The sequence below is a fragment of the Protomyctophum bolini genome (genome assembly GCF_963924005.1).
Source record: "Protomyctophum bolini genome assembly, chromosome: 5".
Lineage (NCBI taxonomy): Eukaryota > Metazoa > Chordata > Actinopteri > Myctophiformes > Myctophidae > Protomyctophum > Protomyctophum bolini.
In genome coordinates this window covers 17,675,634-17,747,722 of record NC_137866.1, presented here as the reverse complement: position 1 = coordinate 17,747,722, position 72,089 = coordinate 17,675,634, and the positions used below count along the sequence as shown (strand labels likewise).

At 42.0% G+C, this 72,089-nt stretch overlaps 2 protein-coding genes across 3 annotated transcripts; both read left to right on the top strand.

Moving 5' to 3' along the window:
* Positions 1 to 18,480: 18,480 nt before the first annotated feature.
* Positions 18,481 to 48,560, top strand: LOC308314980 (immunoglobulin-like and fibronectin type III domain-containing protein 1; the record flags this gene model as incomplete). The annotated part of the gene is made up of 26 exons (XM_080762804.1): positions 18,481 to 18,502; positions 19,129 to 19,239; positions 20,556 to 20,695; positions 21,078 to 21,177; positions 22,754 to 22,796; positions 23,476 to 23,689; positions 24,767 to 24,899; positions 25,443 to 25,539; positions 26,114 to 26,289; positions 27,074 to 27,786; positions 27,930 to 28,323; positions 28,845 to 28,988; positions 36,371 to 36,495; positions 37,095 to 37,239; positions 37,907 to 38,227; positions 40,635 to 40,765; positions 41,367 to 41,532; positions 41,837 to 42,016; positions 42,283 to 42,411; positions 43,583 to 43,891; positions 45,789 to 45,874; positions 46,312 to 46,504; positions 46,876 to 47,172; positions 47,383 to 47,510; positions 47,947 to 48,145; positions 48,423 to 48,560. 26 exons carry the CDS (start codon positions 18,481 to 18,483, stop codon positions 48,425 to 48,427), a joined length of 4,701 nt encoding a protein of 1,566 aa, XP_080618930.1. The 3' UTR covers positions 48,428 to 48,560.
* A 3,334-nt stretch (positions 48,561 to 51,894) lies between these two features.
* On the top strand, positions 51,895 to 69,541 carry LOC308315912 (uncharacterized protein). Of its 2 annotated transcripts, none has more exons than XM_080764180.1 (10): positions 51,895 to 52,241; positions 52,758 to 53,009; positions 56,738 to 56,806; positions 57,236 to 57,379; positions 57,722 to 57,907; positions 58,312 to 58,397; positions 61,738 to 61,891; positions 64,463 to 64,846; positions 65,385 to 65,688; positions 66,302 to 69,541. In XM_080764180.1, coding segments are annotated over exons 1-10 (1,674 nt in total). In that variant the 5' UTR covers positions 51,895 to 52,148; the 3' UTR covers positions 66,304 to 69,541. The 2 variants fall into 2 exon arrangements, with proteins under 2 accessions (XP_080620306.1, XP_080620307.1); XM_080764181.1 differs by having other exon boundaries at positions 51,899 to 52,241; positions 61,738 to 61,804.
* The last annotated feature ends 2,548 nt before the right edge of the window (positions 69,542 to 72,089 follow it).

The following is a 72,089-nucleotide window of genomic DNA, read 5'->3' as shown; positions in this document are numbered from 1 at the left end:
GAGGATTTGAAAAAAATGATAAATGAAAAAAACGGTGGGTTATAGCCCATGTTTTTTGAAATTTTGAAAAAAAAAGTTAGCCTCGTTTCTCATCATTTTGGACTGTGGGCTATAGCCCATATCGTACGGCATACTATGGCACGCCGTTTTTCATCATTTTTGAGGATTTGAAAAAAATGAAAAATGAAAAAAACGGTGGGTTATAGCCCATGTTTTTTGAAATTTTGAAAAAAAAAGTTAGCCTCGTTTCTCATCATTTTGGACCGTGGGCTATAGCCCATATCGTATGGCATACTATGGCACGCCGTTTTTCATCATTTTTGAGGATTTGAAAAAAATGAAAAATGAAAAAAAACGGTGGGTTATAGCCCATGTTTTTTGAAATTTTGAAAAAAATAGTTAGCCTTGTTTCTCATAATTTTGGACCGTGGGCTATAGCCCATATCGTACGCCATACTATGGCACGCCGTTTTTCATCATTTTTGAGGATTTGAAAAAAATGAAAAATGAAAAAAACGGTGGGTTATAGCCCATGTTTTTTGAAATTTTGAAAAAAAAAGTTAGCCTTGTTTCTCATCATTTTGGACCGTGGGCTATAGCCCATATCGTACGGCATACTATGGCACGCCGTTTTTCATCATTTTTGAGGATTTGAAAAAAATGAAAAATGAAAAAAACGGTGGGTTATAGCCCATGTTTTTTGAAATTTTGAAAAAAAAAGTTAGCCTCGTTTCTCATCATTTTGGACCGTGGGCTATAGCCCATATCGTACGGCATACTATGGCACGCCGTTTTTCATCATTTTTGAGGATTTGAAAAAAATGAGAAATGAAAAAAACGGTAGGTTATAGCCCATGTTTTTTTAAATTTTGAAAAAAAAAAGTTAGCCTCGTTTCTCATCATTTTGGACCGTGGGCTATAGCCCATATCGTACGGCATACTATGGCACGCCGTTTTTCATCATTTTTGAGGATTTGAAAAAAATGAAAAATGAAAAAAACGGTGGGTTATAGCCCATGTTTTTTAAAATTTTGAAAAAAAAAAGTTAGCCTCGTTTCTCATCATTTTGGACCGTGGGCTATAGCCCATATCGTACGGCATACTATGGCACGCCGTTTTTCATCATTTTTGAGGATTTGAAAAAAATGAAAAATGAAAAAAACGGTGGGTTATAGCCCATGTTTTTTGAAATTTTGAAAAAAATAGTTAGCCTCGTTTCTCATCATTTTGGACCGTGGGCTATAGCCCATATCGTACGGCATACTATTGCACGCCGTTTTTCATCATTTTTGAGGATTTGAAAAAAATGAAAAATGAAAAAAAACGGTGGGTTATAGCCCATGTTTTTTAAAATTTTGAAAAAAAAAAGTTAGCCTCGTTTCTCATCATTTTGGACCGTGGGCTATAGCCCATATCGTACGGCATACTATGGCACGCCGTTTTTCATCATTTTTGAGGATTTGAAAAAAATGAAAAATGAAAAAAACGGTGGGTTATAGCCCATGTTTTTTTAAATTTTGAAAAAAAAAGTTAGCCTCGTTTCTCATCATTTTGGACCGTGGGCTATAGCCCATATCGTACGGCATACTATGGCACGCCGTTTTTCATCATTTTTGAGGATTTGAAAAAAATGAAAAATGAAAAAACGGTGGGTTATAGCCCATGTTTTTTGAAATTTTGAAAAAAATAGTTAGCCTTGTTTCTCATCATTTTGGACCGTGGGCTATAGCCCATATCGTACGGCATACTATGGCACGCCGTTTTTCATCATTTTTGAGGATTTGAAAAAAATGAAAAATGAAAAAAACGGTGGGTTATAGCCCATGTTTTTTGAAATTTTGAAAAAAATAGTTAGCCTCGTTTCTCATCATTTTGGACCGTGGGCTATAGCCCATATCGTACGGCATACTATGGCACGCCGTTTTTCATCATTTTTGAGGATTTGAAAAAAATGAAAAATGAAAAAAAACGGTGGGTTATAGCCCATGTTTTTTTAAATTTTGAAACAAAAAGTTAGCCTCGTTTCTCATCATTTTGGACCGTGGGCTATAGCCCATATCGTACGGCATACTATGGCACGCCGTTTTTCATAATTTTTGAGGATTTGAAAAAAATGAAAAATGAAAAAAACGGTGGGTTATAGCCCATGTTTTTTGAAATTTTGAAAAAAATAGTTAGCCTTGTTTCTCATCATTTTGGACCGTGGGCTATAGCCCATATCGTACGGCATACTATGGCACGCCGTTTTTCATCATTTTTGAGGATTTGAAAAAAATGAAAAATGAAAAAAACGGTGGGTTATAGCCCATGTTTTTTGAAATTTTGAAAAAAATAGTTAGCCTCGTTTCTCATCATTTTGGAACGTGGGCTATAGCCCATATCGTACGGCATACTATGGCACGCCGTTTTTCATCATTTTTGAGGATTTGAAAAAAATGAAAAATGAAAAAAACGGTGGATTATAGCCCATGTTTTTTTAAATTTTGAAAAAAATAGTTAGCCTCGTTTCTCATCATTTTGGACCGTGGGCTATAGCCCATATCGTACGGCATACTATGGCACGCCGTTTTTCATCATTTTTGAGGATTTGAAAAAAATGAAAAATGAAAAAAACGGTGGGTTATAGCCCATGTTTTTTGAAATTTTGAAAAAAAAAGTTAGCCTCGTTTCTCATCATTTTGGACCGTGGGCTATAGCCCATATCGTACGGCATACTATGGCACACCGTTTTTCATCATTTTTGAGGATTTGAAAAAAATGAAAAATGAAAAAAACGGTGGGTTATAGCCCATGTTTTTTAAAATTTTGAAAAAAAAAGAGTTAGCCTCGTTTCTCATCATTTTGGACCGTGGGCTATAGCCCATATCGTACGGCATACTATGGCACGCCGTTTTTCATCATTTTTGAGGATTTGAAAAAAATTAAAAATGAAAAAAACGGTGGGTTATAGCCCATGTTTTTTGAAATTTTGAAAAAAAAAGTTAGCCTCGTTTCTCATCATTTTGGACCGTGGGCTATAGCCCATATCGTACGGCATACTATGGCACGCCGTTTTTCATCATTTTTGAGGATTTGAAAAAAATGAAAAATGAAAAAAACGGTGGGTTATAGCCCATGTTTTTTAAAATTTTGAAAAAAAAAAAGTTAGCCTCGTTTCTCATCATTTTGGACCGTGGGCTATAGCCCATATCGTACGGCATACTATGGCACGCCGTTTTTCATCATTTTTGAGGATTTGAAAAAAATGAAAAATGAAAAAAACGGTGGGTTATAGCCCATGTTTTTTGAAATTTTGAAAAAAATAGTTAGCCTCGTTTCTCATCATTTTGGACCGTGGGCTATAGCCCATATCGTACGGCATACTATGGCACGCCGTTTTTCATCATTTTTGAGGATTTGAAAAAAATGAAAAATGAAAAAAAAAGGTGGGTTATAGCCCATGTTTTTTTATATTTTGAAAAAAAAAGTTAGCCTCGTTTCTCATCATTTTGGACCGTGGGCTATAGCCCATATCGTACGGCATACTATGGCACGCCGTTTTTCATCATTTTTGAGGATTTGAAAAAAATGAAAAATGAAAAAAACGGTGGGTTATAGCCCATGTTTTTTGAAATTTTGAAAAAAATAGTTAGCCTTGTTTCTCATCATTTTGGACCGTGGGCTATAGCCCATATCGTACGGCATACTATGGCACGCCATTTTTCATCATTTTTGAGGATTTGAAAAAAATGAAAAATGAAAAAAACGGTGGGTTATAGCCCATGTTTTTTGAAATTTTGAAAAAAATAGTTAGCCTCGTTTCTCATCATTTTGGAACGTGGGCTATAGCCCATATCGTACGGCATACTATGGCACGCCGTTTTTCATCATTTTTGAGGATTTGAAAAAAATGAAAAATGAAAAAAACGGTGGGTTATAGCCCATGTTTTTTGAAATTTTGAAAAAAAAAGTTAGCCTTGTTTCTCATCATTTTGGACCGTGGGCTATAGCCCATATCGTACGGCATACTATGGCACGCCGTTTTTCATCATTTTTGAGGATTTAAAAAAAATGAAAAATGAAAAAAAACGGTGGGTTATAGCCCATGTTTTTTGAAATTTTGAAAAACAAAGTTAGCCTCGTTTCTCATCATTTTTGACCGTGGGCTATAGCCCATATCGTACGGCATACTATGGCACGCCGTTTTTCATCATTTTTGAGGATTTGAAAAAAATGAAAAATGAAAAAAACGGTGGGTTATAGCCCATGTTTTTTTGAAATTTTGAAAAAAAAAGTTAGCCTCGTTTCTCATCATTTTGGACCGTGGGCTATAGCCCATATCGTACGGCATACTATGGCACGCCGTTTTTCATCATTTTTGAGGATTTGAAAAAAATGAAAAATGAAAAAAACGGTGGGTTATAGCCCATGTTTTTTGAAATTTTGAAAAAAAAAGTTAGCCTCGTTTCTCATCATTTTGGACCGTGGGCTATAGCCCATATCGTACGGCATACTATGGCACGCCGTTTTTCATCATTTTTGAGGATTTGAAAAAAATGAAAAATGAAAAAAACTGTGGGTTATAGCCCATGTTTTTTGAAATTTTGAAAAACAAAGTTATTCTCGTTTCTCATCATTTTTGACCGTGGGCTATAGCCCATATCGTACGGCATACTATGGCACGCCGTTTTTCATCATTTTTGAGGATTTGAAAAAAATGAAAAAAACGGTGGGTTATAGCCCATGTTTTTTGAAATTTTGAAAAAAAAAGTTAGCCTCGTTTCTCATAATTTTGGACCGTGGGCTATAGCCCATATCGTACGGCATACTATGGCACGCCGTTTTTCATCATTTTTGAGGATTTGAAAAAAATGAAAAATGAAAAAAACGGTGGGTTATAGCCCATGTTTTTTAAATTTTGAAAAAAATAGTTAGCCTCGATTCTTATCATTTTGGACCGTGGGCTATAGCCCATATCGTACGGCATACTATGGCACGCCGTTTTTCATCATTTTTGAGGATTTGAAAAAAATGAAAAATGAAAAAAACGGTGGGTTATAGCCCATGTTTTTTGAAATTTTGAAAAAAAAAGTTAGCCTCGTTTCTCATCATTTTGGACCGTGGGCTATAGCCCATATCGTACGGCATACTATGGCACGCCGTTTTTCATCATTTTTGAGGATTTGAAAAAAATGAAAAATGAAAAAAACGGTGGGTTATAGCCCATGTTTTTTGAAATTTTATAAAAAAAAGTTAGCCTCGTTTCTCATCATTTTGGACCGTGGGCTATAGCCCATATCGTACGGCATACTATGGCACGCCGTTTTTCATCATTTTTGAGGATTTGAAAAAAATGAAAAATGAAAAAAACGGTGGGTTATAGCCCATGTTTTTTAAAATTTTGAAAAAAAAAGTTAGCCTCGTTTCTCATCATTTTGGACCGTGGGCTATAGCCCATATCGTACGGCATACTATGGCACGCCGTTTTTCATCATTTTTGAGGATTTGAAAAAAATGAAAAATGAAAAAAACGGTGGGTTATAGCCCATGTTTTTTGAAATTTTGAAAAAAAAGGTTAGCCTCGTTTCTCATCATTTTGGACCGTGGGCTATAGCCCATATCGTACGGCATACTATGGCACGCCGTTTTTCATCATTTTTGAGGATTTGAAAAAAATGAAAAATAAAAAAAACGGTGGGTTATAGCCCATGTTTTTTGAAATTTTGAAAAAAAAAGTTAGCCTTGTTTCTCATCATTTTGGACCGTGGGCTATAGCCCATATCGTACGGCATACTATGGCACGCCGTTTTTCATCATTTTTGAGGATTTGAAAAAAATGAAAAATGAAAAAAACGGTGGGTTATAGCCCATGTTTTTTGAAATTTTGAAAAAAAATGTTAGCCTCGTTTCTCATCATTTTGGACCGTGGGCTATAGCCCATATCGTACGGCATACTATGGCACGCCGTTTTTCATCATTTTTGAGGATTTGAAAAAAATGAAAAATGAAAAAAACGGTGGGTTATAGCCCATGTTTTTTGAAATTTTGAAAAAAAAAGTTAGCCTCGTTTCTCATCATTTTGGACCGTGGGCTATAGCCCATATCGTACGGCATACTATGGCACGCCGTTTTTCATCATTTTTGAAGATTTGAAAAAAATGAAAAATGAAAAAAACGGTGGGTTATAGCCCATGTTTTTTGAAATTTTGGAAAAAAAAGTTTGCCTCGTTTCTCATAATTTTGGACCGTGGGCTATAGCCCATATCGTACGGCATACTATGGCACGCCGTTTTTCATCATTTTTGAGGATTTGAAAAAAATGAAAAATGAAAAAAACGGTGGGTTATAGCCCATGTTTTTTGAAATTTTGAAAAAAAAAGTTAGCCTCGTTTCTCATAATTTTGGACCGTGGGCTATAGCCCATATCGTATGGCATACTATGGCACGCCGTTTTTCATCATTTTTGAGGATTTGAAAAAAATGAAAAATGAAAAAAAACGGTGGGTTATAGCCCATGTTTTTTGAAATTTTGAAAAAAATAGTTAGCCTTGTTTCTCATAATTTTGGACCGTGGGCTATAGCCCATATCGTACGGCATACTATGGCACGCCGTTTTTCATCATTTTTGAGGATTTGAAAAAAATGAAAAATGAAAAAAACGGTGGGTTATAGCCCATGTTTTTTGAAATTTTGAAAAAAAAAGTTAGCCTTGTTTCTCATCATTTTGGACCGTGGGCTATAGCCCATATCGTACGGCATACTATGGCACGCCGTTTTTCATCATTTTTGAGGATTTGAAAAAAATGAAAAATGAAAAAAACGGTGGGTTATAGCCCATGTTTTTTGAAATTTTGAAAAAAAAAGTTAGCCTCGTTTCTCATCATTTTGGACCGTGGGCTATAGCCCATATCGTACGGCATACTACGGCACGCCGTTTTTCATCATTTTTGAGGATTTGAAAAAAATGAAAAATGAAAAAAACGGTGGGTTATAGCCCATGTTTTTTGAAATTTTGAAAAAAAAAGTTAGCCTCGTTTCTCATCATTTTGGACCATGGGCTATAGCCCATATCGTACGGCATACTATAGCGCGCCGTTTTTCATCATTTTTTGAGGATTTGAAAAAAATGACGAAATGACAAAAACGATGGGTTAAAGCCCATGTTTTTTGAAATTTTGAAAAAAAAAGTTAGCCTCGTTTCTCATCATTTTGGACCGTGGGCTATAGCCCATATCGTACGGCATACTATAGCGCGCAGTTTTTCATCATTTTTGAAGATTTGAAAAAAATGACAAAATGACAAAAACGATAGGTTATAGCCCATGTTTTTTGAAATTTTGAAAAAAAAAAGTTCCATTTCCGCAATTTCCGCAATTACCATTTCCGCAATTTCCGCAATTCCGCAATTTGACAAAAACTTTTTTTGTCAAATTGCGGAAATTGTAAATTGCAGTCTAGGTTTCACTAGTAAAAGTTTCAGTGTTATTTCGGCGTCACTTTGTTTTGGTCTTGCCAGTCACTAGTTGGAATAAAATATGGGTATACCAAACAGACTATTCCAAGAAGCACTTGAAGAAACAGGTCGGATTGCCAGTCACTAGTTGGAATAAAATATGGATATACCAAACAAACTATTCCAAGAAGCACTTGAAGAAACAGGTCGAATTCATATGCCGCATCAAGTCTTTTAGGGGTGCATATACGTTGGGTTAGACATACTGACAGTCCGACAGGCATTAGTCCGACATCATCGTCGCTTCTGACATGCGAGGCCGGCTACAACTAACCCATGGCAGGTTGAACCTAACCCATGGCACTGGCAGGTTGAAACTAACCCATGGCAGGTTGAAACTAACCCATGGTAGGTTGAAACTAACCCATGGCAGAACTAACCCATGGCAGGTTTAAACTAACCCATGGCAGGTTGAAATTAACCCATGGCAGGTTGAAACTAACCCATGGCAGGTTTAAACTAACCCATGGCAGGACTAACCCATGGCAGAACTAACCCATGGCAGGTTGAAACTAACCCATGGCAGAACTAACCCATGGCAGGTTGAAACTAACCCATGGCAGAACTAACCCATGGCAGGTTGAAACTAACCCATGGCAGAACTAACTCATGGCAGAACTAACCCATGGCAGGTTGAAACTAACCCATGGCAGAACTAACCCATATGGCAGGTTGAAACTAACCCATGGCAGGTTGAAACTAACCCATGGCAGGTTGAAACTAACCCATGGCAGGACTAACCCATGGCAGGTTGAAACTATCCCATGGATTCCTGTGCCGGTTAGGTTTAGGGTTGGGTCTTTGTTAGGGACTGATGCCTGACATGCACCCGTCTTCTATAGGGTAGGCCCTAAAATGATGCCCTTGGACACGGGGGAATTTTGGGTACTTCTGATTCCGGTTTGTGGTTTCCTGCCTGATGACTACAGGCAGGCAGGCAGGCAGGCAGGCAGGCAGGCAGGCAGGCAGGCAGACAGACAGACAGACAGACAGACAGACAGACAGACAGACAGACAGACAGACAGACAGACAGACAGACAGACAGACAGACAGACAGACAGACAGACAGACAGACAGACAGACAGACAGACAGAATTTAACACCCATCACTGGTCTAAGTGGTGCCACTCTGCTGTCATAGGTGTCCTGCATGTCCTATATGGGGGGACCCCTAATGCCTTGCCAATCGGTCCCTGATTGGCCTTAATCCCACATAAACCCTTCTCTGGGGTTAAGGGATGAAGTCCCCATCCATCCGTCCGTTGTCTATTGATGAAATGTCATGAGGCCTAGTGGCAGCATAGCGGCAGCGTAGCGGACATTCCAGACGGGGGCAGAGCCGAAAGGGTCTTCCAAGGTGCTAACAAGACACTTTAGGTGTGTGTGTGTGTGTGTGTGTGTGTGTGTGTGTGTGTGTGTGCGCGCGCTCGCGTGTGCGCGCAAGAGAGAGAGAGAGAGTGATCAGAGAGAGTGTGTGCGTGTGTGTGTGTGCGTGCGTGCGAGCCTGCGTAAAAACTTGACCTTGTAGATCGGCTATTTGTGGCGTTGAAGTTTCACGCTTCACAGAGGTCACGCCGTTTTACGAAAACTCACACTTTCGTGACAAGTCGAGAAAGGATCGGGTGTACCGATTTCCATACATGTAGGTGGGAAACCGTCTTGTGGGGATTCAAGCACAGACCTTTGTAGGGGGCGCTATTGAGCCATTAGGCCACGCCCCTTTTTTAGAATAAAAAAAACGTAATCTTTCACCACTTGTGTGTGTGCAAAGTTGCACACAAGTTTCGAGTGCGTTTACGCCACAATTTTTCTTTTCTTTTATAGGACAAAGAATATTTTTGGCTATTAATACGGCTTCGCAAAAAATTATTGTGGGAAAATAAATAAAAATGGCCCATTTGTAACACGCACACGCGCACACACACACACACACACACACACACACACACACACACACACACACACACACACACACACACACACACACACACACACACACACACACGCACACAGTCTACACAGTCTGCAGATAATAGTTAAGATAGACGATTCATGGTTAACAATAGAGCATAATTTCACTCCATTTAATTAAATGTAATGAATATTATATTTACAGATAATACATGATCATGTGTCTCATGAGCTGTCTGCTGTCTGTCTTCCAGGGTGCCTGCCTGCCTGTCTGCCTGGCTGCCTGTCTGCCTGCCTGCATGCATTCTAGCCTGTGTTTACCTCGTTTACTGTAAATCACTCTGGATTAAAGAGCGTCTGATAAATGCCGCTGCCTGTGAGTGAGTAATTTTTCGGGAGCACATCTTTGGTCCGACATACTAACAGTCCGACAGGCAATAGTCCGACACCCTTCACAAAACCCTATATCTAACCTTAACCGCACGTGGAAGTAACGGGTGACCGGACACAGATGTCAGGCTATTGGTTCATCAGACTAACATATCACCCCTTGTTTTTCTTTGTCTCTTTTATGTTCTTCACTGTACCAAACTATTGATTTTTACTTATTTTGTTTCATGCGTCCCGATGTCATTGAGTTGTATTATGCTATATAAATAAAACTACCTCGTCTTACGTCATAAATCGTGATAAAACTATTACGAATCTCATGAATATATGCACGCACGCACGCACACACGTGTACACTTCACATATACGCACACACACGCACATATACCCACACACACACACACACACACACATATACACTTCACCTTCAAATAAACAAAAGACACACAGACGTGTCTCTGTGAGAGCATGACGATCATTAAATTTAGACCCCCCCGCCCTCCAGAGAGGGAAATAGATCAGCAACTGTAACAACAAAGACTCTAAGTCTTTAAAATGGATCCCGGGCAGGTGTTTGAAGGGTTAAAGTGGAACCCCAGGCAGTGTCTTATGACTCTAAGCAGCACACGTTGTCCCGTCAACACTCTGGACGGCCCAAACAAACACAAACAAAGAGATGTTTTGTAGAGTGGGCGGAACAGTCCAACTACGGTAGTGTTGATTTTGTGGCGGAGGCAGACATATATGCATGAGCTCAGAAAGTGCAGGATGTTTTACTACATGAAGTGAAAGCTACACTGAGAATTCTGAGGAAACATAAATCTATTGATAGAATTAACAGCCCTGCTTTTAAGAGTGTGGGAACAGAATAGACGTGCGACTGCTGTGACCCTGAGTCCAATTATGTGACCTTGGGTCTCATAATCATCTTTCATTTGATCCTCATCTGCTGAAGCCCCTGAGAACAACACACACCTTGTTCAAGGACACACACACACACACACACACACATCCCTAACGAATGCTCTGTTCCTCTGTAGTGTAGCACAGTGACTTTTCAATGTCAGGGACACTCATAACTCTTGACAAATAGAACCAAATGGACCCTTACCCATAACTCTTTTCAATGTCAGGGACACTCATAACTCTTGACAAATAGAACCAAATGGACCCTTACCCATAACTCTTACACACATGTAAGAGGGCCATTTGGAACCCCTCGCAAGGAACCCTGGCACACACTTTGAGACCCACAGGTGTAGCAGTGTTTCCAGTGAGCCAGCATGCACAATGTCAGTAGCAGATTCGCGTCTGGCTTTAGCCAGGCTACAATGTCAGCACCCTGACTCTGTTTGACCAGAATGGAACAGAGCCTTCATTAGCATCATTGGTAACACCTGTGAAGGAAGTAAGAGTCAGGCCCAATTAACTTATTTCAGTGTCTATTATTTTTTACTTCTACCGCTCTCCATCAGCCTCCTTATAATAGGTCCACTGCCTCTAGCCCCCCACACACACACACACACACACACACACACACACACACACACACACACACACACACACACACACACACACACACACACACACACACACACACACACACACACACACACACACACACACACACACACACACACACACACACCTCCCTCTCTCCCTCCCTCCACCAACAACAAGAGCATCCATCTATCTAACATACTTGCAGCTTCACTTGGACATCACTCCGCAATGTCCAGCAGCTCAACAATAACCTACACCTACAGAACAGATGTCAGAGGATTGATACTGTTAACATCAGATCTATAGAACCACTGCCAGAGGATTGATACGGTTAAGATCAGATCTATAAGTTTGTGTCTGGAACGACACAGGGATCTAAAAACATTGTCCGAGAGAGAGGGAGACTGCGTGGACAACAACTCTGAAACAGGTATAGAGCGGCAAATTTAATTTGACGATTAATTGTCACACAAATAATTGTGATTAACGATTTAATTTTATTTTTATTTATTTATGTTTTGCGTTTTTGGCTTCGTAATCACTAACTGCACAGGGCAACGTAAAGGACGACTTCACCACTTTTCAAACTACCTGTATATTCATATAATTGGTCCTCACTAATGTTCATGATACAATATAGCAAAAATATATACATCTACTCGGTCTGTGCCTCATAGCAGGGCTGTGGGCAGTTCAGAAACCTGTCCAGTGGCATCATCATTAGGCAGATACAAATAAAATAATAAAATATGATGGCTTCCATTATTGCAAGCCTGCAATTTCTATTAGGATTCCCCATATACAGTGTATGATCTGAGTGAGGAACAATTATATGAAGGTAGGTTGAAAAGTGTTTTTTTTTCATTCATGACAAATCTTGACATAAATGACAACACGAAGTGACACATTGCGAGCTTTTTTAGATGTGCTATTCCTCCTCCCCCTGAACCCCTGGGGTTCCCGGGACAGCACATTACCCAGACACTTTTAACTGTCACGTCACCATCCCAGCTGAGTGACAGGTGGCCGGCCGAGACATCCATGGAATAGTCGTCATGTTTTTACACGACTCATTAAGAGGCTGCATGTGTGCGCGCGTGCATGTGTGTGTGTGCGTGTGTGTGTTCACACAAAGTGTTTTGTTTTATCCTCAGAGGACACTTTGTACCCTTACATTTAGTGTTTTAATTACATTGAATTTGTAATAACATTATGCATTTATTTTTATTACAGGGTGTCCATTAATCCATTAATCCCCAAACAAACACACAAACAGCTGCCAAGATGTGGAAAGGAACCAAGAGCAGCAAAGGTATTATATTAATAATACTGTTATTATAATACTAGAATTTCGTGCGCGCTTCGCGCGCACTCATCCCAGAGCTACTTCGCCACGCACTATGGGAAGAAAGAAATGCCGGGAGTTGACTCCACATGTAGTAACGGATGGGTTATTGGAAATGTACCATTGTTTTGTCCTGAATATTTCCACAGCCTAATTACTAAAGGATTGTGACTGTGGGACAGACATACAGTCTGACATACAATAGGCTACACGTGTGCACAGTGAATAAACAATGACCTATATGCCCAGATTTCTTAAATTAACATAGTTGGATTTTAACAGAAAGACAATGCCATAAATCAGTCAAAGTAAGTGACAGACTCAAAAGTAGCACACAGCATGCAAGGCAGCGATGCATGCATGCAAACATGTTTGTCCAGCTGAGATTTAGTGTCTCCATCTCTCTGTGGAAGAGGTTGCACATGACCTGTACGGCCACACTGAGGCGCTCCAACACAAACACAGACACAAAACAACACCACGCTGTTTGTCCAGTTGACCCAAATCAACACCAATACCTAGCCTGTTTGTCCAAAACACAGTATCTGCTGGCCACGTTTCTACTTCGCCACAACCTAATGTTAGTAACAAATGTAGGGGAGAGCCGCCAAGGTTGTAACGCTTCACGGTTGTAACATGGACGTTATATCTTGATTGGTCAACGCCACCATGACGCCATCGCGTCAGTATGTGTACAGTAACGTACTCTACGTGCCCAGGAAGTTTGAAGTGTTTACCTTCAAAATGCGTATAATTTTACACCTGGAGTATATGTGTGCTACAATTTTTGTCTTTGGTGTTGGTGAATAAAAATCCACATGGATGTGTTCATGCTTATGTTCTTCATTAGTTTGCATCGTGTTTAGACGGAATTCACGTTCATTCTGGTCTGTAAGCAACTGCAAAGAAAACTTGCAAAAGCGGGTCATTTGTAACATGTGTTACAAATGGTCCGCTTCCATTCAATGCGATATGTAATATTTACATATTTGACATATTGGCCAATATTATATGTTCTGAAATTGTATTGTATTGTGTAGTGTATTCTAAAAGTAGTTTAGGGTTGTATAACATTGTACAACTCAATCAATCAAACGTTTGTTTAATCAATGTATTGCCCCATTGAAAAAAAAGAAAAGCCCAAACTGGTACACCCGATACTATTTAATATTTCCCTTATGTTTGATATTTTCTTATCACATCCATGGTATGAAAACAATGCTAAGGAGTTGCTTCAATTAAATATAATTGCTTTAAGCTGAAAACGGGTTATTAGTTATTATGTGTAGTGTAGTGTAGTCAACATGTTAAGGCTCATACACACTGCCCGGTATTTGCTGCGATTATGCTTTCGGGGAGCATTGTTGGCGCTGGCCGACAAAAACCCCTGATCTGACGTTAAGTGGTGCCCAAATGGTAGATCACGATCTACAAAGGCTTTGCAGGTAGACCACATGACATGGCAGTAAAAATATATATAATTTTAATATAAAAAACGATTGTTGCATCTTCCGCTTTAGATGACCTGAAATGACTTGAGTGATTGACATCAAAAAGGGCCTGTCAGCTCAAACACACAATGCAATACTTGTTGTTGCTTACAATCATCAGTAGCAAAGTCAAATACCATCAAAAATAAAAGCCTACGATTTGCATTTTTCCCCCTCTATTTCCCATTCCATGTGCGTTTATATGAAAGGCCCCTCAATTACATTTTGTCACTATTTGCAGCAATGGGATGATAGTTTTATTTGGTGGGTATGTTGAGCTGGTGGTTTTGAAAGTAGCTCTCAAGTCCATAAAAGAAACTAACATAGGCTACTTCTCTATAAGCAGAATCATGAATAGGCCTATTTAATTTATACAAAAGGAGAAGAGAGAGAGAGAGAGAGCAATGTGTTTGTGTCTCAAACTTTGTCTAATATTGTTTTAGAGCAGTGGTTCTCAAACATTGTCATGGCAAGAGCAAAGGACCCCCAATATTTTTTCAATGTACAAAAATAATCCCAAAATTGCGCATCTATAAATTCTAAGCATGTGAGCCGGGACTGTGTGTGTGTGTGTGTGTGTATATACATTCCGTCTGTAATTCCCTGTAGGCTTCACGTGAATAATGTTGTGTGCGCGCGTGCGGAGAAATAGTTATTTAATGAATCGCATGTTGGTGTGTGTGTGTGTGGGGGGGGGGCCTTACAGGCGTGCATGTGCGTGTGTGTGCGTGCAGGCGTATGTATACATTAGGGCTGTCACGATTCGCCTAGTCCACGATTCAATTCAATTTTGGATTTGCAGCTCACGATTCGATTCGATGTTCGATTCGCTATCACGATTCGCCTAGTCCACGATTCAATTCAATGTTCGATTTGAAGCTCACGATTTGCTTCGATGTTTGATTAAATTTTTTCAATCTATTTTTTTAAAACCTTCTTTTTCAGCATTGAGGCCTATATTCATTATAATTTAGGCCAATATCTTGGTTTGTAAAGAAAAACACTTGTTTCCCAATAAGTCACATTTATTTTCTATAAATAACAAATCAGAATGAGAATAAGAAAAGGTTTAACAACTTTGGGTTTTATGCCCTAACATTTTTTCTTTAAGATGAGATGACTTGTAACATTCTTGTTAAGCTCTAAGTAAGTAAATGAAAAAAAAAAAAAAGACAAATAGTATATAGACCCATCTGTTGTTAGTTCAAGTATTAAATACTAATTTAAGTGTGTAATTTCACTTATACACTACCTGGTTATAAATAGCTGCAGTAGGCTACACCATTTTATGCAGTATTTTATACTATTTCTATTTAGTGTACATTTAGTGGATGTGGCTTACATCCGGTCTAAAGCCCACCCACTGTATGCGCTGATTTCCATACACAATCCGTATCCTCCCCTCACCGGATGTTGAATTAACAGTACTAACGGCCATATATTTGACGATCTTTTACACAAAACGATTTTAACGGGCAACGTTTCACATGTATTATTAGTTTTATACATTTTAGGAGTGAAAACATGTGTGACCTGCATGGCATTTTGTAACGTGGTTCTGCTGTTCTGCAACTCTCATTAAATATTGAAAGCCAGCGTTTGCCACCACTGATAGTGGTCGCATGTCTGCAGCTATGCAGACCGCAACTCCGTGCGTTAATTGTTTTGCACAGGGCGAATTAGCTGAGAGCTTTTCTCTATAAGAATATAGTTGGCTGTGTTGTTGTCTTTGTACCATCGTCGTTGGACAGATCGATTTCTTTGTGATGTCTGCTAAGATGCTGGCCCATATTTGACGTGTTGCCTTTGGGATACGGCACTCGTTTTCTTTTCCACACTTATTTCCGTGTATCATCGTCGTCGCTGTCTACAACAGCACTGGCCATGGTGAAACGCAACAGCCGTCTCGTTCTCTCACTTGTCAACTCCTCTCTGTGTGTGTGTGTGTGTGTGTGTGTGTGTGTGTGTGCGTGCGTGTGTGTGTGTGTGTGACTGAGTGTGTGTGTGTGTGGCACTGCTCCGATACAGTTGGATTTTCGTCTCTTTTGTTTCTCCATGCATTCGCATGGGCGGAATGGCCCGGCCGCTCGCGGAAGTAAATTGGCTGTGTGGCGAAAATAGGCAAAGTGATCGGTGTAAGGGTGATATTTTGGCCCAATCCGATTATTGACAAAGAACAATGTTGATGTAACTAAGGGAATCGTCGAGTCATTTATTTTGTAAATAAAGAGATTTAGATGGAATAAGCGAAATAGCGATCGTATAATCTCTCCTGTTCCTTCTGTCTCTCATCAATGTCCTGCGCGAGATCAGATTCTGTGCTGCGCGAGATGACATTGTCAAGCTAGTGTGGGGGCGGGGCTGGTAAGAGAGGGCAGTGTTGCCAGGTTTGCGAATTGTAAGCGAGTTGCAGTGTATGCAAGTAGCGTGGTTAAATTCCTTGTGTTGTGGCAACAGCGTAGGGCGCAGCAAATACGACATTGAGGGGTAGAAACCATCCCGGGCGCGTGGTTCATGTAACATGTGTGTCACTGTGAAAGACTGGCCCCATTAAGTGAACGTAGTTGGCGTAGTAGACGCCAACATGACGATTTTGGTAGACGCCAACATGACGATTGTGACGTAGGCTGTTGACGTTGAGCAATAACAGCGTGTTTCATAAAAGTAATATTTGCAGAGTAAATAAGACACTTGAACGGCTAAAAAATAGCCTATGTCAGTTCGGGGAGCGTGGCGAATTTATTTTGCATATAGAGATGTGTGGTAAAAGTGTGGTTCGGTCGGAGATAGAGCACAAAGAATGAGTATGGGTACCACTTCTCACTTGTATAAATAGATATGCACATGCATTTAATGCAATCATAGGACCTTTCTGTTTGGATGTATGGGCTGTCAATCAGATAAGACCTTTCTGTTTGGATGTATGGGCTGTCAATCAGATAAGACCTTTCTGTTTGGATGTACAAGGCCAGAAAGTAGATATTTTTTAGTTTTTTTGCCACGTAGTAGGCGTTACCGCATAACTTACAGATACTGTATGATGATGTCACACGCATAGCCTCAATTATTGTTATTATTAGTGGCAGTATTATTATTTCTATTTGTTGTATAAATTTGTCAAGTTATTCATTTTAACAGATTATAATTAACACCAGAAAGTGTTTTTCAATTTTTTGCACCGAAGTCTGACGTCAATATCGGTAGAGGGCACTAAGTCCTCTGGTTTATGTACTTTTTATTTGCATTGTTATCCCTATAGTTGGATTTCAGATCACCTCATATAAGAACTGTGTTTGAAAAATAAACAAATCATCCCGGCCGCTTCACTCATATGGATATGAAGAATCAACTGACTGAGAGAAAACACTAATGTATACTGCTACTGAATTAGTTACATTTTCGCTAGAAACAGACTGTATCAAATATGACTGACGGTCATAAATGATACAGAGACACCACACCTCCCCGACAATTTTGCCGAAACAGTTTGTTTATTTTTGGACCACAATGTTTATAAGAGACGATTTTAAGATGAGCCCATGTTATTTTCCATAGAGAAATCATGCAGGCAGAACCAGGGGATGAGCGAGTGACGTCAGGACTTTGGCGCTCTAAGCGGTCTACTAACATTAAAGTGGTTAATGATAGTTAGAGATGTTTAAATTTAGTTTTATCATCTACTCAGGTTTTTGTGATTCACCCCAGACAGTTTCTTGAGATGCTTGATATTTAGATATTATGAACCGATAAGTGATGACTTCCTGTCCTTTTACAGGTTACTCCCTGGTCAGTCGATATATCCAAAAATTCGAAGGCGAGTCGGGAACCAAGAGAGGTGAAAACACTCGCTCGCCTTATTTTGTTCGTTTTGTTAGAAAAATAGTACCGCAACGCCAGGGCTCCACTGAAACGCCAGGGCTCCACTGAGGCCGTTGCGTAACAGTACTGTATTATAATACTGTTGATATAATAGAATACATTTTCGATTGCTGCATCTACTCCATTTCTCGCTTCAAATGTTTTCAAAAACATTCCTGAGAGAAACGTTTAGTTGAAATCCCAACCAATTCCAATCAAAATCAAGCGTTCAACCAAACCGTAAATGCGTTTAATTATACAATGCAATTACATTTAATCATATTTTATGTGTTTTATATACATGACTGGACCGTCTGGACGGCAGTGTGACAGCGTAAAAAAATCAAACCGGGGCCATTTTTTACATTTGTCACCGAACGCAGCGCAATGGAACGCAGCGTCGGCAGTGGAGCCACCCTTCGTTGCTTAAAAAGAGAACATTCCCTGACACAACACTGACACAACACTGACGCAACGCTGACACGACGGTGATGGCTGCAGTGGAGCCCCGCCGTAACCCTAATCCTATGCCAGTGGTTCTTTACTTGAGGATATTTACTTGGTTACTTTACACCAGTGGTTCCCAAAGTGGGGTGCGGGGACCCCCGGGGGTCCTTGAGCGAGTTCCAGGGGGTCCCCTGCAACCAAATGGACCCTTATGCGTCTGTTACTCAGAGATTGTACAAATGGAGTTCCATTTGTACAGAGTTTGTACAGAGTTAAATTAACTTTGATTTTACAATATAAATGGGGGTCCCAGAGATAGACATGCCATTAAATAGGGGACCGTAGCCTAATTCAGGTCAACCCGGGGGCCCTTGAAATGAAAATGCTCATTGCTAGAGCCGAAAGATCTTCTCTTATGGGGGTCCTTGACATATGCTTTCAAATGGGGGTCTGTGGCCTAATGAGTGTCAATTTGGGGGTCCTTGACATGAAAAGTTTGGGAACCACTGCTTTACTAGCCTGGCTAATAAGCCAGACGAGTATCACAGGCAATTTGTTTTGCCAACGGCTGATTCGCGTCTGGTTTATTAGCCAGGCTACTGCTTTACACCACTGGTGATGTATGCAGATCCCGTGTCATGTTGTGTTGTGTTGTATTGTTCGTGTGTGCTTACGTGCGTGCGTGTCAGCAGTGAAGAAGAGATCTCGTCTTCCTCAAACTGGTCAGTTTGAAGACGACATCCCTGAAGGGGAAAACACTCCCGTCTTTCTGAAGAAACCTGTTCCACTGACCGTAGAGGAGGGTGAGTCTGACCTCTGACCTTACTGACTGTAGGAGGGTGAGTCTGACCCCATGACCTCTGAACTTACTGACCATAGAGGAGGGTGAATCAAAGCCCCCAGTAAGGCTATCCAACGTTGAAGATGCCACTACCTACTGGCGAAATGTGGAATTGCAGCACTTTCATGGAGGTGGACGGACGTTCATGACGTCACGTGCGTAAGCCCTGACCTCGAGGCTAGGCTAGGCTAAACTTCCGCTCGCTCGAGCCATTGAGTTATACTTATACTTCCGCTGAGCAACTTCCACTGAAATGAATAGCTTGGGGGCGGGGCTAACGCTCCGGTTCGGTCTCTATCATTTATAGCTCTATGGATGAGTCTCAAACCAATATGAATACTATATGAACACTCACATTTAAATACTTTTGAATCATTTGCATTTCAAATGAAGTCAAATGATTCAAAGCATTCTTGTAGTTTTTGCTTTTAGCTTTGCCTTTCCATGTAAGATCATGTCAGATCTAAGAGTTTCCCATAATGCAAGTGGGGTCTTAGACCCCCTCCCCACAACCCAATTGACTGACTTCTATATGTAAACCAACATTAATTAGCCCCCGCTCCAAACAGCCAGCCCACCCATAGTCCCCCCCAGTCACCATTTTCTGGAGCCGTCGCTGGTTAAACATTACATCATGTTCAGTCCATGGATATTATGCAACATCTACAACAGAGAAATGTTTGGGAACCACTGGCAGACATGTCTTCTTACATGAGAGCAAAGCAACACAACCTGCAAACAGTACAAGTATTTGTTTTGTTTGCAGAACAAATACTTGTACTGTTTGTTAATTTACCATTCATGAACCGATAGAATGGACTTCATAGATGTATTAATATTTACCATGTATGAACCGATACAATGGACTTCATAGATGTATTAATATTTACCATGTATGAACCGATACAATGGACTTCATAGATGTATTAATATTTACCATGTATGAACCGATACAATGGACTTCATAGATGTATTAATATTTACCATGTATGAACCGATACAATGGACTTCATAGATGTATTAATATTTACCATGTATGAACCGATACAATGGACTTCATAGATGTATTAATATTTACCATGTATGAACCGATACAATGGACTTCATAGATGTATTAATATTTACCATGTATGAACCGATACAATGGACTTCATAGATGTATTAATATTTACCATGTATGAACCGATACAATGGACTTCATAGATGTATTAATATTTACCATGTATGAACCGATACAATGGACTTCATAGATGTGGTCAATGTTTGCGTAACTTTTAGGGAACACGGCGGTTTTCAGGGCCAAGGTCACAGGTCAGCCCAAACCGCAGGTGACGTGGAATCGGGCGAAAGGCGACATGTCGGACCAGGACCGATTTATGAGTAAATATGACGAGTCCACAGGCGAATGTTTGCTACAGGTGAGTTTATAGAGCTGAGAAAAAATATACAGAGAATTTTCTTAGCGGGTGATATGCTATTTATTACATTAACACATCGTGTTTTTGATTTGATAATTTGTTAAACGTTTTTCTATATGAACAAATTATTTGGGGCATGTGCATACTTATAGCACAAAAAATAGCAGAAATTAGTTTCAGATTTACAAGTGCACCTTTGTAACACCTTGTGAAATTGTAAATCAGCTATTTTAACTCTGAAAACAAGTGTGCCGTGAGATTTGCAAAACACTGACGTATCTCTACTACTCACCGTGTGCAGAAGTATATTATACATTGCTATTTGTATCTGTACATTCCTAAGGTATGTGTTTTTATATAAATTGTTATATTTTATTGGTAGATTCCTACAGTATGTGAGGACGATAGAGACACGTACAAATGTTTTGCGGTCAATACATATGGCAAGGCTGTCTGCACGGCTGCTCTGAATGTCATAGTGGGTAAGCTATCATGTGTGTGTCTGCGTGCGTCTGTGTGTGCGTGCGTGCGTGCGTGCGTGCGTGTGTGTATTGTGTCCACAATTTGTAATTTCCTTCATTACCATAAACATCAAACAAAAGTTCATAAATGTTTGTTTGGTAGATTATATTTAGTCTCTATGGCAATAACTTGTATAATGTTACTGATGCTGCGTTCACACGGGCAGATGCAAAGATACAGTTTACGGAAGCCAGCGACATGAAGATACAAAGATGCATCTGACATTTGTAGCTGCTGCAAAAGCTGTTCACCTTCCAGATGCAAAGCTACAACTGTAGCTGCAATGACAATCAATACAATTATTATACTGTATATATACCAGTATGACGCCTGAGGGCGAGGTCGTGTGCACGCATCCGCCTGGGTGACGGCAGACTGCTGGGCGAGCGCTGGCGCTTTGGCATGGGGGGTAAGATCTTAATTTTCGGGCCTGATTTTGCCGGCTGCACTATTAACTTTGGGGCAGGCCCGTATAGAGTTTAAATGGACAGGTATCAGTCAAAAGGGAGACATCGAAGAGGAAGGATGGATGGGGAAGGATCAACATATGGAATGTCAGAACAGGTCAGCTCCATATGGAGATCTAAGGGTTTGAGGTTAGATTTTCAGGGATCTCCATATATGGGCTTAATATCTCCATCCCTGATGATGTCACGTGATGTCACGTGCTCTCTCACCCTGACACACTGACGGGAAATGCACAATTCCATAGTTAACATTATTTTCGCCCCATACGGAGGTCTCCTCCGTCCTATTAAATATTTACGCCCAACGCCATATATGGAGATTAATCAAAAGACGGAACATTACTCGTTTCATAACAAAGCGCACCAGTCTACAGTCTGGGAGTGTCTATTGGGCAACATTCGACCCGGCTAGTCCGTCATCCAAAGTGGTCCAGCTCCATTTTAATGGATGGGATTAAAAATCTTAAAACGTGAATAGCTCATGTTCCTTAGAAATGAGGCTCCATTAAAGTAAATAAACAGGCTTTCCGACTGTATAAAAGTGATTGTCATTAAGAATCGTTACAATAGAGACATGATCTACCAAAAACACATTTATGAACGTTTTGTTTGTTAGATGTTTATACTGTATCATATCATGGGGCGGCAGTGGCTCAGGAGGTAGAGTGGCCGCGTTAGGCCACTCTAGAGTTAGAGTTAGTGTCGGTCCTCGGAGTGTCCTTGAGCAAGACTCTGAACCCCTAATTGCTCCCGATGAGCAGCTCGGTGCCTTGCATGGTTTCCGCCGCCATCGGTGTAAGGAACGTGTATGTGTGTGAATGGATGAATGTACTGCACAATCTAATAAAGTGCCTTGGATAAAGGCGCTATATGAATGCACCATTTACCATATCATCTCATATAATATAATCAATCATCCATGTCCATTCCATGTGTAGTTGTATTCAACAAACAGAAGGAGGATGTTATGCAGGATGTTGGTGAGTAAATAACCTTCAGTTTCTTGTAGAAAGAAAGAACCTAAGATTTAAAAAATATGAACTAACTGTCAGACTCTGTTCTGTTTTAGTTGCTCCAGACCCTGCGGAGTTCAGGAAACTGCTCAGGAAAAGGTACCAAAACTGAGGAGAATAGGTTGCATGCTTGCGCACACACCGTTATTAGTGTTTAAGTGCTCAGAATGGGATAAAGTTGGGAGCTTGATAAAGCATTAATTCGAGGTTGCACTAAGCATAATGATAGTTCACAGCTGCGAGAGAGACTGGCGAGATAATGGAGGGCAATCACTTCCAGGTCTGCCAGATGATGGCTCTTCTTCAATGTTTATGTCGCACATTTCACTGGCCTCACGTTACTGCCTATGGTAATGGGAGGGAATCGGTTAAAAAGTGCTTCTGACTAAACCTCCATTGGAACCTCAAATCTCCTAGTTCCCCATCTGTCTTGGTCATTCTAATCAATGATGGACAAAAAAACTATTTATATTATGTCTTAGTCCACTTGCGCTGTATATTTGAGTAAAGTGATGATAATATAAGAACACATTCAAGTATCTGAGAATGTATTAAGTCACCATACAAACTTTGATGAGGCAGTGTTGTGTTGTTTTCAAAATCTTTTTTGTTTTTTTCCCCCTGAAAAGTTAATATTTTAGACTTTCTGCCTGGCAGCAGAGATATGCACTAACACCAACTCTTATTCGAGCAAAATGCATCACGTCGTATACTCACCTGAAACAGACAGAAGTCGTGCACTTTCAGCATTTCTCTCGTTCCGTCGTTATTTCAACAGCAAAGAGCCAGAAGCTCCTCAGCCGCAGCAGCAGGTGCAGGTGGTGAAGAGGGAGGACGGAGGGGAGGTGGACGAAAGCTTCTGGGACATCCTGATGAGCTCGGAGAAGAGAGACTACGAGAGGATCTGCACAGAGTTCGGCGTCAAAGACCTGAGGTCGACGCTCAGGAGACTGGAGGAGAAGAAACAGGAGAGAGAGGACGAGCGGTCAAAGGTCATTCATCCTCAGTCACGTTGGGTTAAAACGGGTGCATATCTTTTGTCCGACGTACTAATGTGTAACAGTCGCACGACTGTTACACATTAGTAGGCTGTTTCTATTCTATACTTACCAACTCTGGGTGTACACACACACACACACACACACACACACACACACACACACACACACACACACACACACACACACACACACACACACACACACACACACATATAATGCAGAATTGCAAATGAAAACAATAAAATAATCTGTAGAGCAAAATAAACACAACCTACCGCTTTCATAGCACAGATGAATGCGCAATAGGTTACATAATTTCCTTACGGCAACTGCTCGAACTCTTAAAGTGACGAACACTCACAATACAATATAATTCCTGGGCAAGTGGAATCACTATTAACCATGTTACACATGCAGTAGTCTAACACCCTACTACGGCTAAACCCTAACCCTAACCCTAACCGCACGCGGAGGCCAGGGGAGAGTCTTAACCGACAACGCATGTGTCTTAACCGGCCATGCATGTCGGACTGTAGGCTATTATGTCAGACCAACTCCGGTTTAAACATCATGTTTACACTTTATTTCATCTCATGTACTGTACGTCTCCATCAGTATGTTGACTACATCCCATGCATTTCATTCCACATTGCACGTGTACACATGGACAACAAAGGGGGCTTGCCCTTTACCCGTCTGTGAAAAGCTGCCCTCTCCAGACCACAAATGCAGCATTAATGCAAAATGCAGCCCCTTTCCTTTCAGGGTGAACAGGATCAGAGACATATTATATTGTATATTGTAACAGGTGTTTTGTTGATGTTGTTGTTGTCATCTCGGCACCACTGAAGAAGAGGGTCCCAGCCCTCAGTGTGTTCTCCGAGAACTAAATAAAGATTGAAATTAAATGAAACAGGATAATATAATATTGTATATTGAAGGGTGAATAGGATCATATATATATTATATATATTATATATATATATATATATATATATATATATATATATATATATATATATATATATATATATATTAATATTGTAAAATATATTTCAGGGTGAACAGGATCAGAAAAACATCCTGAAGTCTGTGGGGAAGAAGACGGTGCTCGGCGTTCGTGACCGTTCACCTGAACACGCTGGACGGTACCAAGTAGATGTGGATCGAGGGGTCAAGATGTGCAGCACAGAGTTCAAAGGTAAAAATATAGTCATATGACCTATGACCAGTGTTCTGCCCTCGCTGCTTCGAGGCACAGTTAGGCAGAAAGATAACTCCGGACAAAGATATCGGGTGTTCAATCTCTTTTACTGAAGTCCCAGTTTGATTCAAATGTAGCATAAATGATCATTAATTTGACATACATAATCACAAAGATGCAAAACATACTCACAGACAATGCTTTGTCGCACAACAAGGAAAAAAGGACATCTGTCTTCCTTCACACACCAAACTGAACTGAACAAACTAGTGTGCTGCACTGCTAATTACCATCTAGCACACCTTGAGCAGGCTCAGAAGAGACCTAATTACACAATGTCAAACACCTGTCTTAAAACAAGGTACACTTATTCAAAATAACTTGTGAAATAGCACCACCCACTGGCGGACATAGTCTCAGCCAGCACAACCAGGACTGTACCAAGTACATGAGAACCTGGTTGCCTCATTTCTCTCTAATTCTACATGCTGTGTGCATGCGTGTTCCTGCCTAACTTGATTTCTATCTCTTTTGTGTTAGTCTGCAATGTGGGATTTGTTGTTAAGATCGAGGAGGTGAAGGCCCAGGAGGGAGAGGATGCCGTGTTCGAGTGTGTGCTCACTCTCCCCATGTCCAAGTTAGTATAGAGCTTTCACTCACCCCATGTCCAAGTTATTAGTTTTCACTGATCACCCCATGTTCAAGTTATTAGTTTTCAATAGTTTTTATTTGTTCATGAAATTGTCATATTTAGTAATTAATTAATTTATATATTTTTATAAAAAAAGTGGATGGATTTCGTCAACAACACTGTTGTTGTGGTGTCCAAGATCAGATGGATGTTTAGTTAAGCATTAACTCTATTGGATCCTAAGGACAGGTTTACTCATCATAAATAAATGATGTGCAGTGCTAATGACGACTGGGCTCGTCTTGAGGCGTTTGATATCGCTATAAGATTGCCTCGCTGTGTTTCATTTTTGGAACCACTCCGGGGCGGTTGCTATGCATGGATGCTAGGGCCCTGCCCTGTAAGACCAACCACATTAGCTTCAGTTCAGCAGTGCATTATTGCTTGTAATCAGGTCGCACCAAGCACCACCACTTTTGTCCACCAGGTGGCACTCGGTAAAACGTGTCAACCCTAATAAGATAATAAGTGTCACTGTTAACTCTATTAAGGTAATAAGTGATCTTGTGGTGTCCTCCAGGATCAGATGGATGTGGAAGAACGCTATGCTGCAGAGTGGAGATAAACACAGTTTTGTGGCATCAGAAGATAAACTGACCCACAGGCTGCTCATCAAAGATGTCAGGCAGGCGGACAGAGGAGTCTATGCCGCTATCGCTGGAGCAAAGTCCTGTAGCGCATGGCTGCTGGTGGGAGGTATGAAACAGTCATGTAGTCCTGTAGCGCATGGCTGCTGGTGGGAGGTATGAAACAGTCATGTAGTGCTGTAGCACATGGCTGCTGGTGGGAGGTATGAAACAGTCATGTAGTCCTGTAGCGCATGGCTGCTGGTGGGAGGTATGAAACAGTCATGTAGTCCTGTAGCGCATGGCTGCTGGTGGGAGGTATGAAACAGTCATGTAGTGCTGTAGCACATGGCTGCTGGTGGGAGGTATGAAACAGTCATGTAGTCCTGTAGCGCATGGCTGCTGGTGGGAGGTATGAAACAGTCATGTAGTGCTGTAGCGCATGGCTGCTGGTGGGAGGTATGAAACAGTCATGTAGTCCTGTAGCACATGGCTGCTGGTGGGAGGTATGAAACAGTCATGTAGTGCTGTAGCGCATGGCTGCTGGTGGGAGGTATGAAACAGTCCTGTAGCACATGGCTGCTGGTGGGAGGTATGAAACAGTCATGTAGTCCTGTAGCGCATGGCTGCTGGTGGGAGGTATGAAACAGTCATGTAGTCCTGTAGCACATGGCTGCTGGTGGGAGGTATGAAACAGTCATGTAGTCCTGTAGCGCATGGCTGCTGGTGGGAGGTATGAAACAGTCATGTAGTCCTGTAGCGCATGGCTGCTGGTGGGAGGTATGAAACAGTCATGTAGTGGGAGGTAAGGAACAGTCCTGTAGGCTGCTGGTGGGAGGTAAGGAACAGTCCTGTAGGCTGATGATTCATGCTGTGGCTTATGAATCATGTTGTGGTTTTTGATGTCCTCACAGCCGACACGGACCCGGCAGATGCAGGGAAGAAGAGAGAAGGTAAAACAACCTTGGCCGACGGAGCAGGATCGGGATCAGAGACTGACCTGGAGAAGATGAACCGGGAACAACAGGAAAAGGAGATGAACGAAGCCATCATGAAGATCATGAAGGTAATTAATGAATCAGCGATGAGGAACATGGATGAGTCAGCCATGAAGATGAATGAATCAGCAATGAGGAAGATGGATGAGTCAGCCATGAAGATGAATAAATCAGCAATGAGGAAGATGGATGAGTCAGCCATGAAGATGAATGAATCTGTGATGAGGATGAGGAATGTATCATCCATGGGGGTGACAGAAACAACAGAAACCGCAGAAGGAGCGATGGCGGCCGAGGAGTTCTTCTTCGCGGCTGATAGCAGGCTGACCGGTGGTGATAAAACAAGTGACGGTAGTAGACGCGGAGTGACGATAGCCAACGGTGAAGACAGGAGGGTCACAGACGCCCCGGGAGCCAGAAGGGACACGCTGACGACGTCTGATCAGGCGTCAAGAGACGGCGATACGTCTGGAAAGGTGGGGAGGACAGAGCATGGGGAGGCGGCAGGGGGGCGAAGAGGACATGGCGGAGAGGTGGCGGGGGGCCGGAGTGGTGACGGTGTGGGGTCGGCGGGGGGCCGGAGAGGAGATGGCGTGGAGGCAGAGGGCTGGAGAGCAGACGGTGTAGAGGTGTGCAGGGGCACACAAGCTATCGATGCGTCGCTTCGCGACGTGTTGATAGCTTGTTAGATCCACTATTTCCGCTATTTTAGAAGTGGGGCTTATGTTTTAAGTTATTTGTTTGCCAACCCCCTGTTTCTTTGTGAAATTAGCCTCTGGAGGCGTGGGGCCGTAGAGGTGACGGCGTTGCGATGGCGGGAGGCCAGAGAGAAGGTGGCATGGAGACGGCGGGAGGCCAGAGAGAAGGTGGCATGGAGACAGCGGGAGGCTGGAGAGAAGGTGGCATGGAGACAGCGGGAGGCTGGAGAGAAGGTGGCATGGAGACAGCGGGAGGCTGGAGAGAAGGTGGCATGGAGACAGCGGGAGGCTGGAGAGAAGGCGGCGTGGAGGTGGTGGGAGGCCGGAGAGAGGACGGCAGTGACGTGTTGGATTCTAACGGTGTTGGACGAGTCACCAAAAATGACGGAGTGGATCTGATGTTGGATGACGACGAGAACAGGCGACGCACACAAACACGTGTGCAGACTGCTTCGGACGGAGTAGCTGGTAAGAAAACACTGCACTGTACACTCGCTTGAATATCAATGTTCTCTTCCAGGTTTTATTACACGGGGTCTAAGCTGCCAAGCACAAACAGTACACATCCAGCAGGCATTTAGCAGACGCTCGCAATCCAGAGTGACAAGGACAACACAAGGTAATAGATCAAATACATAGACATTGTCATCTAGGATTAGGCCTACTGGATTATAGGTATAACCAAGAACCCATCATCAGTCAAACAGCCCCCCACCCCCCAAAAGAAATCACACTTGTGTGAAGTGAGCTGGGCTAACGGCCAAGAATCTGTACATTGAAACTATGATCAACAATGATCTGGCATACAGTATGTCTACATAACATGCTATCTAAATTAGCCTTTGCATAATCCTGCAAGGTCGTTGCGGGCAGGCCAAGTGCTAAGGGCTAAGGTGGAGTCTGAAGAGCGTTAGTAATGTATTAGGCCTACTAACTGCTACATTCTACTGCTACCATCAGTGTTACGTTAACATTCACACTGAACTCAGTTCAGTGGGAATCCACTGACTCTACCAAGCATCTGATGGATTCAAAGCAAGCTGCCCAGAAAGGTGGCCTTATAGCTGGCCTTAAAGGTGGCCTTAAAGGTGGCCAGGGACAGCCAGGTGTCCTGTCTCAGCATCACATAACAGGTAAGATCTAACCCCATACGGGGACTGCACATAAATCAGACATCCCGTTAGTCAGACTTGCGTGGCTTCGGCTGGTCAAGACTCACCTGTGCTGCGGGTTAAAAATCACCCGCTGCTTGAACCAGTGAAAGAAATCAACGCAAATGTACTTTTTGAACGTTTGTTTTCCTTCTTCCCTGGCGGATCTCAAAGCTACAGATCTCGAGACAAATGATCTGTGCACTTAATTGCAATTGCTTATTTATAATAAAACAAGTGTATATTAATTTGCAATTGCATTACTAATCTGATTCATTGTATCACCCAGCGCATGACGTTAGGAGAGGAATCAGTTGCTTGCTGTAGAATATATTTGCGAGAATAACCTATTTTATCACAAACGTATGCTACATACATGCATGTGAGACACATACACATTGATTGTATCACGAACACATGTTTTATTAATATTCATTCATTCCTGCCATGAAATATATATTATATAACATTATTTCATTGAATTGCGATAAATATATAATAACCTCGGCCTAGATAGTAATTTATTGGACCGCTGTGCTGTTTCTGTTAACACCAAACGTCCGTATTGTGAGCTTGTAGATTGGCTACTTTTGGTAATTCTTTACCAAAAGTAGCCGATCTACAAGCTCACAATACGGACGTCACAATGCTTATAGATCGAATATTTTTGGCGTATTCCCCCCCAGGCATAGCAGGGGTTCATGTGGTAAATGCTGATGATGTTTTCATATTGTCAAGGTGGTGCACTATCCTATTGCTGGATACTATGGATATAATATTAATTTATTCATAATAATCATTAGGCCTACCTTTTTATCATAAACATTGGCCTAAATGCCTGCAAACATATTTTCATTAACCTATTTATACATTAATTCCTTCCTTCATTCATCCATGAATTTAAAAATAATTTAACAAACTGTCCTTGTCAGGGAGGTGGCTCTCTATGGTTTACGGCAGCCTGCAGGCATTTATTTGATACGTGTTTCTAGCAAAAAAATTACTAATTCAGCAGCAGTAACATGAAAGTTTTGACTGGTTTCTTGTAGTCTCTTAATTTCTTCATATCCATATGAGTGAAACGGCCGGGATGATTTGTTTATTTTTCAAACTGTTCTTAATTAGGCTATCTGAAAAATCCCTATGGGCATTTAAAAAAAAACATGAACCCACGGACGTATAGCGCCCTCTACCGATCTTGACGTCAGACTCGGTGCTCCCCATAGATATAGGGAGTACTGTCCGAAATCATCACTATTAGAGTCCACTAAGTCTGGATCCCCAAACGGGGAGTAAAGGGAGTAGGGAACAACCCTATGAATTCGAACGCAGTCTTTGGCCTCTTTTCCACTATGGGGTGGAACAAGAACCAGAACTAGAACTTTCCAGATCCCAGAACTACCAGGAACCTGTGAAGTTCCAGAACCAAGTTCTGCTTCTGTTTCCATATGTTTCCAAGAACCTGTTAAGTCACCTCAGCTCAACCAATCGAGAGCAGCAGCGCTGCTGGCCCCGCCCATAGGTTCCCAGAACTCAGTGTTAGTACTACCTCAAAAGCAGGGCCGAAAAAAGGTTCTGAGAACCTGGTCTGAAACCGTGCCGTACCGCGCTGTGCGCTGTGGAAACAAACCGAGAACTAAAAAAATAGGTTCAGGTTCTGGAAAGTTCCGGTTCCACCTTGCTAGTGGAAAAGGGGCCTTTGACACGGGCACATATTTGTCTGTGTACGGACATATTGATGACCCCTGAGCCCAGGACAAATTGATGACCCCTGACCCCTGTAGGACATAATTGATGACCCCTGGATATTGTGGACAAGCGGCTTGGTCTATATGAAAACGAGGCCAGCAGTAACGTTTTAAAAAAAAATACAAAATAAATAATCTTGAACGAAAAAGTTAAATATCTGGAATATATTTTGAAACACTTCAACAACACAAAACTTGTATGGGGTTCCCTGGCACAACGTATTTTCAGATGGAGAAAATACATGTTCAGGGTTTAAACCGCAGGTTTAAACAGCATCAGGAAGCAAGTCCAAATAAACTACTACACTTTAGAAGCAAGGCGCCCGCCCTCCCCCCAAACAATAACTCTATAGCCCTACCACTATGTACAAGTGACTTTACCGAATGTTGCTTATAATAAGGAGTCATGGCAACTCTGATGTGTATACCATGTAGTATACTATAAGTACATAAACTAAAGTATGGTACGTTTATTCTATTGGCATTCATCCATCAGTTCATCCATTCAACATTCATCACTCGTCAGTAATATTCTAAACAGGTGATATTGAATTATTCATATTGTTTTAGTGTTTTAAACCCAACAGATAATGAAGCAGGTGCCCATGTGGTGACAGAGATGTATTAATATAAGCAGGTGATAACGAAGCACCAGGTGACTGTGGTGACAGTGATGAAGACTACAATGATGAAGGCTATGGTGAGGAAGGACGCAGTGTGAAGCCGACGGACCAACACACACAACATGATCATGTGACTGGTGGTGAGAGCCGTTTAATGTAACCCTCAATCCTTTGTAAACTTGACCTCACACAAAGATCCCCCCCCCCCCCCCCCCCCCCCACCACCCACACACACACTTGATTATTTTTCATTTGAAGGTAAAAGCACAGGCGAGAACACAGATGTTGTCCTGATGCATTCTAGACGTAGAAGACCAGCACATCTTATACAGGACACAGAGATCGGTAAGAAAACTATACCTCATACAGTGGTGGGAAGTAACTAAGTACATTCATTCCAATTGCCAATAATTTTACTTGTACTGTGTGTGTGGGAGTATGTAACTACTTATCCGATCCAAGTTACTTTGTAGATTTGGATTTTTGTTATTATAAAACATACATTAAACACTTCTTCAGCCTTTTATCCATTTGAAAATAGCATATCTACAAGCTCACAATGTTTCGCGGTGCGACACATTGCGAGCTTGCAGATCTGCTATTTAAAATAAATATTTTTATACATTCGAAAACTTGACGTTGGACATTCTGCATAATTACATTCTGCAACAATTACATTTTGATGTCAATAGTTTTGTACTTTCACTCAAGTATTTCTATGTTGTAGTATTGATACCTTTACTTAAGTAAAAAAATGAGAGTACTTTTTTCCACCACTGAAATCATGCAGTACAGAATAGTATACGTCACTCATTCTTGAGATGAGGGACAAAAGTGGAAAAAACATGTCCCACACATAAGAGCCTTATTTTATGTAAAAAATAAATTAATTCATAAAAATAAAAGCACTTGCAAAGTTAAGTGTAATACAGTTGTGTATTATTATGCCCTTAATTTCATTATAATTGTTTTCATATTCCATCTGAATTAGTTAAAAGCAGGCCCTGTACCCAAAAAGGCCTGTATTTAGCCTGTCCCCAGCAAGTGGCCACAATTTCAAACTGCCAAAAAAGTGTCTAATACTGTCACAATCACATAAATATACATACTAAATTAAAGTAGATTGTCAACAACATAGCAAATAATATACACAGTTAATTTTAATTTATATTTTCTATTAAATATCTCATATCAAATGTTCGTCCCACGTCTCCGTCAACTCCGTCAGGTTTTTTTAAAAGTCTTAAATTAATCAGAAAATATTGTCGACAGATTTAGCCTGAAGACTCCTTTTCCAAGTCCCATTTATATTTGTTGCAACAGTGGAGTACCTGGTCTGACAAGCATTCAATTGTTTGATATTTTAAACAAACAATGTTGATAACAATGTGGTCACAGCTTTTACATGTCAACTCCGTCTGCACATTTTTATGATCTTTGTTAAGAATTCCAAATTAATGTTTATTATTTTAGTTTAGGGGTTAGGTTTAGCTAACAAAATTAAGCAAAAACAAAATGGCTACATTGTACTAAAGAGGGTTAAGATGAAAACAAATGCCATTTTGTCAACTCCGTCAGACGTCAACTCCGTCAGATTTTGTGTCTGACGGAGTTGACGTGTATCTGACGGAGTTGACAAAAGTGTTCCTAAAACAATAAAATTATTGTTTTTGAATAATGGGCAGTATTCTAATTTGGCACACAGTTAGAGCATGCCTTAAGGAACATTTTTGGCTATGGGGCCATCACAGATTTGTCTCGTGGTGACCATGGCAGCCATATTACAAAAGAGCCGCCACCTGCTGTTATTTTACAATAACTCAAGTTCTACACCACCTAGGATCTTGATTCTGGTGACTAATCATACATTTTCAAGGATGTGGGGTACATTGGTAATATTTAGATTTGTCCTGTGACCATAGCAGCCATTTTTTTTTCAAAATGGCCGCCACCTGCTGTTATTTTACAATAACTCAAGTTTTAGACCACCTAGGATCTTGATTTTGGCGACTAATCATACATTTTAAAAGATGAGAAATACAGTGGTACTATTTAGATTTGTCCTGTGACCATGGCAGCCATTGTTTTTCAAAATGACCACCAACCTGCTGTTATTTTACCAATAACTCAAGTTTTAGACCACCAAGGATCTTGATTCTGGCGACTAATCATTACATTTTCAAGGATGAACTTTCTCTGGGAGAGGTAAGGGCTTATTTCAGGTGCAGGTTGAGTTTCTACTGACAGGACATTAAAAGGAGGTGGGCTTTCTGGCCTTTGACTTGCCCCTTTCAGGTACAGATGCACAGTTTGACTTCACTGGCCACTGCAGGGAACTGTGGGGGAGAAACTTTGGTCTCTTGACACCCCGATTAGGTTCAGGGTTTTTTTTGGAGGCCCCAACCTCACTTGTTCGGTTGGTGTGATTAGGTGGGGTGGTCTTCCCCAATCAGGATGAGGGGTTTGACCCTTTCAAACGGCAGTCTGGCCAAGTGTCTGTATTTAGTTGTGAGTTTAGATACAGGATACGATTGCTCACCCAGCCCCAGGTGACATGAGGTGAAGACTCCTTTGATTTGGTAACATTGCTTTGGTTGACATGCTGGGGACACAGAGAAAGACACTGATGCCTTCAGTGTCTGCACATCCTGCCTGATGGTCCTGAAGCCAAATCTTCTGTCTTCAGTCTTTCGCTCACTGTTCACTGCTCACTGTTCACCTCACCGAATTTAGCCCAAGGAGTTTGACCCCTAGTTTGGCCATAGACCCCCTAGTTTGGCCATAGCCACTTGCCCAAATGTGCCGACATGTGCTGACCTCATCACATCTGTGATGATGGCTATGGCCGTTTTTAGCCAACGTAGTGTTTTTTGTGCAAAACTAATGCTTGGAATGGATCCAGAATCATGAAAAGCCCCTAGTTTGACATGCCACATGCTACTTAAAGCATAATGAAATGTAGAACATTTAGCCTTATATTGGTTGTTGATGGTACCCAACTTTCAGCAGCTGTCAAACATGCCCCTAGGGTGGTCAAATAGAAACCAATGTGGGATATGTTAGTAGACACCTTTACAAACATTGGTGAAGAAAATTATTGGTAAGAAATGTATTCACAGATTTTATATTATTCTGATAATATTCCCTGAGTAAATTGGTAAAATAATAGCAGGTCCACCATTTTTGAAAATGTCTACCATCCATGGTCACAGGATAAATCTAAATAGTACAACTGTATTCCTCACCCTTGAAAATGTATGATTAGTCACCAGAATCAAGATCCTAGGTGGTGTAGAACTTGAGTTATTGGGAAATAACAGAAAGTTGGCGGCCATTTTGAAAAATGTCTACCATGGTCACAGGACAAATCTAAATAGTACCAATGTATCCCACATCCTTGAAAATGTATGATTAGTCACCAGAATCAAGATCCTAGGTGGTGTAGAACTTGAGTTATTGGGAAATAACAGAAAGTTGGCGGCCATTTTGAAAAATGGCTGCCATGTTCACAGGGCAAATCTAAATAGTACCACTGTATTCCTCATCCTTGAAAATGTGGGATTAGTCATCAGAATCAAGATCCTAGGTGGTCTAGAACCTAAATCAGTTAAACTTGTCAACTCCGTCAGATGTTCGTCAACTCCGTCAGACGTTCGTCCCGTGATGTTTTTGTTAATTTCCAAAGAAATAGAAAATTTGCTGTCAAATCTTTTGTGCTTATGTATTGAAACACCAACTGAAATGATACGTAATGATGATTTTTTTTTTTTTTACATGGTTTTCATGTTATAATATTGAAAATAAAGGTTGAAATGACGGTTTTGAGAAATTGGATATTTCATAATAGTGTGATATTGGAACAAAATAATATTAAAAGATTTGTATTACTTAACTTGATTACTGAAAGCCATTATAAGATAACTGAGGACTTTATATTATTGTTGAAATGATAAAATTCAATTAAAAGGGATTTTAGTGTGTCTGACGGAGTTGACATGAATCAGGTATTAAGTGCATAAATGTCCCATTTTAGAAAGAAATGTTATGCGAAAAACCTGTTCCTTCTCAAGATTGGTAGTTGAGACCTGTGTCTACAAATACATCTATTTGATTTGAATGTATCTTAAAAAAAAAAAAAATCCAGTTTGAAAAAAGTTTTGTCCCTTATCTCAAGAATGGGTGATGTATTAATACCCTGATATTAACCTGATATTAACCCCAAAAACTACTCCAAAACTAAAGGTTTTGGTTGTTGTAAATTATGTTCCTGTTGGGTTCTCACAAGGAGAGTACTGTTTTCAGAGAGAGGGGTGTATATAGAAAGAAGTAACGTCTATGGCTAAAACAGCACAGCAATACTATATGGTGTAACCCTCTAACACCCGCATTAATTTCTACTTGCAAAAAATAGATTTCAACCTTACTACTACTTTGTACTACTAGGACTGACACAAAAAAATATGTTAAAAAAAATTAAAAAATAAAGTTTGATGAACATTTTATAATAATTATATAATAATATAATAAATTAATAATTTACATTTGGGGGATATCTTTCACAATAATGAATAAAACATGTTCTAGACATTCTAATGACCACAAAAAAACATATATTACAATTATTTTACCTACTTTTAATTAGGGTAAAGGTCAAAAGTCTTAGGTTAAAAAATGTTCAAAATCGAGTCCAGACATTTTTTATTTGTGTGAATTTCAGCCTCTGTGGGGGGTGTTTATATGCAAATATCATGACCAATGGCATTGAAATGGCATTGCAATGAACATCACTGATGACGTTTAGGTGAAAAAAGAACAGAAAAAGATAATAATAATTTAGTAATTAATTAAATTAAATTAGTTGCTAAAAAGCAACTCTGGGTGCTAGAGGGTTTAAAGGGGAATGTTCTACATTTAACTAAGTCATTAATATACCTTAGAGTTGTTGTGTGGAAATATATATAAGTTCCCCTGTCTGTCTGCCTGCCTACTGCAGGTGCAGGAGTCCATTTCGTCAGAGGCTTGTGTGATGTTACCACCATTGTGGGTCAGAGAGCAGAGATGAGCTGCAAGCTGAGTGCTGACCACTGTGACGGTTGCTGGTTCAAAGACGGCAAGAAGGTAACGAACGCATGCCGCAAAACCGTTATCTAGGTTTTTTATCGCCTTCATTTGGGATATGACTTGAAGGTACAAATGTAACCTTACAGCCACGTTCAGGACATTTTCTTTCTTTTTTTTCCATATGGGATTCCGGGGTAATAAGGCTTATATGCCTTTTACTCGAGGGACAATGCCCGGGACCCAAAACTAGTGTAAACAGCCGAGGGATACTATAGGGGCATGCCATACTGTGTGTTGTAGGCTCAATATCACTGCTTCCAGACAGTGGATTCACGAAGATGCCTAAAGCTGGTGGATGGAAATGAAGCTCCACCCACGCGGCAATTTGCAGCGCCGGCAAATAGTCTCCGGTTTTCTGGCCGACGCTGCAAGTTGCCGCGTGGGTGGAGCTTCATTTCCATCCACCAGCTGTCTAAAATAATTGCTAAAATCATTAAAACGAAAGAAAGCAGCAAGTGGAAAATAAATCACACTTGTTTTCATTAGTTGTTTTACTAATAACCTGAAACATGAACCTTGGTTGAAAAAACAAACAAAAAACAGTGTGCGGGTGCTCCTACCTTCTCATTGGTCCATTATGTCACTTTGACTTACAGATCAGTCCAGCAGAGGGCGTCCTCATCATCAGCCAGGAGGGTTGCAGTCACAGGCTGGTCATCGTCAGCTGTGAGGAGGAACATTCTGGAACGTACCGCTTCGAGGCCGACAGACGGAAGACAGAGGCCACCGTCCAGGTCAAAGGTCAGAGGTCATCATCCATGCAGTAGACATAGGCTACTTAACGGGATCTTTACTACTTCCAGGCTCCATTTATCTCCATTAAAAGCAGGATATTCAAAGCCCTGTATCTCTAAAGCTTTGAGCGCTGTCCATGGTGAGCCGTCGCGCATCCGATGATCGGATTTCATTTGTGACTTTGTCTCGCATCCCTCCGGACCGTTTCTGAGGGGGTATTGCGCTAATGCTAACCATCACTGCTCACCACAACAGCGCCCTCCTCCCTGATAACCCGGAAATGCAACAGAGGCTCGTTTTTTCTAATTATTTAAATAAGGGCTAGCTGGGACTCGATAAAAAAATAATTTGAGGCATTGTAATTAATTTATCAAAATTAATCACGTTTTAATCGCATATCAATGTTTGACCTTTTTCAATTAAAGCTGATTGTGGTATAGTATACACGAGTGAATCAATGAGTATGGTTTTTTAAATAAATGTCCCATCCACTGGGCCAAGCAAAGCGGTCTGATCGGCTTCTCCTCTCATTGCGTGCACTGCATACTGTGCATAGTAGCCTGAAACTCATCCAGTGAGAAAGGTTCCGTGGTGCAAAAACTTTTCTGTAATTAAATTAATTTAAATGGATCAGATAATTTAAACCTGCGTTTCCACCTCCCTGCCGCTGCAGACCCGCCCCGGGTCGACCCCGGCGACCTGGCCTCGTTCTCGGAGCCGCTGACAGTCCGGGCAGGTCACAACGCAGTCTTCAGGCTGCCCTTCCTGGCCGGCGGCGGCGGCGGAGGACCCGCGACGATTGGCTGGTTCCTGGAGGGGGAGGAGCTCCATGACCAGGACTCCGGCAGTGGAGGAGGCGTGAAGATCGAGAGGTTCGATCAGAACAGCAGACTGCTGCTCAGCAAGGTGACCCGCAGGACCCGCGGGACCGTCACCCTGAGGCTGAGGAACCAGCACGGGACCACCGAGGCTACCACACAGCTCATTGTACTGGGTGAGTGAGACAGGTAACCACAGAGGCTACCACACAGCTCATTGTACTGGGTGAGTGAGACAGGTAACCACAGAGGCTACCACACGGCTCATTGTACTGGGTGAGTGAGACAGGTAACCACCGAGGCTACCACACAGCTCATTGTACTGGGTGAGTGAGACAGGTAACCACCGAGGCTACAACACGGCTCATTGTACTGGGTGAGTGAGACAGGTAACCACCGAGGCTACCACACAGCTCATTGTACTGGGTGAGTGAGACAGGTAACCACCGAGGCTACAACACGGCTCATTGTACTGGGTGAGTGAGACAGGTAACCACGAGGCTACCACACAGCTCATTGTACTGGGTGAGTGAGACAGGTAACCACCGAGGCTACCACACAGCTCATTGTACTGGGTGAGTGAGACAGGTAACCACCGAGGCTACCACACAGCTCATTGTACTGGGTGAGTGAGACAGGTAACCACCGAGGCTACCACACAGCTCATTGTACTGGGTGAGTGAGACAGGTAACCACCGAGGCTACCACACAGCTCATTGTACTGGGTGAGTGAGACAGGTAACCACAGAGGCTACCACACAGCTCATTGTACTGGGTGAGTGAGACAGGTAACCACCGAGGCTACCACACAGCTCATTGTACTGGGTGAGTGAGACAGGTAACCACCGAGGCTACAACACGGCTCATTGTACTGGGTGAGTGAGACAGGTAACCACGAGGCTACCACACAGCTCATTGTACTGGGTGAGTGAGACAGGTAACCACAGAGGCTACCACACAGCTCATTGTACTGGGTGAGTGAGACAGGTAACCACAGAGGGCTTCACAAGGCTCATTGTACTGGGTGAGTGAGACAGGTAACCACCGAGGCTACCACACAGCTCATTGTACTGGGTGAGTGAGACAGGTAACCACCGAGGCTACCACACAGCTCATTGTACTGGGTGAGTGAGACAGGTAACCACAGAGGCCTTCACAAGGCTCATTGTACTGGGTGAGTGAGACAGGTAACCACAGAGGCTACCACACAGCTCATTGTACTGGGTGAGTGAGACAGGTAACCACAGAGGCTACCACACAGCTCATTGTACTGGGTGAGTGAGACAGGTAACCACAGAGGCTACCACACAGCTCATTGTACTGGGTGAGTGAGACAGGTAACCACAGAGGCCTTCACAAGGCTCATTATACTGGGTGAGTGAGACAAGTGACAGTTTTAATATCAATTAAATATACAAAATCTACTAGACTACTACTTGGTTTGTTATTTTTGAATCTATATCAAATCTTCAAAGGCAGCAGATCTACAAGCTCACAGTGCTACCTTTGCCAAATATTCCCCCCATGCAGAATAGGGATGCTGGGGTTCAAGTGGTTAAACGTTAAAGGTATTTTCAATCTATCCAATAATGGAGTCGGAGATATTCTCTCAAGTTTTCCTCGAGAGACATAACTGTATATAGTTGGAAAGATGGCATATTTACATAATATGCCATAAATGCAAGGTTCTATAGTAACAATGTCATTCAGGGGTGTGTTTTGTTCTTTGCATGTGGTATCAAAATACACACAGCAAGTTAGGAAAGTGTTCCATCTAGTGGTTAGCGGAAGTACTACACATTTTAACAGAACTATTAAGCCCCATTCAATAATGTTCCAAAACAGCCAGTCTACAGAGCTTTTAGACCTTTGTGAAAACTGTTTTTATTAATAGACACACCACATTGAAAAACTCACTCACTGCATAATTTCAAACTATAAGCAAACACCTAAAATATTGATCAGTGATCACCTCAGTAATGGCTAAGAAAATCACTCGTCCAGCCTTTGAACAGACAGGGTTAAACTACACTATGGGGGACATGTGGACATACAGAGGACATGTGGACATATTGCTGTCGTACATCCATAACAGTTCAGGAGGTCTGAGGCATATATGTTGTTTAATGGCTGGATGAGGAGTCCCCATTGTTTTCATGGTGACTGGTCCAGTACAGTTTACAGAGAGAATTAAAGTCAAACAGATGATTTTCCTTACCGTTACTGCCATCTCGCTGTTTTTTCCCCTCCTTGATGGGACCAATTTTCACTCGCAGCCTTCAGCAACGAAGCACCGTCTCTCTGTAAAGTTCAGTTTGTTTTTTCTAATCCTTGGTAACTGCCTGTGTTTCGATAAATCCCTGTCGTATTGCAGCGTAGACCAGCACAAAGTAGTTGAGCTGGCTTTGGATTCCTCCTTTGGAGTAGGGAGGGAACTCGGAAGGGTGCGACTGTCCTCCATGAGTGCCATCTCCTTGAGGAGACATGTGGACATGACAGGGGACATGTGGACAGACAGAGGACATACAGGCGGGGGACATTGGACATACAAAAACATTAAAGCCACTGTCCTTCATCTTTCAGATAAGCCCACCTCCCCCCTGGGTCCAGCAGAGGTGCTAGAGAGCTCCGGTACTTGCATCCACTTCAAGTGGAGACCCCCCAAAGACGATGGAGGGTCAGAGATCACCAGCTACACCCTGGAGAGACAACAGGTGTGTCAGTGTGTGGTGGTTGTTGTTGTTGTTGTTAACTGTTGTATCTGTGGATTCTGTTGATGTGCAAACATCCCATATATTATTAGACCCTTATTAGACCCTATTATTAGAGCCTATTAGACTAGTAATATATACGAGTGATAATACAAAAGCAAGATATGGAGAGTAAACAGTGGGGCGGCGTAGGTGCTCTTTCAGAGCGGTTTTGAAGAAGGGTGAGGAGTCATACTTTTGTATGACTGTTGGAAGGACATTCCACATTCTGGCAGCTCTGCCACCATTTATTTTTCTGCGTAGGGCAGGTTGCTGTATGTTGTAAATTACACTACGAGGCAGGGTGTGTTTTTCACTCAAGGCTGGGTACGTGGAACATACGGAACAACCCCCGGATTTCCGATTAGTGGTCCGCCCCGACGGCGCAGGCCAAACGAAAACAATGTTGCGATGTGATCGGTCCGGCACCTCAAAAAGAGCAAGACGTTATTCCTTCTTTACTGGTTTCAGGCTTGTACTGTAATGTATACTGTTGAATATTATAGGGATGATTGTTGACTCCTAAATGCTAACAGTTGCTTGTCTGTCTGTCTGATGAACCAAGGTGGGCCGTAACACCTGGAAGAAGCTGGGAGAGACTCCAGGTGTTCCTTGTTACAGAGATACAGATGTGGAGCTGGGGAGGAGATACTGCTACCGCATCAGAGCGGTGACCTCTGAGGGCTTCAGTGACCTTCTGGAGACCGAAGACCTGCAGGCTGGGACGCTAGGTTAGTGGATGCTAGGTTAGTGGATGCTAGGTTAGTGGATGCTAGGATAATGGATGCTAGGTTAGTGGATGCTAGGTTAGTGGATGCTAGGTTAGTGGATGCTAGGTTAGTGGATTCTAGGATAATGGATGCTAGGTTAGTGGATGCTAGGTTAGTGGATGCTAGGTTAGTGCTTTAGTTAATGAATCCACCAAATGTGACCGTGGCATCCCATTTTTGAAAACCCAAAACGGGTCACAATATATATTTTTTGTAACAGTAAGTTCTTTTTTTGTATGAATGTTTTCACCGTCATTTCCTGTAGCGTTTCCTGGTGCTCCAGCCCCGCCCACGGTGGTGAGCTCCTTTAAGGATGTCATCAACCTGTGCTGGGCGCCCCCTGCTTACAGTGGAGGGTCTCGCATCCTGGGATACATCCTGGAGAAACGCAAGAACAACAGCAACCTGTGGACTGTCATCAACCCTAATAATGAATTAATTAAAGGTTTTACATATTATATAATATACATATATTAACATGTGGAGTTTCATCAACCCTGACAATTAATTAATTAAAGGCTTTAATTATTATAATTAGTATACTCATCAACCCAGAAAGAGTGAGTGCATTCTTGGAGGGGGGTGGATTATTTAGAAGGCTTTATTTAAAAATAACATGGTAACATATTACATATTTTAACATGTATCAGAATCATAATATATGTAACAACATTATATACGCATCTATTGTATCATTATGTATCATTCTAGAGAAGAAATGCTCCGTGACGGACGTCGTAGAAGGAATGGAGTACGAGTTCAGAGTTGCTGCTATCAACCTGTCAGGACCTGGTGAATACAGCAACCCTTCAGAGTTTGTTCACGCCAGAGATCCTAAAAGTAAGTACTAATACTTAATCCGGTTCACTAATTCAACATCACACAATGTATTGTTCATCGCATCTGTAGTGAACCCAAGCCAGAGAATGGTGAAGCATACTGATGTTTCCAGAAGGTTTTATTTATTCTCAGCCTTAGACCTTGTTTTGAACATAAAGTCCTTTCCTTTGTGTGAAACACCTCTTTTCTGGACAGAGCTCTAAAATGAGCTCTTACAACATACAAACTTTACAAACCAGGTCATAAAACAATAACATACAGAATGGGCCTTTAAAACACATACAAAACATAATTATGAATAAACACAATGTTTACATAAAAGCAACACCTCTCTGTTAATATAAACATATCCAAAGTAAATGCACAGAATCATAAAACACAAACACATTACCTTGTTCCCGTTCTAGCTGGGTGCTAAGATAAAACTGTTGCTGCTGCTTGCCTCAAACATTTCCTTCTGATTCTGAGCAGCCAGGTGAGTGCAATAACCAATCAAGGAAACCCCAGTGGAAAGTTACCAGGCTCTCAGCCACACACTGAACTCAAACCAAAAACCCCTTCAAAATAAAAGTATGACACATGTCGCATGCAAATAATTACAAAAACAGATATGAATTAAGGTGACAGACATGTCAGCCAACAGAACGTAGAAGGGCTCGTTGGTGCTCAACAGGAACAACTTTAATCCGAAAAGATATACCTGGGCACTTTCTCATTTTTTTAATATATATATACCCATATTTTTGACAATTTTGTCCCCCCCATACTATCTTTTTTTTTTGTTGTGTGTTGAAATATAAAGAAAGAGTAAGTACCTCAAGTTATATTGCTGTACTTTAATATAATAGGGTAAAACATGTGGGTTTAGTGATGGTGTGACAAAAGTTGGGTTTAGTGTTCTATAGGGTTAATTTGACCCTCTTGACCATCCCACACCTGCAGAGCCCCGCGGGTTAATTTGACCCTCTTGACCACCCCACACCTGCAGGACCTGCAGGGTTAATTTGACCCTCTTGACCACCCCACACCTGCAGAGCCCTGCGGGGTTAATTTGACCCTCTTGACCACCCCACACCTGCAGAGCCCTGCAGGGTTAATTTGACCCTCTTGACCACCCCACATCTGCAGAGCCCCGGGGTTAATTTGAGCCTCTTCCATCCCACACCTGCAGAGCCTCCGGGGAAGGTGACGGCCGTGAAGGTGACGGAGAGGTCCTACAGCCACTTCTCTCTGTCCTGGACCAAGCCGGAGGTCAAGGAGGGCGTGCGGGACGAGGCCAAGGGCTACTTCGTGGAGGTCCGACAGACCGAGGTGTCAGAGTGGTCGCGCTGCAACGTGACGCCGGTCCTGCTGACCTCCTACTCGCTGAAGGGTCTGAGGTCCATGGACATGTACTGGGTGCGGGTCATCGCCACCAACCATGGAGGAGATGGCCCGCCGCAGGATCTGGACAAGTACATCCTCGTCATGCCCTTGCCCAGTACGTAGAATCTTACTTACAGTCAATAAATGCACCATGTCTCTGTCTATACTTGTGTACGTACAGTACATCTTTAATCTGCATATAACTTGAGAACCGTTTGCCCAACCGACTTCAAATGTGCCACACGCGATCCACACCACCACATGGAGTGCAGTCACCGGCCTTGAGTTGGTGGGATACAGCGACTTAGGCTCTTCCAGTGGACATAATGAGCCTAAGTCCCCTCACCTGTAAAAATTCCCAGCCTCTGGTCTAGTTACAATAAATGCACCAAATCACATGTACTGTATGTACGTATGTACGTCTGTAATCCACACAACTTGAGAACCGTTCTCCCCACACGCAGATGATCCGATAGTGTGCAGTGCCATGACAATGGATATAACGGGTATTGTATAACAGGGTGGGGCCTGCATTCCCAATTTTCATTGTTCCAAACTTCGTCTCCAGGTAGGCCGGTGCCCGATGGGCACAGGTCTAGTAATAACAATGATTGTAATAATAGTAGTAGTAATCATAATCATAGCACATGTTTTCAGATGGGGGCCAGTGTAACACTATATAGCCTCAGAGAACGCAGGCTTTAGTGTAACACTGCTGTCTGCTGTAGCACCACTGAATTTGTGTGTGTGTGTGTGTGTGTGTGTGTGTGTGTGTGTGTGTGTGTGTGTGTGTGTGTGTGTGTGTGTGTGTGTGTGTGTGTGTGCGCATGTGCGAGCGCGTGAGACTATTGTCATGCCCTGCCCAGCAAAACATGTCTAAAACCAGCACTTTTGTGAATGCAATGGAATGGCTCCAGTCTCTGTGTTTAAGAGAATCAAAATCTGTTATGTGCGATGCCACTTAAACTGCAATTCTCGTCTTTGCATTGACATTGCATTCTTTATTATTTAACCTTAATTTAACCAGTAAAAACACATTGAGACTGAGTCTATTTTGCAAGTGGGAACTGGCCAAGAGGCAGAAACAAAATTACACTTCAATGCTACAGTGTACTACAGCGTACTGTACATGTCAAATTACAGCCAAATAATACATCCATGACGTACCGGACTCGATCCAAGACAAATAACGCATATATTTAATCTCTCTCTATTATCAGGCACATTCCCCATCTCCTGGAAAGCAGCCCATGTAATCCCCCTGCATAAAGGAGGAGATAGAGGCGATTTAAATATCTACAGACCGATCCAGCCCTAGATTTAAAAAAAGCACTGTGCTGCTCTATTTGTACTGTCCATGATTCCCTTTTGTTGCAGAGATACACAGTTTTGGTTTTGACACAAATGTCTGCAGTTGGTTTCAAAGCTACCTGTCTGAAAGACGTCAATGTGTGAAAACGGGAAATACCCAGTCTGATTTTTTTACCTTTTCATTGATTTCAAAAGGGATTTCAAAATCCCCACAATATGCAACTGTTTTTAGATCGTTTTGAAATGTGTCTTAGCTTCTATTTGTAACCTATGTAATTCATTATTACACCTATACACATATTATACATATTACCCTTTGTTTTTCTTTTCCTGATCTTCTGATGTATTGCAAGGTATTTTATATGATATTGTATTACTCGACGACACTGAAAATGAGTTAAATTACTCAGTGTAATTTTGAGAATAACTAAAACTTTAATGATTGAATGAATACCTCAAGAAACCTATTCAAAATATACAAAAAATGGTACAAAAAACAATGGTACACTAACAGTGAACATAATGGTACACTAACAGTGACCATAATGGTACACTAACAGTGTGTTCAGCTACACAGCAGACAGTGTATTCACTATTCAGTGATACTATTTTAATGGATAATATAAATGTGTATTTCAGTGAGACTTACTACAGTATATATTTGAAAGTATAATGTAATAATGTATATTATTTATTTTCAGTCAGACCGCGCTTCACAGACAACAAGTTGAAAACCTTCATGGTCGTCAGAGCAGGAAATTCTGTCAGGATCAACACCAACTTTGAGGTGAGATAACCTCATTATGAACAATATAACAAACAAACAACCTAATTAGTAGACATATTGACATGCAGAGATATGAGGACTCCAGACTTGGACCTGAGACTCGACTTGGAGCCTCAAAATCACTTATGAAAAACGAACAAAATAAATACTTAGGTTATCAGACTTCACTCTGGACTCAAGACTTGATACTCATACGGACATGACATCTGACCTCTTCGTTTCGTTTCTCTGAACTTGCCCTGTAAAGTATTGAGATTGAGACCCTTATTTACCTTATAAGTTGTAGTCCCGTATCCATTCGTCACTGGAAAAAATATATATATATTGACATGAGCATGTTTACGGTACATATGATTGGTTGGCACTTTTAATTTCGTTGTACACATTGCAATGACAAATACAGATCTATCTATCTATCTATCTATCTATATCACCAGGCGTCTCCGTGCCCTGACGTCCTGTGGCTGAAGGACAACGCCCCCGTCTCCAAGCGAGTGACCGTCAGCAACTCTGAAGGCTCGTCTCAGATGCTCATCCCGACGTCGGAGCGCTCCGACTCGGGGGTCTACACCGTCCTGGTGAAGAACATGGTGGGCCAGGAGACCCTGTCCATGGAGGTCCGGGTCACAGGTCAGAATTATTATATTATATTATATTTAGGGATCGATGTGCCGATCTTTTTTCCTTTTTTGTTTTATTTTTTTATCTGATTCCGATTTGATTTGGAGTATTTTGCCATATCACAGTAGTACAATATCACATAAAGTGAGTGGCAAATTGAGTGGCAAAGTGAGTGACAAGGTCAGTTTAACGTTGTTTAATGCAATCAGACTTTTCTGTTTTTTTCCCCTCCACTCAGTAGTCGTTCCCGCATAACTTTCAGGTGTTATTTTACTAATAAATCAGGTGTCATACTTCTATGTAGGCTATATTCTTCTTTCCTTTCCTTTTCACCCACCTCTTTAGTGTGAAATAAAAATAAATAAAAATGAACCTTCCAGATGACCCCAAACCCCCCGGTCCCATCGAGCTGGAGGAGAACGTGTCGGGCACGGTGACCGTCAGCTGGGATCCGTCTCCGGACGAGAAGCGAGACGACCACCTCCACTACGTGGTGTCCAAGCTGGACTCGGCCAAGCGCACCTGGAGCACCGTGGCCGAGCGGCTGTTCAACCACAAGCTGACCGTGTGCAACATCATGCCCGGCCGGGAGTACCACTTCAGGGTGTACGCCCGGAACGACATGGGAACCTCCGTCCCGTCCGAGTCTCCCACCTGGGGACGGGAGAAAACCAAAGGTACACACAGTCCACTTTTCACAGTCAGTTTGCACTCTTCAGACACAGGCAGACAGAGATGGGCACAAAAGGGACAGACAAGACGGTTAAAGCTGGTTCTATGAAAATGGGTATTGCATCCCAACTTGTGTCGTTCCCAAGTAGGCCGGTGGCCGACGGGCACAGGTCTAGTATCTTCAAATCTCTGCATGCTTGTTCTTTTCCTTGTAGAAAAATATGTGGTGAACATCCCGACACAGAAGAAATGCGATCTGCGCTGTGCTCCGGCCTTCATCGTTCCACTGAAACTCCACAGCGCCCCCCAGGGGTACGAGTGCTACATGAGCTGTGCCGTCAAGGTTAGCAACGTAACTAATTAATTAACGTTTTACAGTGCGGTTATTGCACCGATATCACTGTGGTCACGGTAAACATATCAGTGTATTCTGTGATGTCCTAATGACATAATGACACAATGACCTAATGACGATATCCTAATGACACTGTGTTTGGTGAGTTTGTTTGTTCATGTTTTGCTATAAGCACAGGATGTTTTTTTAAATGTGCTATATAAATATATTTTGATAACGACTAAATTGGGGATAATGGGGGGTAAAGAGCAACAATTCATGAATCAATAAATCTGTCTGTCTGTCTGTCTGTCTGTCTGTCTGTCTGTCTGTCTGTCTGTCTGTCTGTCTGTCTGTCTGCCTGCCTGCCTGCCTGCCTGCCTGCCGCCTGCCTGCCTGCCTGACTGCCTGCCTGTCTGCCTGCCTGCCTGTCTGTCTGTCTCAGGGCGACCCCAAGCCTCGCATCACGTGGTTCCGGAACAACGTGAGCCTGAACACAGACCCCAATTACTACATCTCCAACACCTGTGGGGTTTGTTCTCTGCTCATCCTGCGTGTGGGAGCCAAGGACATGGGAGAGTACAGTGTCAGTGCAGAAAACCACCTGGGGAGGGCACTGTGCTCCACTATCCTCAGTGTCAGAGGTAATAGCCAGAGGGACTTCACTTTTTGAGCGGTGCCAAACCGCTCCAATGACTGGCTGCGTCTGTATGTCTGTATGTTTTTAGTATGAACAGCTGCAAAAAAGTGTTGTTAAGCAGCCTGCACCTCTCATTTCACACGGGGGTCGGGGGGTGCAGATCAGCTATTTCCGCCAAAACAATAAGTGTTCTGTATATGGCTTGAGTGTTTAAATTAGTGTAATAACTGAACAGAATAAAGCATTCATGTACGTGTTCTTTGTTTCTCTTCCTCCCACAGAATGAAGAAACAGCCCATTTGTTGAAATAAAAAACATCCAGTGGAAATTCAGTTTGAATTATTTGTGTTTTCAAAAATGCATGATGGTTGTAAATGTGCTATAAAATATCATGCACTGGTTGTAGCAAAGGAACAAGATACATTATTGTTATTATTATTTTTTTAATTAAATGTAACTCTCTTCACAATGATTTAACTACAAATAAAAGATTGCATTTCACGAGTCCATTTACTTGTAGGTCTACCATGAAAAAAATTATACATAAAGATGAATGTATAAGTTGGAAGGAAAGCTACAGTGCCACGTTGCTTTTACATAATAACTCAAGGTTTTTAGATATACAGTATGGACCCAAAATAGGTATATGGACCCAAATGTGTGAAATTGTGTGAAATGTGTGAAAAAAGAAAATCTGGAGGGGAAAGGAACTGGTTGGAATAATGTGTTCCTGTTCCTTACATACGCTACGTCCGGCCGGGTAAACTCCCACTGAAAAGAAGCAGCTTGGACTCCTCATACATAGAAGGAAGCATGCATGAGGTCAGTTTGCTGAACTCCCCAGGTTGGCAGAGGAAGTGTAGCGCAATTAGATAATTGATACTGGGTGAAAAAATGGGTTGCAAAATCGTAAAAAGAAAAAAAACTAAAATCTGCCATGGACAAGGCCAAGTCTTTGCCACGGACAAATGTGCGGACATATTGATGACCCCTGCTAAACTACAGTACATCATGCGTTCTTTCATTGTGAAAGCATGCACCAAATAGTCAATTTTACATCAAAGGTGACCACAGCCCAATCTGTTACAGTACATATAGGCTAGTAAATGTGTAATAAACTGAATATGAATGTGTTTAATATAAACTATGGTAACATAATAAATGTGTAATAAACACTATATTAAATCATATTTCTGTCAGTAATAACCAGTGTAACTAAGTACATGTACTTAAGTACAATTGTGAGGTATTTGTAGCCTACTTCACTGGAGAATTTCCAATACTTCTACTCCACTACATTTCGGATCTAAATAATATACTTTTACTCCACTACATATATTTAAAAACTTTAGTTACTATTTACTTTGATTGTTATTAGGCTACAGTAACCACTTCAGGCCTATACATTTCGACCATTTGAAATTAGCTCACAATGTGTCGCGATGCAACACATTGTGAGCTTGTAGACCTGCTATTTTCAAAAGATGTGTATACATTTGAAATCTTGAAAATGGCACATGATCTGAATAATGACTATTTTTACTTTTAGTACTTTAAGTATCCTACATTAGTACATTTTAATAATAATAATAATAAAGCTGTATTGTAGCACCTTTCATGACATGAAATGCAGCTCAAAGTGCTTTATAGAGCAATGGAGAAATGTTGATGCTGATACTTTTGAATTACATTACATTTTGAATTCCGGACTTTTACTATGGAGTAGTTCTGCATTGCAGTATTGATACTTTTACTTAAGTAAAACAATGCATTAATAGTAGCCTATTTTTTCCACCACTGGTAATAACGTGTCATCTTCTCATTGGATGCAAATGGTTATATAGGATGCTGCTGCTGCAGCCACATTGTCGCTCAGAGGCCACGCCCACTGAAAAGTATATTTACCAAAGCATACTGGAGACTAGTAATTAAGTATAAATGTTTTTTTCTTTCAACATATATTTTTTTACTTTACTTGACTCGTTAGGTTTGTATTTAGAAATGTCGAATCCAGGGACTTTTATTTGCAACATATATTTCAAAATTGTATAATTACTTTTTTTATTTTCCTTATTTATGTATGTGTACTTCAAGTAAAAACATCTTGAGTACTACATGTCCCAGTGAGCCACGCCTCCCACGTTGCTCTGGTTGTTGCCATGTCTGCTTATTATAAGCAAATTGTATAGTAGTGTAGTGTAGTATAAATAAATATATAAAAATATATATATATGCTTATTTGGGCTTACTTCCTAATGTTGTTTAAACCAGTGGTTCTCAAACATTCAGTCAAGGAGTGTATTACATATAGGCCTACTGCTGTCTGGAACTATTTTGTGCCAAACCCTCGTGCGATCCTAATATTTCACACCTTGCAACAATGAGAGCTTGTAGCTCTAATCTTAGCCTTTAGTAGATCGGCTATATTTTCAAATAGCTGTGTGTGTGTGTGTGTGTGTGTGTGTGTGTGTGTGTGTGTGTGTGTGTGTGTGTGTGTGTGTGTGTGCGTGTGTGCCTGCGTGCGTGCGCCTGCATGCGTGTGCGTGTGTGTGCGTGCTCACTGTGCACACGTACACGTTAGTACGTTACACAACCGCAATAGTTCTAGCCCTCAGGGTTATCATTTTAGCATAATTGTATAATGTATAATCAAACCACACTATTAGCAAACTGTTAATAAAGTAGCCTATTCAAATAATCAATCAATCAATCATAATAGCAGTGGTGTAAAAAAGTAACAAAGTATTTACTCAAGTGCATTGTATGCAATTTTGAGGTATTATTTGTTTTACTTTACTGGCATAGGTCTACCGGTATTTCCAGTTTTCAGCAGGCCTACTTTTAATTCATAGGCTAGTTGCTGCTAGAGTGAGGTCTAGCCAACACCAACACCTAGTGCCATTCGTAGCATTCTTGTGTAGACTCCATCCAGGGCTTTTTCCTGTTGTATTGTAAGGGTCCATGTCTCGGCCCCATACAGCAGTACTGACTCCACAGTAGCTATGAACAGCCGCCTCTTAAGGTCTTCTGAGTTCTGACTCTTCTACCATGTCTGATTTCCACACTCTCCTCATCCCGTGCAAGGCTTTCCAGTCAAGTGCTCTCCGAACCTTCAGATCCTGTTCAGTTGAGGCAGTCCAGGCCCTGAGGTACTTGAAGTCCTCGACTTGCTCGAGCTGCTATTCTAATTCTAGGCCACTACATCTCAGGCAAATATTGTACTCCACTACATTTATATGAAAACTTACTATTACTAATTCATTTCTAGATATGGATTAATAGATTATTATTACAAAACATGCATCTATCACCGAGATTTGAAAATAGCAGATCTAGAAGCTCACAATGCGTTGCGATGATACACATTGTTTACTTGTGAAATGGGAGGGACATTCTGCATAATGAGTCCTTTCTACTTTTGATTCCGATATTGATCCCAAATAGTTTTGCACTTTTACTCAAGTACATTTTGAATTCCGGACTTTTACTTATTTCTAAATTTATACTTTTACTTAAGAAAAAAAAATTAGGCAACTTTTTCCATCACTGCAAAATAGGGCTTGTGTATATTTTCATAAACCTAGTCTGCTTGTTTCTTTCGCTCGGGGAAACAAACCTGGCAACCACTCCAACAGCGTGGAGGAACCACGGTTTCGCAGGAGCATCACGCCCCCTTCACCTCGCCTCCCAGTCCCAGAGCCCCTAACCCGGCCCACATCCCACCGAATCACCGCTGTTAGGAGGACCTTAACCCCGCCTCCCAGAGCCCCCAGCCCGGCCCACATCCCCATCGAAACACCGCTGTTCAGAGGACCTCCGCTCCGGACCGCGCCGGACCGTAATTGGTACCGATCCTAGGGTGCTGCTTCCATTAGAAAAGTCTTTAGAACAACAAACCCACCGGATTACACGAAGGTTCAAATCAACACCATCCAGACAGGGACCTCCAGATCAGCGGCTCCTTGCAGAACATTAAGCCGGAACATTGTGTCCTTTCTGCGGGCAGGATGACAGCTAAGCACCGGGGCAGAGGGAAGGGCAGCCAGAACAACCAAAGCAACGGTCATAAGAACCATGAGGACATCTACTTCTCCAAACAGGTGGGGAATTGAGGATGTGACTTTTATGAAAGAAAATTACTTCACGATTATTTAATTGTGGCCACAAAATAATCGCAAAAAATTAATGATATTTATTGCTATACCTATAATCAAAAAAGGTGCTTAAAACCTAATTGCAAGTTCGTCAATCACTTTAAGTAACCCCCAGCATCCCTATTCTGGGGGTAACGTTACCCCCCCCCCCCAAAAAAGCCCGATCTGCAAGTCAAAAATAGCAGATATACAAGTGCACAATACGTGCTGCAACGCAACACATGTTCGCTTGTAGATCTGCTCTTTTTTTGCGAATCAATTTGTGTAGCTTGAATAAGAGTGTATCAAATGTGCTCTTTTACAGGTCTGTTTTATCAAGCATGGAGGGTAGTGAAGTACAGTACTGAATTTGCAGCTCATCAAAACCTAATTCACCCTAGTTTATGATGGAGGATTGTGAGTTTTTTGTTGTTGTTTGTTTGTTTTTTAATCACGATATTATGGTCCCATCCCTCCAAACAGGACGGCCTGGACGGAGCACCAGAACCGAGCCACCGGGGTGGTGGTTCTTCCTCCGGGGGCGGCGGCGGTCACCACTACACGTTGCTGTTCATCCTCTTCCTGATGATCATAGTGACGGGGGGGTCAGCCTCCTGGTTCTGCCTCCAGCAGCACCAGACCATCGGCTTTCTCACCGACAACCTCACCGCCATGCAGCTGAAAGTGGTCCGCCTGCAGGCTGCGCACGAGGAGGTGCGCAGGTCGGGCGATAAGGTTATTATAATTATGTTAAATGTGTTTATCGATTTGTTTATTCAATGTAACTATTTTGATTTATGAGAGAGTATAGGCTGATATGCACACCATTATGTCTGCACTGCAGGTGATAAGGCGATTAATTATGTTAAATATGTTTAGCGATTTGTTTATTCAATGTAACTATTATGAGAGAGAGAGAGAGTATAGGCTAATATCCACACGATTATGTCCGCAGGTCAGGTGATGAAGGTGAGAAATATAGAAATTATATGTTTATTGATGCATTTTAATGTAATTATTATTATGAGGGGTGAATGGGCGAATATTCACAATTCTATGTTTGATTTATTTAATGCAATTATTATTATGAGAGAGTATAGGTTGTGAAACGGAATCCACAAAAAAAAAACTTTCAGGTGCTGAACAAAAAGATAGTACAGGAGAAGGAGAAGTAGTCCGCAGTCCGCACACTGTTTCATAGCTCCCACAGGAATTGTATTTATTTAGAAGGATGACAACGTTTCGACCCCCCATTTCCCCTTCGTCACCTGACGAAGAGTATAGGTTGTAACTGAGAAAATGGACCCTTACAGGTCTGTAACTCTGAGAGTGTAACAAATGAAACCAAATGGACCCTTACAGATCTGTAACTTTGAGTGTAACAAATGAAACCAAATGGACCCTTACAGGTCTGTAACTTTGAGTGTAACACGTGTCTAGTGGCCTGTAATGCATAGCTTACCACACTATGCAAAAGTTTCACTCAATTTCTTTTGGCCACAGTATAGTAGGAAGGAAAGTTGATCCGTGCTGCTCTGCAGACTGTTATCATATTTCTCTTTGCTGTGTGTGTGTGTGTGTGTGTGTGTGTGTGTGTGTGTGTGTGTGTGTGTGTGTGTATTTGCACGTGTGTGTGCGTGAGCGCGTGCAGTTCTATTTCTATCGCCTATGACACAAGGTGAGCCTGCGGATCACGCAGCTGTTGACGTTCATAACGAGAGGGTTGACCTACAATGTTCACATTCATACTACGTACACTGGCTGTATTGGTAGCAGGCCTACACTCAACAACATGTATGTGTACTACACACACGCAGCTCTAGGGTATTCCAGCATGGGATAGCCTACCCCTATCAGTTCTTGTATTCGTTTTACTGGGGTTACATTTAGGAATAAGGTTAGGTTTATTATTATACTAGACATAGTTTTACTGAGGTTACCTTTAGGAATAAGGAATATTAAGACATAGTTTTAATGAGGTTACGTATAGGAATAAGGTTAGGTTTACAAATAATTTTACTGAGGTTAAGTTTAGGATTAAGATTAGGTTTACAAATAGTTTTACTGAGGTTGCGTTTAGGAATAAGGTTCGGTTTACAAGTAGTTTTAATGAGGTTAAGTTTAGGAATAAGGTTTGGTTTATATACATAGTTTTACTGAGGGTGGAGTTATGTTTCATGCAAACTACAAACCCCATCAGTTGTAGTTTTCCAGGAAAGAGGAAGAAGAATAAGAGATAACAGAGAGAGAGAGGAGCAAAGAAAACAGGATAGAAACAAAGGTCAGCTCATCAAACAGTTCCTGGTTCAGAGAAGAAAAACAGGTATAAAATTAAATATGAGTACTGTGCATACAGGTGGAAAAATACATGTGCGTACTGTACAAGTGTACATCGATGGTTCTCAAACATCTTTGTCTCAGGTCACCATCTGAATTACAGTGTTACTAGTTTATAGCACCTTTTGTCATATTAACGGTACGTAAATATGTAAATCTTTCCCCCTAAGATACAATAGGCCTATGTAACGAGGATAACTGTAGAGAATATTCGTTTTCCTTAGGACAGACAGACTGAAAATTACTTATACTTAAAAAAGTTAAAGTACTTAACTTAAAACCCAGCATCCGTGTTCTGGGGGGAACATTCACCAGTGTGTAGATCTGCTATATTTGTAGAGTGTAGATCTGCTATATTTGGTGAGGAGACTTAAGGGGGCCCTATTTTTGCCGGTGCCTTACCCCTTATCCCTAAACATTTTTGCCTTTGTTGATGTTTTTCAAAATGGTAAAAGAAAATCACACCCGTGTGAAGTGAGTGTTGCAACTCCGTGTAGGGGTCCCCGGAACATCCAGACCCTCATGAACGTGCCCAGGGACACGTTCATGGAGCCGCCCCACATCCAAAATGGTTGAGATATGACAGTTTACGTTGTGGGTGTCCCGAGGGGGTTCCTCTACTGTACTGTCAGTCACTGTACTGTGCTGTCACACCCAAAATCATCATATATACAGTTAATATGTTTGTGTATGTTAAGGATAAAGGGTAAGGTACCGCCTCAGGTGTACTGTAGGCTGAAAAAGAACGCACACAAAAAAGAACGCACACATCCTGGTGTAGAGGAGTGGCGTCATTGAGGGGGCAGAAAACAGCGCTCTAGCGCTAGTCAAGCAGAGCTGGAGTGTGACAAGATGGAGTTTGAAATACATTGTTTTCAATGAGAGCGGCGCAAATATCAGCAATTTTAGGCATGTGTGCAACATGACAACTGTTTAAAGTATTGTACAGTGACAACTGTAATGTTTATGTTATACTATTACAAAAAAAACTATCTAAAATAAAGGGATTTAAGATTAGATTAAGACTGGTCTGTTGCCAGTCTCTCTTTAGTAACAACAATACAGTAGTGGTGAACAAAGAGAACTCGGAAAGGCATCTCATGTCATGACAAACCGCAGATCAGTTGACAAGACTTCTCCTGACAAAGAAACTAAGAAAGAAGGAACTGAAATCTCAGCCATAATAATAGTATATATGTTTAGCATACATGAAACTTATTTTATTTGTATCGTCAGCAACAACGCCACAGCGATGGAGAAGAAAGAAAACATTCCATTACTTAACCCATTAAGACCTGAGACCGATTCTACTAAGGCCTTCTAAATCAGGAGTACTCACACTTTAAAGCTTTTTTCAAAAGCATAAAAAAAAAAATCACACCTGTGTGAACCAAGTGGTGCAACTCCCCTCTCTCTCTCTCTCTCTCTCTCTCTCTCTCTCTCTCTCAGAGACACAGCACTACCCCTCTCTCTGTTTCTGGCGCCCCCTACTGCTATGAATAAGTCACATACTCGTGCTCATTGACGTACACAAACAGACAAACAAACAGGTACACGGACATTGCAAGCTGGTTGTAGAAGTGGTTGCACCACTTAATAACGTGACACGCCATGAGCTTGTGACACGCTACAAGCTTGTATATCTGCTAGTTTTGAATAGCCGAACGCCACCATCTACAATTGCACAGATTTCCCGGGTTTACTGGGTTAAATCAAAGTGGTTATTTTATTTTGCACAGAGAATGTTTACATTGTCAGAACAACTGAACTACAATGTTTCTGGCTCTGTTTCCAGGCTTAGGGTTACACCAGGGTTAGGGTTAGACCAGGCTTAATAAGTAGGTCGGGAGTGGCTTATTGTCAGTATCAGCCAGTAACACGTGGGAGTCTGTCCACGTCACAATGCGCTAGACCCCTGGGAGATTGCTGAGGTGGAGCGCAACACCTACCATCAGCTCCCAGTACTACACAAGCCATGCTACTTATACGCTGAGTTGACGGTGCCTGGGATGGAACCTATGAACTTGTTGGCCAAAGGCGAGAGTTCTACCGACTGACACAATCCGGACACAATTAGGGTTAAACCAGCCCTAAACTAACCGTGTTTGTGTCTCTGTTTCCAACAGGGCATCTCAGATGGTCTGGAGAACCGTCTGATTGGTCTGGAGCAGTCCTACTCTCTGGCCCAGAAACAGGTAGGATAATATTATTATTAATACATTGTCTTTATTAACAGTCCTACTCTCTGGCTCAGAAACAAGGTAGGATATACTGTATATATATAATATTTCCAGGTGGGTATGGCTTTAGCTACAGCAGAGCAGCTGAAGTCAAAACCGCTTTCAAAGAGCACTTACAGGCAATTCAAAACTAGCCCCTGTAAAAAAAGTCCCCCCCATTGTTTTCATACTGTACTGTACTTTTTTACTTTATTCAACTATATGTATGATGATTTCCTTTTTTGTGTATATGTGTATGTCTTTAAATGTTCTGATGAATTGAAAATGGACAAGTCTTAGTGCTTTTCCTGTTTTTTGTTATTATTTTTACATGTGGGTATGGCTCTAGCTACAGCAGACCTCCAGGGTTGGAGTTATTAATATGAATATTTATATGTTTTATAGGTGGGTATGGCTCTGGCTACAGCAGAGCAGCTGAAGTCCTCAAACCTTCCGGCTCAGGTGTTGTCTCTACACACGGAGATGAAGACCAGACTGCAGGAGATGCAACATACCACCGTCTCCATGGAAACCATGGAGCAGATGCAGGTATGGATTAGGTTCCGATTCATACTCCTATTTTAGAGACGAATTTAAGGCGTGCCCTGTGCAATCTGTGCCCTGTGAAATTGCACAGGGCAGATATGACAAGTAACTTACAGTAAACATACAAATACATTACTGACATTTACTGTAAGAATTGTATAATTTTCCTATTATAGTATTTCTGTTATTTCTGGAAAATGGTTGAAAACGTGTGAACATTTTTCAACCTGGAAATGAGTATGATGATTATTTCAAGGTGATTATGTAATAATTGTGACTCTCAGGGATAAGAGGCCTATAACTAACAGGTCTGTCTAACTAGCAGAATGTATGATCCATGTGCAGGCGGCGCTCAGGGCTAAGAGCGAGGAGTTTGAGGGCGTGCGGCTGCAGGTGGAGGGTCTGGCGGCACTGAGCGCCGAGCTGTCCCAGAACGTGGAGACGTTGACCTCCAGCCTGCAGGTGGCAGACTCCAAACTGGAGGAGAAGAGTGACCTGGTCCTGAAACTGGGCTCCACTCTCATACAACAGGTATACAAATACACTGAGTTCTACACTCATACAACAGGTACAAATACACTGAGTTCTACACTCATACAACATGCTACAAATACACTGAGTTCTACACTCATACAACATGCTACAAATACACTGAGTTCTACACTCATACAACATGCTACAAATACACTGAGTTCTACACTCATACAACATGCTACAAATACACTGAGTTCTACACTCATACATGCTACAAATAGTACACTGATACAGCAGGTACAATATACTTGATAGTTTGTGAGTTTAAATGAGAACTTTTTATTTATTTATCGTGACCCCAGCAACAATCTGAATCAAATACTGTGTGAGATAGCTGAAGATTCACAGCCCTGGTAAACATACTGTACATACAATCGTATGTGATAAATATGATCTCTCAGGCTGCTCAGTTGGTGGCGATGACGGAACAGCTGGAACAATACAAGACACATCTGGACACCAGCTCACTGGAGATGACCGCTCTCAGGTACAGGAACCTCTGTCAATTAGCCCTTGGCTAAGTCCCTCCCCAACCCGTCCTTGTCCAATAGGTCACGTTAGCAACGGTTACTAAGAGAGGAGACATTGGCAAGCTTTTCCCTCTCACCCATTGATATGTTAAAATGACTGGATTTCTCCATAGAAATAATCGATCATTTCTGTAGCAAGAGCTTCAAATTGTCTTCTAAATCTAGTCAACCAGGCCTGCAGTAGGCTATGCACTGGACAAATGTGCATGACGTTATTTCAATAAACTAGAAATACGAGGAAATGTTAGAGAAACAGTATCCAACTCAGTCAAGTATTTTCGGTGCTTCTGTTGGGTTTCAGCTGCGACATGTGAGCTTGTAGATCTGCTATTTTCTGCATCAACGAAGTGTAAAATCAGCCATTACAACGCCATCAAGGTCTGTCTTGATGGCGTTGTCGACAAAATCAACTGTAGATTTAGTCTTCCAAAATCATATGATACTTAGTCGACTAAACCTTGACTAATACTAAAACATTTCAGATTACTAAAATATGACTAAAACTAAATTATATTTTATTCAAAAGACAATGACTAAAACGGCATCCACATTTGCTGTCAAAATGACCACTATCCTGCAGCCTGTGAGGATCAAATAGCTTCTCTCCTCTGAGGCAGAAAGAAGAAGTTGATGTTGACACAGTCAAAGCCTCCTGTCTGCTGCTTGCTTCACTCTGATGTGGTGTCACTTCACGGGCCCCATATAGTCCCCATATTAGATTACCTTCACACAGTGACAACTGCTTTGTAGCCTCTAGTATAGGAGTAGTTTAGTCTTAACATAATTTGTATAACTACTAGGCATGTAATGCTATATCGATTTAAACTGGTGATGATTTCAACCGTGATTAAATCGCAATTTGAATCATGACGCAAACAGCATAGTAAAAATCTTTTTTATATGATTTAATGCCAACCATACATAATTTACTTGGAAGACTTGCAACCACATGTTTTGTAGGTCGCCTATGTTTTTGTGACTTCGTGTAGTAGAGGGAACGACAAAAGGAGGGAGCAGATCTACAATTTCACGGCCAGCTCTGAAAAAGCTGAATGTTGTTTAGGAATCTGTGGAATGTTCTGTGGTGCCTGGGCCTGTCTGTCATCATAGGCCGTCACTCAGCCAAAATACTATAGACGATATGCAAGCTCAGCTAGAAGACTTTCTGTGAAGAGGTTTGGTGTATAGCTCGAGGGGAAAAGGAGGGGTCCAAGTACAGAGCTCTGGGGGACCCCCGGTCAACAGAGTAAACAGAGGTGCTTACGTTAATGTTCAAGTCTCTCTCTCTCTCTCACCTGAACTCAGTGACTCTCTCCCCTCTCTCCCCCCTGGACTTTTAGCAGAGAGAGAGTTCACTGAAATGCAGGGGCCTCTTCCTGGAGTTACTCAACACGTGTGTGTTTCAACATGTGTGTGCGTGTTTCAACACGCGCGCACGTGTGTGTGTGTGTACGTGTCATGATACTTGTGAGGGGCGGACCATATGCCACCACATGTATAGTACGGTAGTAATTTGAGACTCTGGCCGTCATTCATTTATCAATGGAAGCGGCTGAACTCGCTGCCCAGGAATCATCTTACGGCCATGTCGTATGTGTGTGATTTATCAAGCAATAGTATGACGGAGTGTCATGGAAGCCAATGAGAAAGATCACATTCTCCGGAGGAACGTTACCCCCCCCCCCCCACTCACACACACACACACACACACCATCATCGGCGATCACTCGGTGTCGAGTATGAAGGTCCTCCTTGGGGGTCCTTATTGTGGGTCCTCAGATGATCCTCAGATGGTGGGTCCAATTCCGGAAACACACACTTTTGTGCAGTGTGGTCATGGGTGTGAGGTGCTGGGGGTGGGATGTGGAGCGGCCTCTCTGATGGTGGTTGCTGCTCTCTCCTTTCGTTGCTGCCTCTTGACTGTGGCAGCCCGGCGGAGATTGCGTTCGTGGAACATGGCTCCCTCTTATAGACTTTTCCTCCATGTTCTTCTATTTCGAGCAAGGTCTTCCCAGCTCGAAATACACACACACACACACACACACAGACAGCCAGGGCCTACAGGCCTACACCTCACACTAATATAACAACATATGACCTCACTTCAGACACCGGCTTTCCAGGAATAGGCTGCAGATTCTATTAGCTTGGATTCCCCATCCCCTGAGACACAGAGTGAGTTGACAAAAATCGTACCATATTATACTATATATTATATTATATTATATTATTAATAATACCATACCAATAATACCATATTATTTTCCAATTTAGGACTGGGGCCGATTCTCAAAACGCCTTCTAAATCCTGACCTAAGTTTTCTGAAAAACTATATTTATTAAAAAATCACAAACATGTTATATTGCTATATAGGCCTACTGTACATAGCAACAGGGAGTTCCACGAAAATGTGGAATGCCCGCCAACAGCCGTTAAGAAATGTGAATCCCTAGACTATCACGCCCTAAAGAGCACTTATTACGGGCGGCTGCAATTTGAAACTGGTCCCCGTAAAAGAGTTAAAGTCCCCCCCTCCCCTCTTTATTTCTATACTGTACACATTATTTTTTTCTAGCCTTGTATAATGATTGATTCTTTTTTGCATAGAACTGTATATTTGCATGTCTTCAAATGTTTTGATGAATTTAAAATGGAGGACCCTTATTTATCTCTGGGACCTCCAGGGGGTTTGCATCGCTAGACGTGAGGGAGCGGTAGGGGACATGTTGTTTGAGAAGGTAGAGGGAGACAGACAGTTCAGTCCCTTGTAGTAACTTATACGTAGGCGTACGTGGCGCTTACACCAGCCTTCTAATAAGAGCGCAAAATCTGTCTTGGAAGAGCCACCCATCGACTAAACTAATATACGGCAACCTTCCCCGTGTTTCTTCACTGGTCTGATCCAGAAGAGCGCAGTTGGCCGGCCACTGCTACAGAGCTGACAATGAGGTTATATCTTCCCTTCTTCTCTGAAGTGCTGCCTCAGGGTGGAACAGAGGTAGAAAGCTGTCGTTCCCTGATGTCATCGGCTAGGGACACATGCTTATGTAGGCAGGAACTGGGGGTGGCAATGAAGGACCGGTGCTTCAGTAGGCAGGAACTGGGGGTGGCAATGAAGGACCGGTGCTTCAGTAGGCAGGAACTGGGGGTGGCAATGAAGGACCGGTGCTTCAGTAGGCAGGAACTGGGGGTGGCAATGAAGAACCGGGAAGTCTGGCGTAGCATTGTGGAATTCATGATCTCGACCACAGTCGAAAAATGATGATGATGATGTAGTAACTCTCTCTCTCTCTCAGAGCCACGCTGCGGGCCACAGACCTCCAGAAGGATCAGCAGGACAGAGTGGAGGAACATCTCAACACGGTACGTCAGAGATTAGAGGAGCAGAGCTCCTCAGCCCACGCTGTAGAGGAACAGCTCTCTGCTCAGCTGGACAGCATCCAGAAGGAGGTAAACAAGACACGTGAGGAGTCGGTCCACACACTGGAATGGAGCTACCTTTGACAGCCTGCTGATTAAATAGGGTTGGGATTCGGAACCGGATCCAACATCGAGGAAACTGGTATGTGGAGTTGTGGACATAGGGCATAGCAGTGGCGGCCATTTTGTCAATCCACGATGTAAAGCCCATTTATTTTTTCAACAAAATATGTATATCAATTATTTTAAGCCTAGAATCAAGCTTTCCATCTAAATATATATATTTTGAAATTATGGGAAAAATGAATGGGCTCTGGATCAATGGAACCAGAAAATGTCCACCACTGCTATACCCTATATAATTACAATACCAGTTCCACCAAAACTCTGAGAGTGTACAAATGGAAAAATAATTTTGGTTCCCTTTGTTACACTGTCAGAGTTACAGTCCTGTAAGGGTCCATTTGGAAACCCATTATAGGAACCGTTAAGGAATGGGACCGTTACGAGGGAATCGTTAAGGAACCGGAATCGCTAAAACTCATCAAGGATCCCAACCCTACTTCCGATTGGTCCCTCGACCGACTAATCAGCACGCTTCTTACGCCTTGTTCCTCCTCCTGGTTGATTGTGCCGAGTTTGATCAAAAGTTGAAAAATATCCCAATCAGACCATGCAATGGAACAATATGGAATATGGGCTACACTGCCTAGTGCCTACCGAGTAGGTGACTAGGTAGGCACCTAGAAGTGAAAATACTGCAGCCGAAGTGAAAGCAAAGTGAAACTGAGCTATACAGTAACTTTGTTTACTGTCCGGGTAAGTCTGAGTTTAGGGTTAGAGTTAGAGTTAGGGTTAGTAATAGGGTTAGTAGTCAGACAACGCGACGTCGGACACTGTCTGACAACAACGTCAATATGTAGGAAATGTCCATACTGGCACCATGGCATGGTGTGATGACGTCTGATAACAGCCGAAGCCGCTACCAAGGCAGAATTGCCAGCCACAGCCCTTCCTCGCCGGACACGCTGGCTTGGTAATGAAGGCAGAGACTTCAATAATTAGCGTGAAGATATAAGGAGGCCTTGGTGAGCTCGCTGGACTATTTTAGTTCACCGTGTCTCCACCGGGGACACTGATGACACATTTACATCTCATTAAGATGAAGAGGTTAATTGAGTACCACAGACGACCTAAATCTGATGGATTCACAGAGAGAGCTGAAGTGTACAATAGAGGTAGTACTGTACTGTTAATGTACTTGCATACTATGTTGTATGTACTGTACTGTACAGTACATACTATGTTGTATGGACAGTACAGTACAGTGTACAGTACAGGAATGCAGGAATACAACATTTAAGAAGCAGAGCAGGATTTCAGCTAGATTGTTGTCTGACCAACGTGGCCGATAATATTTTAATTCACCGTCCATGATGATGGTGTACATTGCATAGTTACTAGTAGTTAGTGAACTGCACTAGTGTGGACTGCACACTGTGTGTGTGTGTGTGTGTGTGTGTGTGTGTGTGTGTGTGTGTGTGTGTGTGTGCGTGCATGCGTGCGTGTGTGTGCATGCAATAATGTGATTTGAGTGCATGATGACTGCGCATGGATATTAGGCTGCTGTAATGTTATCACTAGCTCTATTCTCTAACTTCTGGTAAAGGCATTTACTGCTACATGTATACTGTTCTACAAAAACGTAGAAGCAGAAGCAGCTGTGCCCAGCTGCTTCCACGACTGGCTTTGTGACTGGCTTTCTGCAGATGCAAAGATACAGTCTACCATTAATTTTCAATGGAAGCCAGCAACAGCTACAAAGCTACACAAAAGTTGAGCTGGTTTCAACTTCAGCTACAAAGATACAAAGCTACAAATACGCTGTGTAGCTTTGTATCTTTGTATCTTTTGCATCTGCCCGTGTGAACGCAGCATAAATCTCACCCAGTGCCAATCACGTTTGGACGTGATAGTTTATTAGATGGCGCCTTTTGGCTAACATATGATGCACCGTTCAACTCACAGTGCAGCGACAGAGAAGAAAACCACGTGGTCTCAAAAAAGCCCCTCCCATAGGCCATATAAGGAGTTCCAAACTGTCCCCAGGGGGGACAAGGGTCTCGTTTTTGGGTAGGTGGCCCAGCCTTCGTCCAATCAGGATAGAGAGGGGCCTTTCGCCAATCATGATCGAGCGGAGGCGGGCCTTGGTGTGTGTGCTGTTGGCCTGTCGCGTCCCCCCCCCCCCCCCCCACTGTAGTGCGTGCATGTGCACATCTTGTTACCGGGGCGGACCAGGGCGGTTTCCAAATCACCCAAATCACTGAATGCTCCTTTAAGTCAAAAACAGCTCGACTCCAAAGTATAGTTGCACCGCTCAGTTCGCACGTGTGCAAAAAAGAATCTGGATCGTTCCACTTTTGCTGTGGCAGCCATTGAACTTTAAATTGGCTCTAACTATGGATTACATAATCGGATTTACAAGCAGATGTTTGTCTGCCTCAGGGCGGACCAGAGGTAGAAAGCTGTCGTTCCCTGATGTCCTCCACAACGGACAGCACTGTCTTGTCTTGTCTTATCTTATATTATTTGATCTTACAGTTGGAGCAGGTAGAGGAAGTAGCGGCCGCTTCACCACAGGAAGAGGAGGAGTCGGTGAGCAAAGATGAAGTAGCTCCCGCAGCTGAGGAGGAGGAGGAGTCACGAGGAGAGGAGGCAGTCCCTGTTTCAGAGGAGGAGGAGTTAGGAGGAGAGGAGGAGGCGGTGCCCGTTTCAGAGGAGGAGTCAATAGGAGAGGAGGAGGCGGTCCCTGTTTCAGAGGAGGAGGAGAGAGGAGGGGAGGGGGTGGAGCCTCCTGCAGAAGAGGAAGTAGTTCCTGCAACTGAGGAGGAAGGAGAGGAGGCGGCACCTGTTTCAGAGGAGGAGGAGACAGCAGGAGAGGAGATGGTCCCCGTTTCAGAGGAGGAGGAGTCAATAGCAGAGGAGGTGAGCCAGAAGTCTGTGTTCATTTAGCCAGCCTGGCCCAGCCTGTGTGGTTTCTGGTCTAGAGGGGCGGATTGGTGGATCCTATTGGTCGACTACCTTTTTGAAGACAAAATAAAAACTGAGCTACGATGACTAAATCAGAGACTGAATGACATAAAAACACAAGTAATTTTATTACGTGGGTGTCACAAAATATCTTGTAGATTGACTATTTCATGAATCAGCCATTACGACGCCATCACGGCCCGCCTACATATTTGTTTTGTTAACTGAAGGCCTATTCATACTCCAGTTTTAGGTGATGAGTTTTTACTAACCACTGAAACGGTGGTTAGTAAAAACAGAGAGATGTTTTTGGGTGAGTGGTGAGTCGCTTACCACCGCGGCGTGACATCATGCTGTAGTTTTTGGTGGTCGCCTTATCCCCCTCTAATCAACTGTAGTTTAAGTTGACTTAAAAACTAAAACATAAGCCAGAGGTGATTTTATTCTAAAGACTAAAAAACACTAAATTGCTGTCAAAATGTATTGCTGCCAGGATGTGCCAGAGGAGGTGCCAGAGGTCAAGGAGGAGTCGCACAACGCAGCAGAGCAGCAGCAGGAGGAGGCAGCTGAAGCAGAACAGGAGGTGTCGGTAGGAGAGACAGAGGAGGTGGTTTCTGAAGGAGAAGCTGCTGTGGAGGAGGAGACAGCGGAGGAGGTTTCTGCAGGAGAGCCTGCCGTAGAGGAGGAGACAGCGGAGGAGGAGGACAGTGAGCAGGAGGAGACACCAGTAGAAGAGGAGGAGGAGGAGAGTGTAGAGGAGGAACCGTTGGAAGAGCAGGAGGTTACTGATGAAGAATGTAAGTAGTTCTGACTAGCCTTGCATAGCCAGACAACTATTCCACAATCTCTGAATGCTATATATAGAGTCTGGACTCTGGAAATACACCTCCGTTCACGAAATTGTATTTAGTCATTTTTATTTCCATTTCTGCTATGCAGCAAACTATTTATGATTTTCATTTAAATTAGGATAAATGTGCACGACCGTGAGACGAAACGGAAGTGGGGAGGAGGCTTCACATCCACTTTATCGCTTGATCATCACAAGAGCATGACTCATTAACTGCCAGAATCGTGACCGTGCCCGTCGACTTGCATTTGTTTTGCATGTCAAAGCCAAAACAGTTGCTCTGTATGTAGCGTATTTTCACGGACGTGGTCCTGTGAAATTGTGCTTGTTTCATGCGTACGCCCGCGGGATTGCGTTTTTCTTTCTGCATGCTACACGTCCCGCGCCCCTCATGAGCAGACCTGGAGCTAACCTTGTTGCTGATCCACCCAACAACGCCTGCATTACTCGCTCCCCGCCTGTGTGAAGTTAGCCAGAGACTCTGTTTTGTTTGATATGAAAATGAATATACTATTAGATAGCTAATAATGTTTTGATGGTTGTTGTTTTTTTTTTTACAGAGAGTTACTGTATGCAGAATAAAAGACAGAATTCCACCTGATCAAGTCTCACAGAAGAAAGAAGAAGATATGAATCAGTTATACTGTAATGTATGGATTATTATAAATAGAAGACAGTCACCATCGTGTCAGAGGAGAGAAGCAGTCATATTGTACTGTATGGATTGTTATAAACGCAACATGACTGTTGGCCAGTGTCTGAGGCATGAACTTGGTCACAAGAATCCAGCAAAGTCCTTCTAGAGTCAGCTCTACGGCTCCCTATAGCTCATGCAGCAAGACGGCTGTCAGGTTGTGGCCAATGAAGGGTTGATTAAAGGCGTGGCGTGTAACTTTGTCATGTGTTTATGTACTAAAAGAATATATAGTTTGATTGGCGTATAACTAATTTATTTGTCACAACACCTGTTTGGTCCTCAACATGGCAGGTTTAGGGCTACAATTGCAAACAAATGAATTAATATCACGCCAATCAGACTGTTCAGACAAATTGAAACACCTGCATTGGTCCTCCTCAACATGGCAGGTGTAGGACTATACATTTGAAACCCATGTTATATATATATATATATATATATATATATATAATTTTATTATGTAAACACGGAGCAAAGTTGCACACTTTGTCTTTAATAAATGACCAACGACATTGACAGCGCCTGCCGACACCGACCTCAAAAAGCCTTAATCCAGGGGTCTTCAACAGGGGGTCTGGGACCCCTAGGGGGTCTACTTAAATCCAGGGGTCTTCAACAGGGGGTCCGGGACCCGTAGGGGATCCTCAGTTACTACATGGGGGGGTTACCAGTTATTATTATTATATTTTTGTTTGTTTTACCTTTACCACGTGAACCCTAGCATCCCTATTCCGAGGGGAACATTAGCCGGAAGTAGCCGGTCTACGAGCTTGCAGATCGGCCATTTTCGGCTAAGACATACTATTTTTTGTGGGGAAAAAAGTGCGGACCAAGTACCGCCGGGTTCAAAATGTTCGGTGTCTGAAAATACAAATACATTATAATGAAGAATCAAATCATGGAAAAGATAATGTCAAGACAGCATTAATTTACATAACAGCTATACTCTATGAAAAAGTTTAATCTGCAACACAATTCAGGGGGTACCTGCTTCATCTGTCTCTCAGCTATACAATATGTAGTGGGGGTCCCTGCTTCATCTCTCTCTCAGCTACACAATAATAGGGGTCCCTGCTTCATCTGTCTCTCAGCTATACAATATGTAGTGGGGGTCCCTGCTCCATCTGTCTCTCAGATATACAATATGTAGTGGGGGTCCCTGCTCCATCTGTCTCTCAGATATACAATATGTAGTGGGGGTCCCTGCTCCATCTGTCTCTCAGATATACAATATGGAGTGGGGGTCCCTGCTTCATCTCTCTCTCCTTGGCCTGAAAAACGTTGAAGACCCCTGATCTAATTTTAAGAACAGAACAGAAGGGTATTTTCCGCAATTGAAAAGGTCTCAAACTATTTTTTCTGCCGTTTAAAAAAATGCTTTTTAGTTTGAACTCACACAATTCTTCTTTTCACCAAACTGGAAAACTACAAGCCAATGGGGTGAACTAAACACTTAAAGGAGCACTACACCCATTTTCAACCTTCCTTATATCTATGTATACGTTACTGAGTTTTAAATGTGCTCTATGAAGAAAAGTGGGTTGGAGTATCTTCATATAATTGGTCCTCACTAACACCCCATCCGCACTGTCAGCGATGCGAGCGAGCCAATGATGAAATCTCATTAGAATACATGTTTTTCAATGACTGTCCTGATGTACCGCGAGCGACAACGCACCGTGCAGCGAAGTCGTCCACCCCTCCTGTATTCCTATACCCCTCCTATATTCACTCGCAGCCATGTTTCGCGGCCATGTCCTGTGTGTGGCATGTATGATTCCAAATTGCATTTGTCCCAATGAGATTTGATTGGTTCAGGCTATGTCGCAATGCAATGGCAGACGCTCCATATCAGGACAGGTTTTTGCGCGATATCGCAGTCGGAACACTGTCGTTCGCTCTGCTCATTGCCTGTCCAGATGAGGTGTAATATCTGGCACCATGTATGTTCATTACCAGTGACTTAACCGGTAGGAAGGTTTGGACATTTCTAATATGATTTCATTCATTTTTTTTTTTTTTTTTTTTAATAGATGCCATTTCTATTAGCTTGGAATTCCCATTGATGATGTCACTGTTTGGCAGCTTTCTGAACTGTCTACAGTCCTACAATGAGACACAGAGTAGACAGAAATGATGGCATCTTTTAACGAGCATTAGTGAGGACCAGGGGTCATCAACATGTCTTTTTTTTACACACCATTATAATGTTCTTAATGCAAGACCCAGTTACTGAATGTATGACACTGATTTACTACGACACATTAGGAGTCCAACTAGGACTAGTGTTTCATGGTTCGGACGTTTTTTTCGCAAGGACACCCATAACTCTGACACTGCGGTTCCATCTGTTTCCATTTGTACACTTTCAGGGTTACAGGCCTGTTATGGTCATTCAGGGCTATCTCTTTGTGTGTTTCTAGTAATGCTCATTTTGTATGTCCGTGGCAAAAAAATATTTTTTACAAAAAGTGTCCACCACAAGCCAGTGATGACCCCTTGGTTAGGACCAAACTCATGAATATAAGGTTGGAAATGGACGACGTGTTCCTTTAACTACATCACTTGAAGCCATAGACAAATAATTATGTTGAGCCAGTTTTTGCTCTGATGTGGATATGTGTGATAGGGGGAAATGCATTATGAGTGTGAAGTATCCCTTTAAAAAAGGGGGATACAGGAAGTAATTTATTGTGTCACACTTGTTTACACGAGCAAAACACGGACGTACGGACGACAAACTGAAAGTCTCGCTAATTTTTGCCTTTTCTTTTGCCTTTTCTTTTTGACCTGATGTCTGTAAACAAACACACTTGGTGTTTTAATAATTCTTTAAATATTGCAGGTGTGATTTTGATGAAGTTTGGCTCATACTGTATTGTTTGCACTTTTTTTTATGGATTATACAATTCCGGCTGGACAGAGTTTAAAACACCTGTATAATTTAAAAGATACATTTTAACGCCAAGGTCTAGGAAATGTTCACTCTGTTAACCTGTTCACTGCCAAGGTGTTGGTTTCACTACAAGTCTGCTCCTTTTCACTTTTTTTTGTTTTGTTTTTGTTTTGAATAAACTGGTTCCTCCATTTTTTTTACACTCAACTGGTGTTTTGGTGTGTTGTATATATACAAATCGTGCAGATGTAATGTTATTAGATTTACAAATCATGGCGTCTCCCTTAGAGATAGAGTGAGAAGTTCAGTCACGTGAGAGAGACTCGGAGTAGAGTCGCTGCTTCTTTGCTTGGAAATGAACCAGCTTAGGTGGTTTGGATTTATGGTTAGGATGCCTCTCCCTATAGGGAGGTCCTCGATGCATGTCCCACTGGGAGGAGAGTCCAGGCCAGACCAAGGGGCGGTTGGAGAGGGAAGTCTGGAGCTCTGGTGGAACTGTTTGCCCCTGCGACCCGACTCCGGATAAGCGGTTGAAGATGGATGGATGGATGTAGAATAGATGTGACTCTATGGAATTAGATCTACAAATCATGTAGACATGACTGTCTATGGAATTAGGTCCTCCTAGTCTCCTGGCTGTGCTATTATTAATGCACATGCTAACATACGTTTCATTGAGAAAAACATTCAACTGATCAATGTCAATGTCGTACTGAGACATTCATATACAAAGTTGTACACTTAAAACAAGCTTCACATTGACCCAAAACATTGACATATTGGCAGTGCCACAGTTGATGTTTGAAAGTGCCAGTCATGCCAGCACACACATACAGTAAAGTAAACGGTACTCTATGCCAGTGGTTCTCAACCTGTGGGTCGGGACCCACATGATTTTTTGCATCCTCAAATGACAGTAAAGTGACTATACTTTTAAGACCTTTTTAGTACCTCAAAAAAGAAGGGGGGAAAGAAAGAAAAGAATATAGCTGCAAGCATCGATAAGACAGGGCCAAGCAATATGAAAAATCACACGCGTGTGAACTGAGCGGTGCAGGCTGCTCAACAAACAACACTGCTGGCTGGCTGCAGTTATAGTTCTAGTACTCAGTGTGAATGGCTCTTTTAGGCTACTCAACAGTGCCACTTTAGGTCAGCCAGCGGTATTGCAGCTTTTTGTACATCAGACAGACACACGTGGCCAGTCATTAGATCGGTTAGGCACCGTTCAAAAAACTATATGCAATAGGCCTACTCAATAAACCATATAAACAGAACACTGAAGTTGAGAGAAAGAAGACATTACAATTAACAAATGAGCATTTTAAATAGCTGACCATAACCTAACCTCAGTAAAGCTATACCTAAACCTAACCTTAACCGAAAAGGACCCCAGGGCCGGGCCTACCACCCTTAGATCTCCATATATGGAGCTGACCTGTTCTGACATTCCATATGTTGATCTGACCTCATCAAACCCTGTACGAGACATGTATGGCCAGTACAGAATTCATTCCATGTTGATCTGACCCCCATTCCAAAAGCGCCAGCGCTCGACCATGCAGCAGTCGGACCGTGCGGACCAAAATATCATGAGCATTAGTGACGACCGGTTATATGAGGTTATAGGTTGAAAATTATCCTTTAAGTTTGTGGGTGGGTCATACAGTATATTAAACCAATGGGCGAAGTGGTCCTTTAAGTGTGTGGCCTGGGTCATACATATTGAACCAATGGATGAAGTCATTTAAGTGTGTGTGTGTGTGTGTGTGTGTGTGTGTGTGTGTGTGTGTGTGTGTGTGTGTGTGTGTGTGTGCACGACAGAAGTGCTTGCATCATCAGACTTTTGCAGACACAATGTCCTGACTGAACTGACTGCTCTGTGCAAGTCTCTCTCCCTCGCTCTCTCTCTCTCTATCTGCAGTTCTTCCATTATCATCATCATCATGCAAGCTTTCTTCCCCATCAGGTACAGTGACTACAATATAATACAATATATTCCTATTTTATTTATTATTATTATTATTACCCTTTATTATTATTGTTGTTGTTGTTGTAAATGAACACCCTTACTTGATCTATTATAGCCTACTGCAACGTCACAAGAAAAGTTCCAAACGCAGCACAATCTGCTACTTTTGATGGTTTTTAATTTGAATCGTGAAAAGTAACAGTTTTGGACATATCACTAGTTTTGGTCCATCCATCCATCTTTCCATCCTTGCTTATGTTCATAACGTCTGCTAAGCTAAGCCTCAGATTTAAACTGGCTTCATTTTGAAAGCTTTTTTGGGTCTTTAGAGTATTTAGAATAAAATTCCCTTCTAGTTTTAGTCACATTGTCACCTGAAATGTTTTAGTCTAGTCTAGTTTCAGTCGACTAAATATAAGATTTTAGTCGACTAAAACTACAATGTATTTAGCTGTATTTCGGCGGGGCCGCGATGGTGCCGGCATGGTGTTTGCGTAGCTGTGTGATGAAATTAGTCGATCCACAAGCTCACAGCGCACTACACCCTCACGCAACCGTGTGTGTGTGTGTGTGTGTTTTATAAATATTGATCCAGCATGGATTCCGACTCCAGTTCAGCCCGTAGCATGTCATCTATAGCCTTGACGACCATACGGACTGTGAGATAGCATGTTGTTCAGACAGATGCCAGGTTCATTGTTGGCCTGGTATCCTAGTTTACTGAGACACTACACTGTCTCTTTGCATTCTATGTGATCCTATAGTTTACTGAGACAATACACT

Coding starts and splice junctions, on each gene's coding strand:
- LOC308315912 (XM_080764180.1), top strand. CDS start 52,149: ATGACAGCTAAGCACCGGGGCAGAGGGAAGGGCAGCCAGAACAACCAA. Junction 56,807..57,235: donor ACTCTCTGGCCCAGAAACAG/GTAGGATAATAT, acceptor TATGTTTTATAG/GTGGGTATGGCTCTGGCTAC. Junction 58,398..61,737: donor CTGGAGATGACCGCTCTCAG/GTACAGGAACCT, acceptor TCTCTCTCTCAG/AGCCACGCTGCGGGCCACAG.